Source organism: Dermacentor variabilis, chromosome 3 (assembly GCF_050947875.1).
Source record: "Dermacentor variabilis isolate Ectoservices chromosome 3, ASM5094787v1, whole genome shotgun sequence".
NCBI lineage: Eukaryota > Metazoa > Arthropoda > Arachnida > Ixodida > Ixodidae > Dermacentor > Dermacentor variabilis.
Window position 1 is genome coordinate 169605949 of NC_134570.1, and position 72089 is coordinate 169678037.

At 45.6% G+C, this 72089-nt stretch overlaps 1 protein-coding gene and 1 long non-coding RNA gene across 2 annotated transcripts; both read right to left on the bottom strand.

Moving 5' to 3' along the window:
• Positions 1-15807: 15807 nt before the first annotated feature.
• LOC142574313 (uncharacterized) lies at positions 15808-32908 on the bottom strand. The gene is made up of 3 exons (XM_075683431.1): positions 32384-32908; positions 23446-23792; positions 15808-16347 (listed from the first exon to the last, which is right to left on the bottom strand). Exons 1-3 carry the CDS (start codon positions 32845-32847, stop codon positions 16040-16042), a joined length of 1119 nt encoding a protein of 372 aa, XP_075539546.1. The 5' UTR covers positions 32848-32908; the 3' UTR covers positions 15808-16039.
• An 18396-nt stretch (positions 32909-51304) lies between these two features.
• Positions 51305-65284, bottom strand: LOC142574314 (uncharacterized). Its single transcript, XR_012826493.1, has 4 exons — positions 65177-65284; positions 54270-54306; positions 53443-53538; positions 51305-51380 (listed from the first exon to the last, which is right to left on the bottom strand). It is a non-coding gene; the product is annotated as an uncharacterized LOC142574314 (long non-coding RNA).
• Between the last annotated feature and the right edge of the window lie 6805 nt (positions 65285-72089).

The following is a 72089-nucleotide window of genomic DNA, read 5'->3' on the forward strand; positions in this document are numbered from 1 at the left end:
ACACTATCCACAGACTAAGCGATACCGCCGGAGAAGACTCTCAATCACCGTGCTTTGAGTGTACTTGAAGATCAAATCCATATCTCGCCTCGCGACACCAACGTCATTTTTTAACGGTTTATTATCCTAAACATCAAATGGCCAGTTTAGTAGTAGCGAAACTCTCATGTGCACGCCTTTGCAGTTCATGACGAATGGCGCACAATGATAACTCGAACATGTAATTTCTAGCGCATAACGGAGCCCGCCACAAAGCAGGTGCTTGTGCTAGTTTAAAAAAATAAATGCCGCACACCTCAAGTAGCAGTTATCAAGTACAGTTACACGGAAGATTGAGCCGCGGCCCGTAATGCGCAGAAAGGCGTTGCGGTTGAATCATTGCATTTACACTGTAGAAGACGCAACGTGGCAAGCAACTATGGATTTCTTTCTTTGAAGTAATCACAGGCGACTCGCGTTGGTCAGAATGCGCTCCGAGGTTTTCATTATTCACCGCAGTTGCCGAAGCGTGGTAAATGATGCAAACCACTATATATTCAACGAAAACAAAACGCCATTCTAAACGATAACGACCCATGCTTAATTACTCGTCTGATTGGCATTGGAGTTCTTTAGGTAAAAAAAGACTCGTTTTGGTCACCGCGCTCTGCCAGGCTCAAGCTCGTTGATGTTTGAGCTTCTGACCTCGATAGCAATAAGTCCGATCACATGCGGCGCATAAGCACATCGACATTTTGTCATCATGGACACTATCGCCTTATGATAAGCGATTGACGTTGTCGCGACCAATTACCAACATTCTCTAGGTTGTGTGTTCTGCCGCTTCTGTCAGCTCTGGAAATGTCGGAGGAGCCCTGGAAAAGGGAAGCTGTGCGATAACGAGATAGGGAGTGTGAAATCCCCCAAGAGTCAGCAGTTATGGAAAACCCCTTTTGAAACATACCCCCAGCTATATCGTTGAGAAGAAGGCATATATACAGGGCGTTTCCCGGAAGGCGCTAGTAAGCACCATATAAACAAATGGCTCCCTCTGGATTGCATTTACCACAAAGGCCTGCATTTGAACATCACTCGACGTAATAATTATCACTCGGGCGTTATTGAAGTTAGATCGACTCCCTTGTTTTTTCCCCCAAAAATCTATGAGATTTAGTTCTTCAATTTAGCTCATAACCATTTCCAAATTTGCAGTAACATTGGAACATAGTTATTAACATAACTGATAAATTTTGCAGCTTCAGTGACGTCACTCATGGGCGTCTACTGTGGTTGTAGTTGCTGCGCACCTCGGCTTTTCAGTTTGATTGTTCTGTGTGAAATAAGCCGGAATTCGATAACGCTGTAAAACTAGCAGTGTCAAATTTTTTGAATCCTTGAAACGCCAATGAACGCCTTGAATGGCGCGCTTCAAGTCTACAATTGGATTAATGAATGTAGTCTGAGGTTTTACCTGCCGAAAACGCTGTTATCAGGCGCGCCGTTGTGGGAGATTCCAGAATAATTTTGTCCACTAGGGGATCTCTAACGTTTCCCCAATGCACGGGAGGCGGGCGTTTTCGCATTTCGTCTACATCGAAATTTGGCCGCCGTGACCTGGATTTGCCCCCAGCGCAACACCATAGCGTCTAAGTGGCGGGTAGTCTTCCGTTGGGACAAGTCAGATGACTATATTGGGTAAGAGGCTAATTACGGTATTTTGCACATTAACTTGTCAAATTCCCACACAAAATTATTCCCAAACGTATGCCTCCGTGATAAAATAAATCCAGAGTAAATCATTTAAAGAGCCTATCTTCCCTGTTATTTATTTTCGGACATATTTAGTGAAACACCCAATACATTACATCATATTTCCATTTATGGTCATGCTGTTTGGAGATCGAGGATCCCCGGAGTCGACTTTACAGAACGACTAGGTAAGGGCTGTTCGCAGCAGACCCTCACCGCTTCCAGCCACTCGTTACCAGGTCAATCGTTATCATGACAGGCGGGCGCTGGAACGGTGACCAATGAAGAAACGCTGCCAAGTAACGAACTTTTGTAAGTGCGGGCCCAAGCGCTTGTTGTGATCCCCGTCAACGCACACTTACCACAATATCCTAATGCTGATATAACAAGCACAGTTGCTTCTAAAATGACACAGAACTATCACCTAAGTGATTACGGTGCACCGATATGCATTTGTGCCTCTCATTTTCCGTCCTTCCCGACTTCACCGTCCTCATCAACCCCCTTATTTTCTGCGTGAGTAACAGCTTTGACGCGGCGCGGCGTGGCCCACTCGCCACAATGGGCCAGACGCCGCCCCTGCGGGCGCGCCTTTAGCAAACACTGGATGGATGAGCGGGAGACGCTTCGTCCCTTCGCTCCCTTTTGTAATGCCAATGTGGGCCCCCCGCTGCATCTGAAGGAGGCATGAAAGAAGGGAGCCTAGAAACGGGAATACGGGGCGTTACTAGCCTTGTGTTCGCATTGCTGTCGTCAGCTGCCTATCTGTAGGTATGATCAGTCCACATCTTGTTTATGTTGATTCATTTCATTTCTTTGTTTTACTGGCTCCTCTCCCGCCTCACTGCACTTATGTTTGTGCGCGCAGTTGGCTTCACCACTGGCTGGTCGAGATGTGGTCATGCTTATGCCGTCCTCATTGGTCCTCGCTATTGAGTCTCTGTGTCCCATATTACAAGGTGCGCACACATATGCTGCGTGCGCTAAGTAGTATGTTGAGTTGTAGTATTATAGTGGCTTTTTTGCATTATATTTGCTATGCCAGCCAACGTTTATTCTATCATACCTCCTCCCAGTGATCTTTATCGTTCCACTGCAGTCCAACCAAGCAAGAGTTTTAGATGCACAATCATGATCAATTAGTGTTTGTTGCTTTACGAAAAACTTGTGCTTTCCTCGGTAAGTCGATGCGTTACTCTGCAAGCTATGCCAGCATTTTAATGCCGGTGATATGACTTATGCAGTGTGGGGCGATCAACACTATTTCGCAAGTCGAACGCGCTTTGATCCTTGTAGCTCTGCTCGCGTAGCGCAACTGTGTACAAGCATGTATCCGACGCTTAGAGTTTGTAAGGGGCGCTGTATATTGTACATGAAAGCAAGAATTGGCGAAATACACAAATCAAGGGTTTCTATTGCATATGCAATGTGGCACGCGTATAAATTCGTGCATTCTGCAACAGCAAGTTAAAGAATTTCTTTGACCGCGCAGTCACCGGAAGGCTAGCAAACGGTTGTTTAGAAACGTCAAAAACAAATTAAATGTTGAACGGATGATTTCGTGTGCTAAAATGGGCGCCATAACGCTCACGTGAAGGTTGCACGGTACGTATATTAAACCGCACATACGTACGAGGCATATTCAAAAAGTAAGGAGCATTGCATATTAAAATATAATTGTTAGCACAACTTTTGTTCACGGTTGTTGTTTCGTACAAACCTATTTGTCTTTTACATAATGGCCGTTAACTTGTAAGCAATTTGCGTAACGCTGCACCAACTTCTTTGATTCCTCCGCATAGAAGTTCGCTTCCTTGCGGGTGACCCAGCCGACAACCGCGGTCTTCAGTTCCTCGTCTTCTTCAAACCATTGTCCAACAAGCCACTTTTTCAAGTGAAAAAAGAGGCAGTAGTCGCTAGGTGGAAGGTCCGGATTGTAGAGTGGCTTATCAAAAAATTCACAACGAAATTCTTGAATCTTCTCCTTGGTTCGGGCAACGGTGCCAAGATGCGCATTACAGTTTCCCACGCCGTCGATTTTTAACCGTATGTTTCGGTTTGATGAGCGTTTCGCAGTAGCAGCTGTAATTTTTTTCCAATGTTGAATGAAATAAAGCAAAAAAACTGTAACCATCATCTTCCGACTCGAAGAAAAAGGTTGCTTATTTTATTTTTGTTCAGCTTTTTTTTTTTTGCTTGGCTGAATATGAATAGTGCCACTCCACCGACTGTTGTTTTGTTTCCGCGTTGGTCTAGGATACCCACATCTCGTCACGCTTAACGATTTGGGGAGGAAGAAGTCATCACCGTCTTGTCAATAGGGGCTCGCAAAAGCGCTCGTCCGATTGACCTTCTTCGCTCTTTGTATTGGCCAGTAAGCATTTTTTGTAACGCCTTGCCCAGAATTTCTGATATCTGAGATTTCCGTTGCCCTCGTGTAAATGGTGATGCGTCCAATCAGAGGAAATTTATCATTCAGAGCACTAATGGACAATTGTATCTCAAATCGCAGTTCTTGGTCCGCTTGTTGAACAATTTCCTTGGTCCGGATACTGGGCCTACCACTCCGCTCTTCATGATACACATCTCTGCGGTCATTTTTGAAGTCTCGACAACCTTGTCTAAGCATTCTTTCTCACATTACCGTATGCCCATAAACTAAGCATAACTCCCAATGAATTTAGGTCGCTGATGATTCTTTTACAAAAGAAAACGAATCACCGAACGAGTTTCCTACAAAATACTAGAAGGAACTCTGGCACTGCAATCGTTGAGTCACCATGGGAAGGATAGGACGTACATAGATTTGTCTGATCTTCGTGCTTGTCCATTCAGACGTTCTAGTCAAACCGTTTATTACGCTTTGTATGCTTTGATTTCCTTAAATATCACAGCAATCTGAACCCTTCAAAGTGCAAAAGACGCTGCGAACACGCGCAATCGCTACTAACTGCAACGAATGATGTTGTTGAGGTGGCCCAGTCAAAACTCGCCAAGCGTCTCAACGCGCTGGCTTGCCCGCGATGAATTCATAAAGGCGCTTCATATCGCTTGTCGATGATTGCGTCCGTGGCGTAATGGTTTCAATACGGGGCTTCTACGCTAGAGACGCTCTGCTCAAATCTTGCGTCAGATAATTTTAATAATCTTTATGTACCTATTTATTGCACAGTAAATTGTTGGAAATGACGAGTTTATAAAGTCACGATGCCGTTTGACGCCAGAAGGACGAAGGCTAGGCAAATCCGTGCACTTCCCATAATTCCCATGCTGGCTCAACCAATTGCAGCTCGTGTAGAGACCAGCGCCAGAGTTCCCTCTAGTAATTATTGCGTGAAACTCTGCCTTTGCATTCGGCTACAGGCAGAGGACCACTGAATCAAAACAATACTTTCATGGCCTGAAAATCAATCAGCAGATGGCGTTGCATGCTTACAACTTCCTTCTGACCTACAAATATATAGATATAAGCAAACGACCCTTACTTTTCGAATACGTTTCATACATTTATATTATAGCGCCATAATTATGTTTAAGATAAATGCTTAAGGTTTTCAATATCTCTTTTTAACTTGATACGTCAGCTTTTATGCATAATAAATGCACATAATATTATAATATACACAAAGAAATTCATTTCTTGCACGCCCTCTAATAGGAAACGTTAGTAAGCTACATAAATCAAGTGTTCTATGAAGGCAGCGTGCCCTAGGACACTGCCCCAAGTGAGTGCTTCACTCAAGCAAGGACTAAGTAGCCGCGCGGAGCATTGAACTGCACATTGTACTGATTAACTGTGTCCGCTCTCGCCTCATCGTAATCTTACCTGTTCGGCGCAGATCTTTCACCCGGGGCTAATTACCTGCTGCTTATCATCGTGCATGGGCGGGTATTCATCGCTTGTACAGCTGAGCTTCCCCATAAATTGTTCGCTTAATAAATCAAAATCAATATCAGTGGCAAAGACGATCCTACGTCCGCACGCGAGCGTAAATGCGGCAGAGGCCGCATTATTGATAAATTACTCTCGAGGATTCTTTCACTTACATCTGACATAACGTACAGCGTCGAGACAAATGGCGTCCTCCCGGACACGCCGAGGAACTTTCCGACATTTTAGAAAGGCTGGTTAAAGGTTTACAGGTTACTTTACCGCAAGCAGTTTTGAAGGGAGTAAGCAATCTTTAGCATACGAAAAATGATATCGCAGAAAGAGATCAACAGAGAACAGCTCCTCCAGACAGATTTGAAACAAGGGATGGCTCCTAATTACTGGCCCCGCCTGGACATCATTAACCCGTACGCTCGTTGAGGAGGTCCACTTTTTTGTCGGTTCTCTCAATATATATCACGTACGAAGATTTTCGGTGCTGTTAAACATTGCAGACTCATAGGTGGAAGAACAGCGGAAGTGTAGAAGTGTAGGTGCCCTCCACACACGATTTCCCCGCTGCTGTCCTGATGCTTCGCCAACTGTCGCAGCTCCTGCTGATTGCAATTTGCTGTGATTAAAGCCCTTAAATAAATTTTGCACACTTCTAAACCAACTCGAAACGGCTAAATTGAGTCTGCAGAGGGATCTTAATTTATCGGAGGGTCACTTGCAAATGTTTGTTCTCCTCACTTATAAATGTAGTTTAAAGATTCATTTCACCGAAGTTTGACAATTTAGTGTTAATAATAGTATGCTGCACGTGCTCACACATGGTACTTTCGGCGTATATTGTGTGAAGTGACTCCCGTTTTATCTGAGCTTTGCTTTCCTGCGGCCATTGTCCTAATATCACAGCGATCGCAGAAGCGTGCCCTAATTAGCGTGAGTACGTAGTTTTTTTTTATTTGTGTATCTTTCGAAATGCCTCAATTTCTTTACCGTGCCTATTAAATGCTGCGAAACAGTGAGTTAAATTTTATTGCGATGACAATGATATGGACACTCCAAGCGCATTTTCGACGTCGCCTTCAACGTCTCCGTGATGTTGCGTATGAAGTACAAGGCCGATAACACCGTCGCCACGCGTCGTATGCTGCACGTGAAGGAAGCCCACGATTGCGGCTCAATCTGGCGCGGAACACCCTTAGCTTATCAGAATAGCCTTAGCTCATGGGGTAACACCATTGAAAACAGCACCCCCCTCCCCGCCCCTCCGCTCGGTTCTTTGCCCCAATAAACCTCTATGCAGGATGTGGAAACGAACCAACGGAAGCGTAAGCAATGCCGTAAGGATATCGCCGAAATTATATCGCGCTTTTTTACGACAGTCACAAACTCATCGCGAAGCGAGAACCATGTGCGTGAGAAGTTCACACAGACGGTGTAGAAATAAAAAACAAATACCCTTAGGAATCCTTCATAGACAATGTCGAAATAAGTGGGGAGAACGAGAGCGGACCCATGCCAAAGAGAAGCGGCTCTCTTTTTGTGGAACTTACTCGGAGTGCGCCTGTTTGCGCCTCGGTGGCCGGGGTCCCCCTGACGACAGGAACCTCCTTCCGCCTCAGGGATTCCATTGTTCGTCGAGGAGCTTTCCGGAAGCCGCGTTGCCAGGCCAACAAGTGGTGCTTTCCCGCTCCGAGGAACACGTCGTCGGCGAAACTACTTTCGCACTAAAGACGAAGGCATGCGTAGTTTCCTTACTTTTGTGTTTAGGACGTCTCCATGGGCGCCGCTGGGAGTTACCGAGTTTTCATCGATATTCAGTATGCTTAGTGTGTATTTTGGGAGTTCAAATAAGACACAGATTAGGAGGATGGTGACGACAAAGTGGTCAGTAATGGTCGAATGAGGGATGGCGCTTCAGTGAATGTTTTCGACAAGTGGCTTTCCCGGGACGACGACAAGACCCCTTGTGGAAACACTGTTAGCACTGTAATAGAAGTCACGGCTTACAGCTCCATATCATATTTAATTTGAGGTTGCATAGTGTTGTGCGCGAGTAGGTTTCAAGCATAATTGTAAATGGCGCAGAAAACATCTGACAAAGATAAGGATGGGACAAACCAATGCTCCCTCGGAAATTAGAACACCTGCCGTGGTTTCTCAGTAGCTATGGTGTTGGGCTACTGAGCACGAGGTCGTGGCGTCCAATTCCGGCCACGGCGGCCGCATTTCCATGGGGGCGAAATGCGAAAACGCCCGTGTACTTAGATTTAGGTGCACGTTAAAGAACCCCAGGTGGTCGAAATTTCCGGCGTCCTCCACTACGGCGTGCCTCGCAATTATGAAGTGGTTTTCGCAAGTAAAACACCATAATTTTCAAATTAGAACGACAGCGGGGTGATGGGCGTTCACAGCACACTCTGGTTTGCATCCGCAGGGGTTTTGGTTGGCCGAGACCCCATCTGGATCCGCCAGGGACAAGAGAGGAAGACGACGCAGTCCATCACTCATTACATCGGCAGCACACTTACTGTACTTAAGCGTATAAGCTGCTATATTAATAAGTATATTTTTATTGATGCAGCTTCTTCGGGCCGAGTGACATACTTTTGCTCCTGCACAATACCAACAAGTTGCGCGTGACCAGTTTACACAACAAACCTCTAACACAGACAAAATTAGTGGTACCTTTTAGTAGATAATTCTATTCAATCCAAAGTTGTTGCATATGTGACATAACTAATGCACGTAGTCGTGTCAACATTTGACCGACATCACAGAAGAGTGCTTTTGGTTTATTTGCTTGCGAAAGCTGTCAAATTCATTCATGCATAAATATTTGATGTTTGGCGGTTTTTTCAATGTTTGGGACAAGAATTAAGAATATGAGTACGCAAGAAAAACTAAACACACGTACATGCCGCTTTAAAATGCAGCAATGTATGCATAAATATATATTGAAAAGAAAGTCGCGGTAATAGCTTCCCAAAAAGGTCATTTTTATAGCCTGTTCAAAAGCCACGTTAGTTACTTCTATTTGTGTTACAAGTTTGCGCCGACAATTCAGAGTATCTTATTTTTGTTAAAGAAGTCGTATTAAGTAGATATTAAAACTAGCAAAACATAGAAAGCGTTGTTGATATTTTATGACTCTCAAATAGCCAGATCATCGCGCCACTGCTGCAATTTCACTTTCCGCCTTTCCTCATTACCATTTGGTCATGCAGAAACAAACGCGCGGGTTTACAAATTAAGCTCGGTTCTGGCATGTGGAGAAATTTCGCTTTGGCATATTATAATTTCGTTGGCATATTATGAACGCGAAATATTCCCTCAGAAACCCCTCTGGGAGTTGTCGAAGTATGCGTAAGCATTGCGCCACTTGCTCATCTTCACGGAGCCCGGTGTCATTATTAGTGTTATGAAACTTGATCCGGCCAGCACAAACGACAGCGCTGTGACGACATGAACTGGGGTGGATGGCAGCACAAGGTGCATTGATGCTGGAAGCAAAGGGCTGCAGGTGGCGGTGCCAGATGCACCGATGACGTTCCGATCATTATAAGCCGTTACCGCTCTTAAGCGCGTTACCATCCGAGTCGAACCATTATGAAACGCGACTAAACATACTCACGTGGCGGTTTCGTACGGCGCCGCCGCGCGGGCCACTTCTTGAATGGCGATGATGCGATACCGACAAGGAGTACCGACTGCTGATAGCTTCGCGCGATGTGTTACCGCCACTTACTTAGCGTTAAAGAGACACGCGTGGACCCGAACCTTGAAAGCGATTTGCGAAAGGGACAGAGTGCGGTTTGTGCTGAGAGCTCTGGGATTGCTGTGTTCTCGCCGCTTCTTTGGCGTTGAACCAATAGGCAGCACGAAAGCAAATTTGCTCGCTACTGCGGACGCTATCTTGAAAGCGATCGTCTTACTGGAAGGACGGACGGGCAGTTTTTCTTGTTGAGTAGGCATAGAAATGTTTACGTGTACAAAAAATAATCAAGAGCCCCCTCTTACTTTCCTTAACCAAACACATCCAGGACTGTTTTCTGTGAACTGTCGTAGCATCGCTCCAGCATGCACGTTGTCAAACATTTTCACCAACGGTTGTAAAATTTTGACACCAGTAGCAATGAAGCTTTTGCCTTTTATTGCAACCTAATTTCTGTTAATCTTGCTTTGGCACAATGGTGGTTTACAAGCCCGTTCTTATTAGCAATTGGCAGTAGTACGCTATAACATCTTCCTTAGAATGATTATGAATCGGGAAGTTTTCTAACAGTGAAAATTACTGCTTTTTGTTGTAACCTTGAAACCCACTCCTAAAATATGATGTTTGTTGCAAATATATTGATATAAATCATATGCAGTGTTCCTAAACAAGAAAACATTTATTGCAAACTGCAGGTCACTCACACATTCCCATTTATCGCTAGACCATTATCCAATCAAAGTAGAGCTTGCATTGAATAGCAACGGCGAAATTACCTGTTTGGCTGGCAACATTTCTTTTTCCTTTTCCTGTGAACAACTTCGGTAGCCATGAAACACTTGTATATAGTTGCAAAAAGGTTCACACTTACTTCTACTACGTCGTGAATAAGGCGCGGCAGAAGGGTAAGGTCACCGTCTTGATACCAGCCACCGTCGCCAAGAGACTATGGTGCTTTGCTGCTAACCACGAGGTCGTGGGTTCAATTCAATGCGCGCTAGCCACATTCAATTCTTCGTAAAATAAAAACAAAATGTCAGTTTCGCCGAAACTCGAGGCATCGAAAGCAATAAAATGTTTAATGCGGGTCTGAAGGCATCTCGCGATGCTTACGCGGTGAGGGGAGAGTTGCCGGCGTTGCAGATATCGCAATTCGACGGTGGACGAGACGAGATCGAGATCGAACGAAGACTGTCGGCGTTTGTCAGCGTCCAAAGAAAGGACTACATAAAAATACAGCTCTACTTTAGCAATCTGTACCGCTCAGACAAGTGGATTTGCCACACTGCGGTATGGACACATCTGCTCCGCATGAACGCTAATGTTTGTTGCACACCATGCTCATATACCTACACTGGAATCCAAAACGTTGCAATTGCTACGCGCAGCTGATTGAGCGAAGCGTCACAGTGGGTCCACATTGCGTCATCTTTCCAGCCGAGCGCACTGCGCTCCTCTGGAAGCCTTCTAATCCTCTACGCACGGCTCACGTACGCACCGCCAACAGCAGGACAACACAGCAACGTCGACGACGACGGCGAAAATTCACATTGAGAAATTGCTGTCGCAACGAAAACAAGCATTAACCCGGCATTGCTGTGATTAACCCGGCGTTGCTGTGCTAAAAATTATTCTGCCGAAAACTAAAGTAACGTTTAACAGTCTCGGAAGAGAACAGCAATTTAGAATAGGCAGCGAGGCACTGGAAGTGGTAAGGGAATACATCTACTTAGGGCAGGTAGTGACCGTGGATCCGGATCATGAGACGGAATAATCAGAAGAATAAAAATGGGCTGGGGTATGTGTGGCAGGCATTCTCAGATAATGAACAGCAGGTTGCCATTATCCCTTAAGAGAAAAGTGTATAATAGCTTTGTCTTACCAGTACTCACCTACGGGGAAGAAACCTGGAGGCTTGCGAAAAGGGTTCTACTTAAATTGAGGACGACGCAACGAGCTATGGAAAGAAGAATGATGGGTGTAACGTTAAGGGATAAGAAAAGAGCTGATTGGGTGAGGGAACAAACGTGAGTTAATGACATCTTAGTTGAAATCAAGAAAAAGAAATCGAGGGGGGGGGGGGCGCATGGGCAGGACATGTAATGAGGAGGGAAGATAACCGATGGTCATTAAGGTTTACGGACTGGATTCCAAGGGAAGGGAAGCGTAGCAGGGGGCGGCTGAAAGTTAGGTGGGCGGATGAGATTAAGAAGTTTGCAGGGACGACATGCCCACAATTAGTACATGACCGAGGTTCTTGGAGAAGTTGGAGGCCTTTGCCCTGCAGTGGGCGTAACCAGGATGATGATGATGATGATGATGATGATGATGATGTGATTAGAGGTGAACTGAGTAGATCGACTTGCCTGAAACGTACCTGATGACTTCCATTGCATCATGACGCATAAATGACGCTGCGCGCAATAGAGCGGTGCTGAGAGGCACGTGTCGTCTGGTAACTATGGCAATCGGTCCGCAACAAATAAAGCACGCGGAGTGAAAATTTGTCATCTGTAGCAGTAAGTTCGTGCAGTGATAACTACGGATTCTTGTTCTTTCGTGCTTAGACGTCGCTCGAAGACGTTAAAGGTTTTACGACTAAAGAGTGAGCGGTCAGCTTCGTGGAAGCTGATGTCCGTGGCTGTATCACTGGAGTACGCACCAAGTAGTCGCGCTGTTAGCGGCAGTGTTCTTTGCACCGAGAAAGTACCAGTGAACGTCACTTGTGTGCGAACAAAGAACAGTTCTCACGCGCAATTTTCCCTGCGTAATCGACTATAGCAGAGGTTTGACGAAGATGCAGTTATATAGGGTGTCCACTCCCCTCTATAATATTATCCCAAGAAAAATAGAGCGAAGCAACACTTGCAAATGTGATCACACAACACGATTAAGACGGCAGACACTCAGAGCGATTACAGCAACATGCTGCGAATTAAGGCTAAAATTGCGACGACTTCACGATTTCTGTGCCGGTGCTTATGGAACTCATTAGCGCGCACGCGTTGCGTCATACTCACTGCATTCGGCACAGGAAGGCATTATGGTTGCCGCCTTTTATGTTTGGGCGATATTAGACGTTAGCATTACCTTGAATAAAGTTCTGTTCGAGGCATGCGCTTTTCTATGCAAGGAATCGATGGCTGCACCGCAACTCTGCAGAAGAACTAAGTTCGCTTGTTGCTTAAATAAAAAAAAAATGTATCCAGCTAGGGCGTCAAAGGCAGGAGATATTTTTCCTTAAGCGTTATAGGAAATGCGAACGACATCAATACCTAATTATATAGAAGCAGGTGCAAGATTCTTGCTCGAAGCAGTTCGTACAAGCCGTGATGGCTGAGTGATGATCGTCGTGTTCCTGAGTACAGGTGGCGTGTTCGATTAGCGGCTGTGGCTGCCGAATTCCGATGAGGTCAGAACACAAAACGCCCGTGTACTTAAATTTGGTGGATCGCGCAGATCGTGGCTAGCGCGGAGCGCATTCTCTAGCAACGGCAGCGGCGCCGCAATGTGGCGAATGCGAAATGAGTTCGAAGCCCACGGCAGCGCTTTGTTTTCGTGGTGGCCGTATATGCCTGGTCGTGCCGGCATCCACTTTCCTCCTCACATTTTTCACCATACTCTCCCCCGCTTTCCGATTCCTGGGGCGCTGTACCGCAAAGCAATTCCCAAATTTTCTACTCGAATTCGGCAACCAGCCCTCGATGATTGGTAAAAAAATTTTCGGGTCCAACTCCCCTCCCCCGCCCCACCCACTTCGCCCGTCTCTCACATGACGTCGCAAAAACAGCGAGAGCGCCCCATCTGATAGAATGCGTGCACGCTGATCATGCATCAGTAGACCGAACGAAAGAAAATTATCTATTGCTGGTTCGACGCATTTTTTCACCATTAGCAGTCTGCAATGCTAAAACGTATTCGAGCTGCGCCCACTTCGCCTGTCTGTCACGCAACGTCACAAAACCGCGAAAAGTCATCGCGTAAAAGTCACGTTTGCGCGTTAAAAACGCATTAGTAGGCCAAAGAAAGCTGAATATTTTCTGAATAGCCTGAAACTGCCCCATTCCGAAAGGAACAGAAGATAGCTGACCGCCGATAGCCCTGACACTGGTTACTCGGAGCGGTAGAGAGCATGCATTTGTTTGCGTATAAGATTTTTTGCACGGCAGTATAACGCTTTAACGCTTTCCAGCCCTTTCAGCACGTATACGTGGCATCGCTTTGCCAACTCTTCTTTCCCGAGGATCCGTTCTCACGGCACTTTTAGCCTCCCCTTGCACGCCGTCGCAATTTCGACAAGCCACAACAAGCTAAGTAAGGGGAAGCAGATCAAGCACAGACGCCTGCACCACCCTCTTTAATCTGTTATCCACTTTCGCTGTGCTAGCTCGGGCCCATCGAAACCCTCTCCACTTTAGCGTACTTCTCGCTTCTAGCCAGCCAATTCGATAAGAAAAGCCGCTGAATATAGGCGATTCCATTTGCTTTGAAAGCAAGAAAAGTTCTCTTACAAGCGAGGAGCGCATTTGGTTGGGCTTTTCAAACAACGCTGCTGGTTACCAACCGATGCTTGCGTCGGCGTTTACGTAAAGTTGACGTGAGGAGATAGGAATAAAAGCAGATTGAAATAGTTTTACGTTGTAGGGCCCCTGGTTGCGCTGCCCCCTCCTCTCCGCTTTCCTCCTCGCGTCTCTCATCAAATCGCTGCGCTCCGCCTTCGGTTCCCTCTTTCGCTGTGCTCGTTCGCTCGGTTACGCCGACGTCGAGGCTCCCCGCAGGAACGTGCGCCGAAGAGCTGCGCTCTAAAATTTGTACTTTGTTGTTATCCAATAGTGCCTCTTGTTTCGTTTCACCGCACACCTGTTTCTTTCATAATTTCGTACTTTTTGGAGACATTCTGAACGTGAACTTCAAATTAATGCCCAAATCGACATTATTTGTGACATCGAGGTCGCCTTAAGGATTTCACAGCGACCCGTGCACTATGGAGCAAGCCGTAACGGGTTCCTCACAATCTGCTGGTGCAGCTGACGCTTCAGCCTCGTCGAGGTAGACAGAGAGGGCTTAAATGCAGGGCAGGAGAGAGGGAGGGAAGTTTAATGAGGTGAAAGGCAGAGAGGTTGGCCGGAGGTACATTCCTCTAACCAGCTACCCTGCACTACGGAAAGGGGAAGTGGCAAAAGAAAATGAGCATGATGGGTGACGATGGTGATGACCGAAAGACGATGCAGGACACATGCCGGACAAGTCTGCCCAGAGAGCAGAGTCCAGACACTTTAAAAAAAACAAGAGCCACATAAGGTCTTGATGGCCTGAAAACTAGATCGGCACTCACGTCTAGACATATTAGTTCCTCTAACAAAAGTTGGAGGTCAACGGTCAACGTCGTCGTTAGTTGGCACCACCGACGTTGATATCATTACGCAAAGCTCCAAGATAGTGGATGCGATGAGAAAACGTTCCCTTTAACACCAGCATCGATCAGTGAGAACCGTTCACGCAGTACCACTCTCCTTCAGCAATTCTCGTTCGGTATACACCCGTCATATCCCATAGCGAGAAGGATGTTGCGTCTTCGATTCCTAGCCACCGCAGTTGCATGTCGATAGTGCGTAATGCAAACTAGCTCGTGTACCGTGGTTCTTCGTTTCAGATTAAAGAACAGCATAGGGTAAAAGTAATTCTGGAGCTATTAACGGATGCAGCTCCGAGTTCAATTGGTGCTCTTCGACACGTTCAACACAAAGTAGTTGCGTAGTAATGTAATTACATTTGGCGGAGAAGCAAAAGATATCATGCTGCACTTAAGTGCAGCGTAAATTTTCAGAGAGGAAGGTTCAATGATTGATACAAGTCTGCTACCTAATTTTGAAGTGACGCGTATATGTGACATTAATGGAAATGTTCGGCCCTTCGACTCTAGTGTAATGTAATTCTCATGGATGCTCAGCAGATAGCTGTTTGTCTTAAAGAAGATGTAATCAATTACTAGTGATTCAAACCTGAAGTAGGGATAAATCGGATCTACCACAAAGAAAGGATATTCCGAGTTCTCTAGCAGTACTGTGTTGCTATCTTGTAAACAACTCTTCTAGCATTCTCCTTTCGCTAGAGGTCAGAACCCTGCTATATAGCCATGTGCAAAAAGTGCTTGCGTACGTTTCCTCTTTGGGCAACTGCGCTCTTATGCCAACATTTCCTAATGATTAAAATCATTTGTTTAGAGATCGCACTTTACTAAAAAGATGCTTAATATCTCTCCAGATTCCCTCGCCTAATACGTACGTTTACTGATAGTTGTATTATGCACTAAACTAATTCTTCGATATAAAGGCCGCTTTAATTTAATCCAATGATGATGAGAAAGCGTCTGTCATCCATTGTTTCGGTACACTTCCAGAAATTGCGCAGCTCGCGGCAGCGCGACTTCGACGAGCGCGAATGAAAGCGTGCGCTGAAAATTGATGAGAGATAGACGGAGGCAGGAAGTTAATGTTTTTTACGTGAAGCTGAAGCAAGCGATAGGTCCTAGGGTTGCGTATAAGCATAAATAGAAAACAAGAAGAATGATTACGGTGATAAAATAATAAATATGGATCCGAGAGTGTCAGAATACCTCCGCGTTGCCCTTAGCAGAGGACGCCCGTGTGTTTTCTCCAGGCACCAGCAACGTCAGACAGTCGAGCTGACAGCTCAAGCGCCGTTTTCTGCCACGGTCAGTAACTGCACGCGTCTTCCGTGTATTGGAGGACGGCGATGTCCGAGACGTTGCGCACTCTCGTTTCGCCCATGGCCGTTGTGCCGCCAAGCGCGAGGCGAGCCATCTGCCCAAAGTTGGTACGGGACGAGGCAATTGTCACGAGGTTGACGGGGGGCTCGCCGCGGGTCTCGCGCAGCTGCTCCTCGGAACCGCTCATGAGTGACACGGCCGCCAGATGTCGCCACGAGTACTCGCATTTCTCGCTGTATAGCATGCGCGCCGTTTCGGAGCTTGCGAGCGCGATCGCGCCCCCATGTGGCGATTCTGCAAGGAAGTCAGAAAAACAAGGCAATTGGAATTTTCCTGCGCGTCCTTTTTGACACATTTTATCCAGGCTGAAAACCCATGCAGGAGAGTTTTCTAAGATACTGACTTGCGTTTAAACTATTTATTTTCTGCAGACATACTTCGAGATCACGTCGTTTGTTGAGTAGCTTTCCGCCTAAGAATAAATATAGATTTGGTTAATAATAACAGCGTACCGTACAGTGTGAATCCCACTTGTCGAGTGGAATAGCGACCGGCTGCGGACTGCGCGAGCGTCCGCAGGAGTGTTAGAGTCTGGGCTATAGATGTGTTACATATAGCGCATGGTATAAGCATGCGGCACGACTTAGCTTGCGGAGTTTTTTCGCGGTGTTAGCCAACGCTTTTTTATATTTTGTTTTTCTCTCGAAAGAAGAGAATGATCTTGACTGCTTCGTCCTCTACCACGCATTCGCTGATTTTACAGAAATTGTGTCCTCACAAATATCCGTCGGATTCTTTTTTATGCAGTCGCGTGTGAGAACGCTGCCCGGTGACTACCGTGGTCTGCCCCGGCCTGTTGCGTCAATGCGACCCACCCATCTTTAGCGGTACCGAAGACCATGACGTAGAAGACTTGCTCGCTGACCACGACCGGGTGAGCATCCACAACCACTGAGACGACACCAAAAAACTGAATTACGTGTCGTTTTATTTGAGCGGTGTCGCCAGCGTGTGGCACCGCAACCACGAACTTGATCTGACGACTTCGACGGCCTTCAAGACTAACGTGACAGAGGTATTTGGGCGCCCCGCCGTTCGCAAGCTTCGCGCCGAGTAACGTTTGCGTGGCCGTGCGCAACAGTGGGGGGAGACATTTACAAGCTATGTTGTCGACCTCTGCAACCGCGTTGACGTCACAATGGCTGATGCCGAGAAGATCCACTATATCTTAAAAGGCATTGAAGACGACGCCTTCCAGATGATGCTGGCGAAAAATCCGTAGACAATCTCTGAACTCGTCAGTCTCTGTCAAAGCTTCGACGAACTGCGCAAACAACGCATAGCCACCTGCCAATCTACACCTCAGGCCACTTTAATGTCGAGCTTGGCTGCTGCCCTGGATAACACTTCGCTGTCAATTGCTACAGATCAAGGAGTTCGTCCGTGAAGACGTGGATCATCAGCTTTCCTTGATTCCCCTTGCACACGGCCAGCCGAGTACTCCGTTGGCGCCCGCTCTACAATCTGTCATCAAGGAGCAGGTAGCCGACCACATTTCGCCTTCTCTCCAGCAAGCTCCGACAGCCGCTCCCCTGCGCCACAGACCTACGGGCCCCATCGCCCACCTTTGCGCCCACCCGTATCCCCTCCAGTCCGTCCACTGGTGCACTAAGCACAACCTCAACACCATTGGCGCATGGAAGACAACCGTCCGATTTGTTTTTATTGTGGCCGTGCTGGACACGTGGCATGTCACTGTCGCCTGCTTCCACCGAACGTCCCCAACAATGTGCGTCCATATGCGCCACGTTTCCGAGAATGCCGCAACTATTCGGACACCTTTGAATCTCCTCCTGCCGTCGACATCGCATTCTCCGCCGCTCGCCGTTCACCTTCTCCTCACCGCCGCTCCCTTTCCCCCATGCACCGGCGACGGAGCCCTTTGCGCCAGGAAAACTAAAAATCGCAGTAGAGGAGGCGAGAACTGCGGTGTCAACGAAATGTATAAGGCCTAACACTTCCCCGAAGAATGTTATTGAAATCGCAATAGAAGGAACATTAACGCTAGCACTTGTGGACACCGACGCTGCACTTTCAGCGATAGATGCCCGTATTTGCCGCAAGATAAGAAAAGTGACGACGCCGCTTTCTGGACTGTCTCTTCGAACTGCCAACGCGCAGCACGTAGAGCCATTCGGCGCCTGCACTGCTCGTGTCGTAATTCAGGAGGCCTTCTATATAATAGAATTCATCGTGTTGCCATCATGTTCACACGACGTCATAATAGGTTGGAACTTTCTCTCCACACATCATGCGAGCATTGACTACGCCCGCGCCGAAATCGAGCTGTTTCAGTCCGACCGATATTATCACTGACCATAAGGACGATTGCCGCAAAATCGCTGTTTCAGAAGACACTGTTATACCTGCCTGGTCGTCAACTCTTGTCAATATCTCTTGTCAGTATCTCTTCGCTCCGTCTGAACTCTTAGTTCGCCGTCGTTCACTACTACTGCCGTTCACCATCCTCGAGTTCAAAGCTGGCGCCTCTATCATGTGCGTCTCAAACCCATCGGCTGAACCAATTACTTTACGCCGTCGTGAAAGCCTTGGCAGAGCAGAGCCACTTACCTCATCTTGAATACTTGTCACAATGGACGACTCCACTTATCTTGCTGCTCTCGAGGCATCGCCTCTTCAGTCACTGCCGCTTTCTTTTGCGCCAGCTATTGCCAGTGACCTTACCATGACGCAGCGCGACGAACTTCTTCGCTTGCTCCAAGGCTCCTCTTCCTCTTTTGACTGCCAAGCAAGATCACTCGGCCGCACAACGACTGTTTCGCACACTATCGACACTGGGAGTCATGCACCAATTCGACAGCATTCCTACCAGATATCGGCGACTAAAAGACGCGTTATCAATGACCAGGTGAGCGATATGCTCAATGGCGGTGTCATCCAGCCTTCTAGTAGTCCCTGGGCATCACCAGTCGCCCTAGTCAAAAAAGAAGACGGCAGCATACGATTTTGCGTCGATTATCGAAGGCTTAACAAGATTACCCGAAAGTATGTATACCCGTTGCCAAGTATTTACGACGCACTTGACTGTTTGCAAGGAGCGAAGTTTTTTCCTCCTTAGATCTCCGCTCTGGCTACTGGCAGCTGCCTATGGCTAACGCTGACTGTTCTAATACCGCGTTTGTAACGCCAGACGGCTTGTATGAATTCACTGTAATGCCGTTCGGTCTGTGCAATCCGCCCGCCACCTTTGAACGCATGATGGACGGCATCCTACGCGGGCTACAGTGGCATACTTGTCTCTGCTACCTTGACGACGTTGTCGTCTTTTCCCCTGATTTTCCGACTCATCTTCGGCGTTTACATCAAGTTTTGACCTGTCTCTGGAATGCTGGTCTCCAGCTTAACTTAGGAAAGTGCCAATTTTCAGCTCCAAAGCTGACTATATTAGGCCACGTTGTCCCCAAAGAAGGCATTCTTCCGGATCCTGCTAAACTTCGCGCCGTATCCGAATTTCCGAAGCCCACTAACTTGAAAGCACAACGCAGCTTCATTGGTGTATGCTCCTATTTTCGACGTTTCGTTTTCAATTTCGCCACTGTGATCGCACGACTAAACCAACTTCTCCAAAGCGACAATAAGATTTCTGCTTGGTCGGAAGCCTCTGATGATGCGTTTACGACTCTTCGTCCCCTACTCACGTCTCCGCCAATCTTGCGCCATTTTGATCCAAGCGCACCTACAGAACTTCACACTGACGCCAGTGGTGTCAGCCTTGGTGCCGTGCTCGCACAACGCAAGAACACTAATGCCGAATGCATAGTCGCTTATGCCAGTCGTGCCCTCACGAAACATGAGGCCAATTACTCAGTAACAGAAAGAGTGCCTCGCTATCGTGTGGGCGCTTCAAAAATTTCGTCCATATCTCTACGTTTGACGCTTTGACGTGGAGACAGATCATCACGCTCTTTGATGGGTGCCTAACCTAAAGGACCCGTCGGGCCGCCTCGCTAGGGGGGCCCTCCGAATCCAGGAATATGATATCCGTGTCGTCCATTGCTCTGGACGCACTCTGACGCCGATGCCCTCTCGCGCTCGCCAGTTACTTCAGACAGCAGCACTTCTACCTACAGATATGACATCTCACCGCTTGGCATCCTGGACATGGCATTGGAGAAACGAAAAGGCCCATGGATCGTCATGATATTCGACTTTTTGTCAAATCCTCCGGCAACTTCGGCACCTCGAGCGTTACGCCGACAGGTGCAGCATTTCACAATCCGCAACGGACTTTTATACCGCCGCAACTACCACAATGACGGCCGCAAATGGCTCTTAGCAGCGCCTCGCCACCTACTACAACATTTATGCTCCGCTTTTCATTCTGACCCGCACAATGGTCACGGAGGAGCGTCAAAAACCTACATACGGCTTCGCCTACGATATTATTGGCGAGGGATGTACACCTTCGTCCACTGTACACCGCTCCTGCATTGCCTGCCAGCGGCGCAAATGTGTCCTGCATCTCTCCACCGCACCTCTCCAACCACTTCCCTGCCCAGCTCAGCCATTTGACCGTATCGACATTGATATATGCGGGCCTCTTCCATCTACTGGCGCTGGCAACCGATGGATTAATGTCGCCGTAGATCATTTGACACGGTATGCTGAAACCATCACCTTGCCTGCCGCATCAGCAAAAGACGTCGCCTCGTTCATTCTAAACAACTTCGTTCTCCGCCATGGCGCACCTCGTGAACTGTTGAGCGATCGGGGCCGTGTATTCCTCTCGGACCTCATGCAGTCACTCCTATCTGAATGCCAAATTATTCACCGCACTACTGCTGCCTATCATCCACAGACCAATGGCGTAACAGAACGATTCAGCAGAACTCTTGTTGACATGCTATCAATGTACGTTGCATCTGACCACGCCAACTGGGATCTTGTACTCCCGTTCGTCACTTACGCATATAACACTGCCTCTCAAGCCACTACTGAATTCTCACCATTCTTTCTGCTTTACGGCCGCCATCCCCCCAGCACCATTGATACGGTTCTCCCGTACCGGCCGGACCCTGCTGAATGCTCACCTGTTTTGCGGTTGCTCAGCACGCTGAGAAATGCCGACAACTGGCCCGTTCTTTGACGTCTGCTTAACTTTGCTGCCAAAAAGAGCGTCATGACCTCAATCCTCCCTCTCACCCCATCCCCGCCGACTCACTCGTGTGGCTTTGGGTCCCGCCTGTTGCTGATCCTGGCCTTTCGTCCAAGCTTCTCCCGAAGTACCACACGCCCTACCGCGTGGTTGCGCAAACATCATCAGTGAACTACGTGGTCCAACCCGTATCGCCATCTCCCGATCTGCGTCGTTGGGGGCGAGAGACTGTGCACATTGACCGGCTGAAGCAGTATTACGATCCGCCCACCTCTTCCTACGTCGCCAGGATGGCTACTCTTCGATTCCGGGGGTGATTGTGACGAAGATTGGCAGGCTGAAAAGCCCCGTTGCCATGGCGTGGCTCGTACCCAGTTCGTTCGCTGGCTGCGCCCTACCTGCTGGTACTGAGTTTGTCGCTGCTGCTCTACGAGCCGAATAAACCACCCTTACAACATATATATATATATGTATATATATATATCATGCTGGTTTACCGATCGCAGTGATAGCTGCGTTGGCCAACAATACCGGTATCATAGAAGATGATAACGTAAAGATATGATAGTGACTTTAAGTCTATGAGAATTGAAAAGCATCAAAACGATGCCAGTGGGTGACGCCAATATTTCATAGCAATTGGCCTTTAGACGCTTTGTAATTTCACTGGGTTGGTCATAAACGAGCAATCTTATGCTTTAGTTCTCTCTTCATATGGTCAGATAGCGAGAATGTTTGTTAGAGACATTCTGTTCTCTAGAAAGTCTGAATTTGTACCGACCACACGGCGCAAAATCACAAAAGAGGGTTGTCTATTGCAATGGCATAAGAACGTCCTAAATACGATAGAATTGTACACCATTAGGAAGCACAAAAGCACATAGTTCTCTTTAGGGAATAATTTATAGGTAAGCTTCAACAGCACACTACAATGTGCCACTGATGTTAGGCAGTTTCTATCAAACCGTTCTACCTAAACAATATCAGATAATTTAGTGGGCATGAAATGCCAAGTTCAACAAAATGTCGCATTACGTAAAATATCTAGTTTTTAATAGATAATACAAGAGAGAGGTTAACAGGAAGATGGAGGCTTGAAGTTTCATTAGTAATAGTACAACGAATGTCGCTCGAGCCAACGTTTGGACAAGCGGCTAAACGTTCGCTCCAATGACATTATTTATTTGTTCTGTCACTGTTCGTACTTTTAGACAGTGCAAACGTAGAGCAGCCTCTATGCACAGTTTTACGCCCCACGAAATCTGGGAATAACAGACGATTTTGATACCAAAACTGAAAAGAACGCCGTGATTGCCGTTTGCCGAAAATAACGCAGGACCCAGAAGATAGTTAATCCTCGCGTTCCCTCAGTATGACCTCCGAGACTGGCAGCGTCCCTGGCACGCTGAAAACCTTAATGGCGGTGTGCTGGGCTTTAAGCCACACCTGCCGGGTGCATGCATTGTCTGCTTAAGTGGATATTAAATAGTGCTATTAGGAGTGTGAGACGGTTGCCAGCACTTGAACTTTTACAACGATTAGTTTCCCATACCTCAGTGGCAGCTACTCGCCCACCCATCTACAAATTGTCTGTTGGCGAATGTGCATTGTCAATTATTATGTGCTACTCATGACGACCGTCAGTAGTCGCGAATAATCGAGGCTGAGGCTTGCCTAACATTACACAGTAGTCAGTAGTTCATTGTCATTGCTGCAGAAACGTCTATCAGTGGCCTGCAACTTAGGTGGCTCACGTTAGGAAATAAGTTATCCCAATTCGAAGACCTCTGTTTATGGCACAAACAGCGGCTTTTTCCTGTGCTTTTTTTTATAAGCGCACTGGGAGCTGTACATTGCGCATCCTGGAACTGCTTTTGGAATCTTAGGCTGAAGCATAACACAGCGGTTAGGCAAATGGCAGGATACCTTCTACAGCTCAACATTTTCCATGGCCTAAATGTGCATGTGGCAAACATCGATGGAACAGTGCGTATTGTTGGAGGATAACGGAAGACATGTCAAGTCCCATAGGCAGATAACACACTTTTTACCCTGACCGCCGCACTAAGGAATTAGTAATTCCCGTTGAAATGTCTCATGACCGACGCACGGTGAAAGTGAGGAAACGTTCACGAAGAACACATAGAATAATATGGGCTGCGACACGGGAATGCTGCTCCAAACGCAACTAGAGTACATCGTGCCGCTCGGCTTACCGTCTTTCGTGGTAACCGGTATGCGGTGGAAGAGTGGCATCGAAAAAACGTTGACCGGTAGAAAGCGTTCCAGTCTGCTGAGCAGTTCAACGGGCTTGTACGCTTTCGATTCTCTTAGAAGCCGGTGGTAAGCGTCGAACAACATTCGCAGCAGGCGAGCGTTGCGGTGCGCCACGATCAGCTCGGTGCGGAGACGACCACCGCTAGGCCAAGCCAGAGCCATCTCGTAGCGCCGGTAGGCACCGGCACTGCGCAGCAGGTACGTGTCCTTGTCCACGTAGATACCGCCTTCGGCCAACAGGATGCTGAGCGCCACCAACGGCCTCACCTCTTCGGCGTCACTGTATCTGCGTCGTACAACGGGTGAGGTTAGCGAACGATGTGAAAGCCAGTGCCCATTTCTATATTTGTTGTAAAGATCGGTTTCAAGAAAGCTTTCCGATCCTTCAGCACTGTTGTAATATTATCGTGCACCCTTTGTTCACGCGACCATCGTTAAGCCGGCGAAGCCTACGACTTGTATGATTCAATCCGCGTCCGAGGCCGGCAGCGATAATAGATGTCGATAATTATCGACAGCTCTTGCCAAGTAGCGCGCTGTCACTAATACGAGTACCATACCTTGTTCCAATCACTTCTTAATTATTGCAAATTATTCTGAGTATTAACCGCGCAAAAGCGCCTGCTATAGTTACAATACAAAGTATATTTTCGAAGATTGCACATGCCAATGCGCGATGTGCCATACTAAATAAATTAGACAAAGCAGACTTCCAATACCCGAATGATATAATATTCCGATAGTAATTATAGGGACACTCCTTGCGAATTTCTGCCGTCGCTGCCTGCATCGCCGTGAGGTTCCGCATGAAGCCCTAAGGCGATAAAATCATCGCCACACGCCGTATGCTGTATCTGCAAGGGAAAGCGTGCGAGAGTGAGTCGGCAATCGCGGCTTAATCGCGCAAGCAACAGCGGAAAGCGGGGAGGAAGCAAGCCGCATTCCGTCGCGCGCAAGGCTTCGGGGGGAGTGGCGTCCTAAGCGGGCGGCTCCGACGCCTGCGCGCGCCCGGCCGGGCCGCTGTATCTTGAATATGACCTTGTTGCCATCCTGCAAGCCATCCTCAATGACACGACGCTTGTTCATTTAGTTAGTATGTCTATGTTTACATGTTTATACGGCTTATGAAACTACTATCCTTACTTGTTATAGCTGTCCGCTAATTGCGTATAGGTTGAGAAGCAGTGAGTTGTGGATGGTAAGAACACCCAGAACATCACAGGCGTTACAAACCATACAGTGCTTCGTTTAGTGATCGAACTACAAAGAAATACGTTTGTTCCAAATCAACTTTCGTTTAATGATTTACTCACACACATGTTTATTATGAAACTGAATAAAAGTTAATATGCTTTACTGAAATTGTGTAAATGTTAAAAAGGTTATATTGTGCTCCGTATGCCGTATCTACTTCGTTCTTTCTATTTCGTGTTTTTTTTATGTTGAATGCATATGCACCCTAATGTATTATTTTTGGGCTAGAACTATGTATTTCATATTCCTAGTCTGTTCATTGTAATTTCTGTTATTTTATTACTTCGTTTAGTGCGAATGATGCACGACTGCGCCGTTCAACGCCAAAGCGTGAGCTCCCGGTTTTGTCAAACTGCAAATTTGTTCTGCGGCTTTTACTACTTTCTTCAGCCATTGTAAATGAGTGATGAGAAATGTAATTATTATTATTATTATTACTATTATTATTACAATGACGTGCGGCCAATACCGTTTAACATTTACCCTCCGGTGTCCTATGCTTAAAATCGATTACTTTCGTTGTTAAATTGACGGCCGACTACGTGCGCGCGCGTTACGCAGCTTGTAAACCTAACCTAGCCGAATCACTCCCGACCACAGTGATGGAGCCAGCAATTTATTTTGCGGAAGGGCGCATTTGACCAAAAAGGAGCAGGCGGGGGTTGTGGCATGGAGTTTCGTTCCAGGTACCCTGGTAGAAATAAATTCCTGGGAGCTGGGGGCAGGGGGAGGGGTAAGGGGGGAGCGATGACGTGCCCAATGATCTCTCTGCGGCAATACCGCGGCCGCCAACTATCTATCACTCACTTCCCCGTTACGTTTCACAGCGAAATGCGAAGCCTCTAGCGAAAGAAAGCCTAGTGATAAGTTGAGGGACCGCAGTATGTACGTCCGGTTGGTCAGTGCTCATAAGGCTCAAATACCGAAGCAATGCCCAGAAAAGGGCACCATTATGTGAGAAGATGCAGCACGCACACTCAACTGAAGCACAGTCACAAGTGTGCACGTGTGTTCGTGGATCGTACATTGTCACTATGGTGCTAAACGAGGCAAGAATATCGGTATAAACATTTTGCCCCAAAGTGAAGCATCGCAAGCTATAGGAAAGTTTAGCCTATCGGTGAAGTGAGAGAAGGGGGAAAGCAACGCAGGGAGGTTAACCAGACTGCGTCCAGCACGCGTGGGGAGGAGGGGTGAAAGAAAGAGATAGAAGACGTGGGCCTATATCGCACTTAAAGATACACTAAGCTAGGTGCAGCATGTCTACAGTCTGGCACACAAGTCTTACCTTCAGGTACTGAAGAAGCGCTCGAAAGGCTTTCTAGGCTGATGAACTGTGAGCTTAAGCTCCCAAGACCTTTCCTTTTGTAAATGGCCTATCGTTCAGCCTTTTCAAGGCGCACAGATGAGTCTGACGTCGATTATCGAAGCGAGAACAGTTTCACAGAAGATGATTTATTTATTTATTTATTTCAGATACCCTCATGGCCCACAGGGCATTATTGAGGGGAGTGGTACACACATTGCAATAAATTTGTAGAAAAGGAGACAACGCATATATATAAAACATATATATACCGGAACAAATACATAATTCACAACCCGGAACATGAAGCGAGTTCAAAATTGTACAATTTCCAAGAAACGCTAAATCACGCACAAAAAATTTGAAAATTGCAAAACGCCACCATTAGCACAAACATGAACACAGCAAATCTGGGGGGAAAATACAGAAGGATGCGCATGATAACGAGAAAAATGGAAATGGAATCAAAGCTATGGCAAGCAATAATGTGTTGATAATTTCTTATTAAATTCATCAAAATCTTTCGAAAGTGCAATATCCCATGGTAGCTGGTTCCAGTCCAACGATGTTTTTGGAATGAAAGAATTCCTGCAGGATGTTGTACGGCACTGTGAAACACCAACTTTGCATGGATGATCTAAGCGGGATGAAACATATGTTGGCGGCGTGAGTAATGTATCTTTAAGGGAGCAATTCATGTGGTAAATTTTAAAAAACAGACACAGGCGTGATATCTTTCTGCGCGTTGCGAGAGGGGTTAGTGACAATGTGTTTTTCATTTCTGTGACGCTGGACAAACGATCATAGTTACGAAGGATGAAACGGGCTGCTCTGTTCTGTACAGCTTCGAGGGCGTCGATAAGAGAGTTGGTGAAAGGGTCCCATACTGAGTTAGCATATTCTAATTTGGAGCGGACAAGCGATTTGTATAGAAGAAGTTTAACAGGTGTCGGGGCTAAGGAAAAATTCCGTTTCAGATATCCAAGCATGCGGTTAGCGGACGCGATGATAGAAATGATATGTGCCTTCCAAGCTAGGTTTGACGTTATAATGACACCGAGGTATTTGTAAGATGTTACCGGTGTTAGCAGGGAAGAACAAATAGTGTAGGGAGCGGGGCACGGATTGACGCGACGCGAAAAACGCATTACTTTGCATTTAGTATCGTTAAGTGTCATCTTCCATTGTGAACACCAGTTAGATATATTAGCTAAGTCTTCCTGGAGTAGTACGGTGTCATTAGTATTTTTTATTTCCCGGTAAACTACACAGTCATCGGCAAAAAGTCGCACTGTGGATGTTACGTTGTTAGGCAAGTCATTAATATATACCAGAAAGAGCAAGGGACCGATAACAGAACCTTGTGGGACGCCTGAGGTCACAGATACCGGTGATGAGTTAATGCCGTTAGCGTGCACGTACTGGAACCTGTTAGACAAAAAGCATTCAATCCATCGTAGTACATTTTGGTCGATGTTAAATTTACTTAGTTTGTGAAGAAGCAAGCTGTGAGAGACTTTGTCGAATGCTTTGGAAAAGTCTAAATAGATGCAGTCAACCTCACTGCCACGATCAAGTAGGAAGCTAATATCATTTGTAAAATTTATTAGCTGTGTTTCACAAGAAAAGTGTTTTCTAAAACCATGCTGCGCATGAGTAAAAAAGGATGATGACTCAAGAAAGTTTGCTAGGGATGACAAGATGACATGTTCCATTACCTTGCAAGGAATGCTGGTTAGTGATACTGGCCGATAGTTGAGTGATAGGTGCTTGTCGCCTGATTTATGGAATGGAACCACCTTAGCCAATTTCCAGTCGTCTGGAAGGTCACAAGTTTGAAGGGATTGCTCAAATATAAAGTATGATTGATGGTGTCTTCACACTTGAACTTAGCGGACATCGGCGAGTCCACCATTCCAATACGATAATTGTAGGAGTTATTGAATGCTACTCGTACCTACAGCAGACGCAGCAGTATCGGGATGGTGGGATGCAAGAGCTGCCAGCGGTGTTGCTGTCGAGACACTTCAACGGTGCACGAGATGACAGTGGAGGAATATATGTGCAGACACCATCGACGATGACTGCCAATGTAAACGAATAGCCAAACGCTTCAAGAAAGCTCTTGCCACTATTAAATGAATGGAGCACTTGTAGGTGTATATTTGTTGCTGCGAGCATAGGTAGGTAGCATCTACATTTCGCTATCTCCCAAAAACCAGAGCCGTTGAAATGAAATCAAGAGTTTCACTAAATCTCGTCTGGTCGGGAAGTAACAGCATAATAGGAAGAAAAACAGAGCGCCGACCAAAATGGGGTTGTCTAAAAAGTCTTCAAAGTTTCGCCTTCCACAAGGAAGCCCTGTTAACAGATCTCACTGAACAAGGCTTCCGTGTGGAAGCCGAAACGTATGCGAATTTTTAGACAACGCCATTTTGGTCGGCGTTCTGTTTTCCTTCCTATTACACCAGAGCCAGCACATATAAAGCGGTTCTATATTCGAACGGGACATGCGTCTCAAAGTCTTTTAGTCATACTTGGCAACTTTCCCATGTTTACGAATTTCAGCTGGTTGTACGATTTTAAGACCATTGCGTCAAAATTTACGAAAAAATAATTTTGGTTGCCAGAATGTTCGCACGTGTGTCTCTGTACCTTCCGGCCGAAGGATGCCGAAAGGATGCTGGAGGGACACTTTCCTAGAGCAAGCTTACACAAAGAAGTTCTTGAAGCAGGTGAAATTGGCAAGAGCTAAGTCGCTCCAAAAATCACCATGACCTAGAAATAGTTTCTTCCTGGTCCTTATTTGCTGTTGCAAGTTTCCTGCTTGTCGATGTGCTGCGACTAAATTCAAATCCTCGTTGCTGAAGCGCCTATGCATCTCTGCGACGATGTGTACTCAGTGAAGCTATAAAAATGTGATTCATGTTCCCCTTTCCCACTTCTCTTCCCCTTTCTTGAGATTTTACGAGTTGCTTAGTTAGCAGTTGGGTAGCTGTGCTTTATTAGCTGGCGTTCAATGGCGAACGTGCCTCGAAACATCGACTGGCACGCGCTCTTTCCAAGGCCAACCACCGACCATGAAAACCGGCAAAAAAGCCAAACAACGCTATTCGCCTTAGAAGTGCAGCAATGGAGCAACATCGCCATGATGTTACATTTTATGAAAACGCGATGCTCGTGTTTGGCAACTTTCGGAGTTTCGCCATCTGCAGCGCGCTATTTCACAACGCAGTCTATGACCACACTTTTTGCTGCGAAATTACAGGGGCACCGAAGTTACGTTCGCGCCGTCGACGTCGGCATTGCCGTGCGCTCTCCGTCGTGGGCGTATGCGTGGCTCGCGCTCTCGAACTTAGAGGGTCTCCGGTGACGTGAAGTTCTTTTGGCCAACCGCCGTGGTTGCTCGGTGGCTATGGTGTTGGGCTGCTGAGCACAAGGTCGCGGGATCGAACCCCGGCTATGGCGGCCACATTTCGATGGGTGCGAAGTTCGAAAACACCCGTGTGCTTAGATTTAGGTGCACTTTAAGGAACCCCAGGTGGTCGAAATTTCGGGAGTCCCCCACTACGGCGTGCCTCATAATCAGAAAGTAGTTTTAGCACGTAAAACCCCATAATAAAGTTCTTTTGACAGCAGAAGCGGTACGGTCAATAGCTGCGGTGGCGGAGCCACTGCAGCTGCGTTGCGCTGCTCGCATGAGCATTGTACGCACGCATTCTATTGGCCGAGTAGCACTCCTACTTAGCTGCGGTGCTTATGCACTGTTCTTAGTGGGACGGGAGCAAGCGCCAAGATAAGTTTATTTAATAACTTACTGGGCGGTGATTAAAGCCGACGATTTTTCGCTGGTCTGAGCCTGTGCGCAGTCGAGGAGCGGTACCTATAGTATACATACAACGCCACTGCCGCCGCTCTTCACCTCGTCAGTATTGCGAGTGGTCTGGCAGCTGCGAGCTAGCTGTTTGTTGCCCAGTAGGAGTTGCCCGGCATGCTGTATTGCGCCAAATGCGCCTAAAAGCGAGTGACATTCAAAGCACACCGATAGCGGGGAACACAGTCGGAGATCGTTGAAAATCTGATCTGCTGTTCAAGTATGTCATCTTTGATACATGGCTCATGGATGCTTCCAGCGTAACCACTGGTGTCCGCGTGTCTTCCAGGAAGTGCAACACAATTCGTGTCCCGCATGGAATCTGATTACACAAGGTTCAGCACGAACATACACCAGAGTTAAAATCAACGATAACGTACACTGGAGTAAGTTCCAAATATTTCCGTCCCGCCCGGCGCTGAGCAATAACATTAGGTTGTTAGCGGGTCAAATGCAGTCAACGGAAAAAGGATAGATAAGTACACGTGCTATTATCTATCGAACAACAAAGGAATATATGGAATAAGGCATGACGACAATTAGTTCCCGATTGTTAGAGTCTGACGATGGTATAACAATAGCAACGTGGCGGCGACGACATGAGGATAATGATACGATGATCGTATGACGCCAACCAGATGAAGCAACGGAATCGACAACGATGGCACTACCAAGAAGACAGAATGAAGATGATAGTATGACAAGAGATACGTGCTAACGTTCGTGTGGCGACGACGCAATGACAATCATGCAGTAACAATGTCGTCGTCATCACCGTGAAGCTGCGCTCCTATTTAGGTATGTGTATTACCGCGATGGGAGTTAAGGAGCCCGGGTCGCAGAAAATTTGGCTTCGGCAAGAAGAATCTCGCACCGAGTTCCGAACCACGCATACCCAAGCACTTGTCTACCAACAAAGTTGCTTCTTTCATTCTTTACAAAGTTATTCCTTAGAATTTCGAGAACGGCAGCCCACAAACAAATGTAATGAAAAAAAAAACACTGACAGTGCATGTCCTTTATGTTAGCACTTCGTAGACTGAAATATTAAATGTGCGAAACAATAATAGGAGCTCGAGCCGCGAAAGAGGCCGCGTTTCTACCAGAAAGCTCGCCTTCGTGCATAGTGTTCGTAGAAAGCGTTTCCCGGTAAACGTTACAGTTACATAAGCAGCAGCTGCCGGGAAGCATGAAAAGCGGTAATGAGTCTTGGAACACTATCGCGTTCCACTCTTAAACGCGACGCTTAAGCCTCCTCCAAATTTTCTATATGCCACGCCATGCTTATCTAATGCTGTATATGCAGCTTATATGCTTACACTATTCTACCACCTAAGTTGCTCACACCAAGTTTTACGTTTAAGCCTTTAAATGACTCGTTAAGTATTTTGAGAATGACAGCCAGAAAACTAATCTCAATAAACATAACACTCATAGAACATGTCTTTATCCCAGATCTCAGTATATTAAACATTAACAGCGCAAAGCAATATCATACCTCAAACCTGAACATGATGGAATTTTACTGGAGCGGCTCTTTACGGGCAGCGTAATGGTGCCTGTGCGATGCCCTAAACGGCGTAGTAAAGCTTCGAGGTGTGCCAGAAAATTTGGGCATCTGTGTATAATGCGTTCGCGTGAGTCGGACCCGCATATAGTTGAAACACCAACGGAGAAGTTCAAGGGCAACGCGTTACCTTGCTATTTTTTTTGTGGCCTCCCCACCACACGGCATCAGTATACTTCGGTCACATAGATAATCTGATGTCGCCTCCAAGCCAGCGCTGGCAATATAAATCAATCAATCAACCAATCGATTGATTATAAATAATTCACAGCGATACAACGAAAACAAACACTCAATAGCACCAGAGGACCACGTGGGCACATCAGAAGTTTGCAGACACAGCATATATGCAGTCAGCTGAAGGAAGACTACCGTAAAAGGGTGTCGCTGAGAGAGGCAGTACATTTGAGTGTGAGGAAGATGACTCGTAATAATAATAATGATGAGAAAATAAGAAGAATGTGAGCTTTAGGAAGGGAGAACAAGGCTCAATCTAAAGCACTCCCTGCTTGAATGTGTTACCACCGACTAGGTATCGGCTGCCAATTGCAAAGCACGCACTGCAACATTTTTGTGCAGCTGCGACGGCTGTCACAGCGACAGCTCTCGCATCCCTCTCCCCTCTCCCCCACTTCCCGACCCTTATGTTTGTTTACACGTGCTGCGGTGCGCCTTCAATAACGTTAGGACAGCTCTGTTAATATCCCGTGCGAGTTCTGAAGCACGTGCAGAAAGCTGGTGTTTTCCTGAGTTTTTGCGATATCAGAGAAAGACGCCAACGACTGCATAATCTCAAGACGGCTGTAGGAATGGTCACACACATTACCACAAAAGAGCATGCTGCATATCAACCGATCTTTCAATGGGCGGACGTACCTGACGTCGGAGACACCTTCCGGCATTTCTACGTGCCGTACGTCAAGACCAGGAATTCTTTCGACGAGGGCCCAGTGGAAGCTCAGCCTGATCGCGCTGCAGTTCTGGCAGTGAAGGACGAGCCTGCGCGGCGTTTTCTGCAGCCAGGCAGCACGAATGCAGATCGCGTCCAGGAAGGTCACCGACCTATTGCCGAGGAACACGAAGTGGACGACATCGGGCACCACTGGGACTGAGTAGCCCGTCACGTTGTCGGCGAACGTGAAGTTTACCATTTCTCCTGCCCGCAGGTTTACGAGAGAGACGCGTATCCGATCGGCCGCGAAGTTCGAGAATTGATCGCGGAACGCGTAGCACATACAGCTTAGTGCAAGCAACACAAATATGCGGGCGGATTTGAGCTTTCCAACGAGTCGCTTTCGGGCGTGGTTCAACTGCGCACGGATCGCAGCAGTGAGCGTCATTGCCTGGTCGCAGAACCTTTGAGGAAACCTTTTGTTGATGTCGATTCTTTTTCCACCTTTTGCAAGCCTTCTTCTTCCTCGTCTTCTTTTTGCCAAAGGGAGATACAGAAAGCACGCGCGGCTAATAATTCGTTGATAGTTACTTTGGAGCGAGTTAAGCGGTAAAAAGCAAAAAAGAACCATGGACCGAGAAGGAAGCGGTCGATGTGAAAAATGTTTCAAGAATTTTCAAAAAACAAAGGAGGAATAAGTAACGTAGGAAATGAAGCCTGTTGCTGTTCTTACTTCTAAACATGGCTCACGCCCCCAAGGGTTAACCACATTACAGGGTATAAAAATAGATGCAAAAAAAAGCGAAATAAAAAAATTTGCACGAAGATTAAGCTTCGCCTCTAAGAGTGAAACGTGATACTATTCAAAGATGCATAACTGCTTCCTAGGCTTCCCGGCAACTGCAGGTTATGTAACCATAATGTTTACTGGGAACGAGCTGGCTGCGAACGCTATGCACGAAGCCGAGATTTGTGGTAAAAACGCGACCTTTTTCGTGAGCTGCGGATGTGCGGAGGCGAGCGCCACGTTTTATAAAGAACCGAGTGCGACGCTCTATCAAAGGTAGAGACGCTAGAAAAGGGTTTAGTGTTTGAGTTTCCTCGTACGAGAATTATGTTTTGACGTATATTAATATTACCACACCACGGTACCATGTCTACACTGTGTGCAAGTCGTACTTCACGATTTTCCTGACGCATCTTACTTCGAGAACTCCAATTAGTTGAGTAACGTCTGCACAATACGCGGAGAGCCTGCGTTGTTGGGTACGTGTGGTTCGGAATTATTTTTCGCTGACCACACGGTCGAATCTGGACGGCGGACGCGGACGCTGGATTTTATGCGACACGGAGCCCTTAATAATATCGCATTAGACTCCTGGCAGAACCAACGATGCATTAGCATCTCTGTAAGCGCTAGGTCGCGTATTAGGAGAAGAGACGCGCTGCAGTTATCAGTGACAAACGCGTCTCTCAGCCAGCACAACGGACGTTGCCGAGGAAGCGGTAATATTTGTAAATAGTAAAATGTGCGCATTGACAAGACATGACGTGCTTGACCAGTACGATGAGAGAGAGAAAGAGAGAGAAAGATGGTATTCTGAAAAGGAAAAGACGCCATTTTCTTCAAAGCAGCAATTTTTGGGGCGAACGTGCCGCATAATTTCTATCTTTCTCAACGGCCGTGCAGGAACACCAGCACTGCTTCAGTTGCAAGGTGGCCGTGCTTCTTCGTTAGGTAAAAGATGCGCGCTCGCTTTTACAGTGAATCTGCTAGCCTCTGTAGGCCCTTCACCAAGCATAAGTGCACTATTCAGTTATATGAAGGTTCACAAATTTAGATTGCTTCAGAATACAGCGTAAAGTACGATTAAACACAAGCTGCCGACCTAGTAGCGTCGTGTTTTTATTCGAATATGCGAGAAAACATAAATCTGTTACGCGGAAATTGGAAGACAGCGCTTTCCTAGCTGCCTTTTTCAGTCTGCTAGCGTAGCCACGGCCGCTACATAAAGAATGAGGATGCATGCTGCACTTCCGCACACGCGCGTGAGCGCGCGAAGTATACGTCGCTTGTTTGTGCGGGTGCTTGCCTGACGTCGGCAACAGCTTCGCTGTACTTTCACAGGGTGGAATGGAGTCGAAATTTATTTAGAGCGCAGCTTTTAGACGCCCATTCCTGGTTTGAGCGTCGGAGTGCCTCGGCGTAACCGCGTGAACGCGTTCCTGCTACTGTTCGCGCGTTCGTCATCATCTTCTTCCACGGCTGGCTCCGACGCCGCTGATCACGCCAGCGTCCTCATACCTCCCTCCTTCCGCGAAGGCGCTGACGGCACTGGCCAACTGTCAGTCGGTGCGGCGATTTATGTCGCTAATGATTTGCCTCATTATATCGCGAAACGAAAACACCTAGACAACAGCGTTCAAATTTCACATTCGGGAGTTTTTTTTTATAAGTAAATTATTCCTACGCGACCCACATAACTTACGAAGCGTTTCAAGCCCTGGCTTGGAAGAGATTATTCCGACTTTTCCGAGATACGTCCATGATTAGGATAAAGCATTGGACTTTTGTGCTGAGAGACCATGGTTTGAAAGCGACCATTGGACATATCTATGTGTGGCACATTCGGCTGGTCGTTTCCGAGCATTCCAGGGTGCTCTGGAGGCATGATTTAGATTCCGCTAGTCGCACTCGAGGGCTCTGAAGTTCTGAACGCATCTGGCTCATTATTTCAGCGCACCCAGCTCCATCTCAGAGAGCTTGCAGGCGGTCTAATCTTTGACCTGGGAGTGCAGCCGAGATCTGGCGTAGTTTCGAGGCCATGGCTCCTGCAGCTTCCGTTGTTGGCATTGACGTTAGTCGCGGTGGCATGCTTCGGCACCTGCCTTCTTTGCATGTTAAGACCCCCCCCCCACCCCCTTAGAACGAGTTGCTCGTTCTTACTAACTGAGGTAAATAAATGATAACTTAATGGCAATGAAAGTGGAAAGTGGAGAAAACAACTTGCCGTAGGTGGGGAACGAAACCACGTCTTCGCATTACGCGTGCTATGCTCTAACCAACTGAGCTACCATGGCGCCGTTTTACAATCCACTTTCTTGAGTATGTATGTTTCCTTACTAGAACTAACATTGGGTGCGTTAACCAGTGCCACCACTCACAAATCTTGGCGGTGGATGTGCATCATCCTTTCTTCCCCAGGCGTCACGAGTACGTGGTCTCACTGGGTGAAGGCAACTGTACAATAAACCGACACATGCTACCTGAAGGCACCTATGTTGCCGGATTCGAGACCTTCGCTATGCAATGAACGAGAAAAAAGGGGGCCCGATTTTTAGTATACATATCCTAAGCAGCCAACACACACACACACAAACACACATACATACACACATACATAGATACATATATATATATATATATATATATATATATATATATATATATATATATATATATATATAGCTAGAAATATCGTCACGACATTTAAACCTAAGGAGTCGGATAATCCGCATGACACCAAAAAACGCACTGGCTGTCTTGCGCTATAAAAAGTGCAGGAAATCAATAGTAAACGTTCAGTTCCTAGCCCCGCGTGTGTCGTCTCTTTCTGTCCGTGTCAGTATGTTCTGCTGTTCTGCTGAGAGACGCGTCTATAACCAACGACAACGTGCCCGCACGAAAGCACTGAATGCGGCCAGTGACTTTGCTTCCGACGAACATCAGCGAGAGCAGATGTGAGATTGTAATCACCGGCGGCGGAGCGAAAGCTACCGCTGAAGGTCGCGCACTGGAGGCCGCTCGTAAGCGTCAAGTTAGGTCGTTCGAGTCTGCGTCCAAGCGGCAGAAGCTTGAGTTGCCCCCTCCTTCGAGTTTCACTGGGGCGAGTTCCACATTCAAGAGAACGTCTCTGTATGTGGAGTTTGCCCATTGTTGCTCGGTGTGTGATCGACAGCTTCGATGGATAATCCGCCAGCTGATGAAAGGTTCGGCACGAATTTTTTTTAATACTTCTCCATTACACCGCTCAGAACCTATGCTAAAATTCAAGCACCAAATTGTCAGTGCCAGACGATGATGCCATGTCTCTGAGCTCGTGAGGACGACTGTATGTAGAAAACAAAATTACAATGGCAGCAGAACCATATAATTGCGACGACGGCATAAATAATGACGACAATGTTGTAATGGCGGCTTCATGGTGACATTATAAGGACGCCTAAATAAAGACAAGGCTATGTGACATGACAGGAATAACTTGACGATGCTGGAATGAAAACGACGGCATGATGCAAGTGAGATGACGGTGCTGGAATGAAGGCGACGTTCAGATGACGTTCCAATGACGATCACATCATGAAGATGCTATGACAAAAAATAAAGAAAGACGACAATGGAATGATGGATACGCTGGAATGATGATGGCTTTATAATGAGTACAGCATGATGAGAAGCAAAATTTAAGGTTCGCACCATATTCTGAAATATGGGGATGAATTGATGTGTGCAAATTTTCAACCAGTACAAAACTCTTGAAGTGCATTTTACGTCCCATCTTAGTTGGGACGTGCAGAGACATAGCCTGTGCAAACACATAGCTTGCGGTCATGGGTTGACGAAGATACAATGATGACGATGGAAGGACTGTGATATTATCACGATGACAGTTGAACCAGGAGTGTACGGATAACCAGGACGCAATGACAACGGTGGCATGACGATGACAGCGCGATGGCGACGGAATGGTGATGGCATCGATAAAGCGGCGTTATGACTTTGGTATGACTGCGACGGAATGATGAAGACTGCATGATTACAACGGCATGATGACGTTGGAAAGACGAATGCGGAATGATGACCACGGAATAATTATGATGGTGTGACGACGGGAGTGTGACGATGGCGAAATGACAATGTAATGATGACAACACAATCAAGATGGTGGGACCATGATGAAGGCCTGACAACGAAGATCCGATCACAAGTGATGAAACGACGGCGATGGCATGACGACGAATCATGTTTGTGTATGAGATAATGCCGTGGTTACGTACATCTGCTGCTATATACCCAGGGCTGCCTCCGTTTACAATATTCAGGCGCCGGTTTGCGCTATGTCCGGTATCGACCAACCGTAGAAGACTATTTTCTTGGGTATATACACAAATATACTTGCAGATGTACCGGCAGTTGCATTAAACCTGACCAGGAGTAGGCAAAAAAAAAAAAACTTCACTTTAAAAGAACACTTTTGTAGGCTTCGAGAAGCAGATATCATCGGTCAGCCAATTGAATGAAACAGAAGGTAAGAAGTAGTTGACGTGAGGCCATGAATAGAAGAGGAAGTTCATGTGGATATTGGTGTGATTTGAGACGGTCTTTATTCTGTTGCTCATTAGTACTTGTTCGATAATTTTGTGTTGGCTCTCTACCTGCCAATTCGCGTACTATTCTTGTTCTTTCGTTTTTTCCATTTCCTTTCGCCTTTTCGTAGAATATAAATTTTCATTTAGCCCCCTGCTATCGTCGAATCCTTTACCAATTCCTACAAGAGAGTGCAAGATATGAAAGAGAGTAATGATCGTCATCATCTGCTTTCTCTTAGTGTTATAGGCGGCTACGATGCTATCTCATTATATTCAGCAGGATGCTGCAAGACGCGCTGCCAGTATTGTTACTCGAACAGTTTTCTTTAGCTCTTTCGACCCTTTTTATGGCCGGTGTTTGGCCATCGTTGGTGGTAGCATTCTCACCGCCACTGCAAGGACGCTGGTGTAAAGGCCGAATGGCCTGACACAAAAAATCTGCGTGAAGCGTTCATCGCCGACCGCCAACTGTACGCGTGTCATAGCCCTTTGAGACATAGGCGTTGTCACTCGAGAGCTTTGGGGCGTCTGGAGGTTTATAGGTCACCTTTTAGGACGGTGCTCGCGCCGCTGTAGACAAAACATATGGCGAATTGCCTTGTATGAATCCATATCTACCAATACTTGCGCCACAGATGTTCAGGTTAACGCCTATCTTCTGCGAGGAAATTGGCAATAAAATAACAAGCGCTGCTTAAATAAGCTCACAACACCAAATAGCAAATATGTGCCTTCAGGGGCATCATTATTTTTTAAATAAAGCAGATAGCTTTCTCGAAGCGGTCGGCTATTCCCTTACATTAACAATCATTGCCGATTGTTTCTACGTATCTTTTTTCATATAAGATAGAAACGTCGGGTTAACTGCGCAATGGATAAGACGCTTTCATTTTTAATTTCAGAGTGAATAATATCTAAACACTTTCCTTTCTGGAATACGTCTGTGCCAACGCTATGTTCACGCTATGCAACAGTCTTCCTGCGAGACACGGGGCTCATCGACACCTGGTGACACACCCCTGATCTTAACTCGGAGGAGGATCAGGCGGAACAATTGCCGGCTATGTATGCCAGGCTAACCTCGCCTGCTTCAACGTCACCACCACCACCACCACCACCACCTATGCAACAGTCGATACGATGGATTCGGAAGCATTGTACCTGCTATGAAAAGAAAGCTAGGACCCCCGTCATTGAGTGCACATATTTAAAGAATAACACAGTTCCGACATGCTTCTACTTGCGTTGCTTGTTCACGCCAAAACAGCGGAGCCTATCCAAACGGAGGTGTGCATAGCACACTGAGGGGCGAACTTTTCGTGTTAACGCAACTATTAACAGACAGTAAAGTTCAACAGCCAGATGCAAACATTGCTACGCATTTCAAACGCTCGTGGACTTTGGGGATACTGTTTACTTAGTATCCTGTACATGCGCTAAGCATATGTGACTCAGTGTGACTGTGCGCCGAAAGCTGGCTGCGAGTTTGCGCCATGCGCCGACTTGGTGGCCAGCGATTTCGTTTTTACGTGCCAGAATCAGAAAATCTGATTATGATGGACGTAGTAGTCAGGGACTCCGGATAAATTTCTATCACCTGTTTTCTTTTTCTTAAGCACACCCTGTACACCGGCATTCTTGCATTTCAGTCAAATTGAAATGTGGCCGCCGCTGCCGTAATTTGACTGGCCGTACTCGTGCTTACCAGCGCAACGTTATAGCACGTAAGCCAACACGGCGGGTGGGAAGGCAATAGCTTCACGGCTGTCTCGCTCGTCTGTTAACACTTTTGGAGCTGCAGCGTATAACCGCGACGCAGCTGCCTTCAGCTGTCTATAACTCAACCTTTTTAACAAGTTCCTGAAGCATTTAATAATGGCGCAGTTCCAATTTTTCTTCAGCCTGCTCTCTAGCTCATCTTACGAACACCGTTCTGCGTCGTGGTGATCATGTGATTAGAACCAACCATAAACCTGGGTGTAAACTGTTCTTGAGTTCATCCGTCAGTTGCCATATTTGTGGCCCTCCTAGTGCCAACGCTACCGCTGCAGGCATTCGACATAACGAAGGTGCTCAGGTTTCCAGTAGAATTTCTATTGCCACATGTATTTTCTTACTATACTTTCTTTTTTTTCGGCTATCCTCCAAAAAAGCTTTAGGTTCTCCGAAACAGCGGCGATTGTCCACTATAGTGCCAGTGTATCTCCCCCCCCCCTACCCTTAGAAAAGGAAAGAAGAAAAACTACAGAGTCGTCGTCAGGACAATGCACAAAGCTAGCGCATGACAGCAGCGAGGCGCACTGACTGTGAACCGGTCCCCTTCAGTGAGGAAGCCGCGGACTCCGTCTCGGGAGCAAAGTGTCATTTGTTAAGCGCGAACTGACAGCCGCCATGACTGGCTCACGCCTGCCAGACGAAGCACATGATATGCGGTATACGGGAACGACAGCTTGTACTCTGTGGCAGGGGGAGTGTCCAGCGACGGGAGCAGGCCGCGAGTGCTAATGAGGATTAACGCTGGCCTGATCCCCGAAGTAATCCCTCTAGTGAACCCTTCGGAGCCCTCACTTTCACTCGTATGCGCTGGCACTTTTTTTGATGCATTCAGCAGCATACCCAGTGCATCGCCGGTTTACCTTTGATGCGCTTGAGGGAAATGGCCTCGGGGCAATCGCCCTAGCTCATGCATTGCGGTGAGGGGTCCCAGTCGACGCAGCTTTCCATGCGTCACGGGAACGCTTATATATATATATATATAAGTCTGCTGCCGCGCTGGACCGTTTCTTTCTGCGACGACAGTAATCAGGCACCTAGCGATAATGCTTGGATGGGATGACTTTATTGACGTTTAGAACGTGAACTCTGATGGGAAAAATTGGCCGGCACCGAAAAGAGCATCCAGCAATTAGGTTATTGTCGTGGATAGAACAAACCATGTAGGTATTGCTGCTCTATTATGATATCGAAGCAGCAGACTGGGCCCATAAATTAACTGAAGCTAAAGTTTAATTAATTTTTCTATTATGAAGCAGAGAGGATTTCTGTTTCTTCCGCAGAGAGTGCTTAGGTCCTGCACGAATGGACACGCCTTTAGCTGGTCGTACGCGCCACGTTTAGCCTTGCTCACCATCCTCAGCAAGCCACACTATTCATAGTCAATATCGACGGGTGCAACGCCGTCACACGTTTTATCTCTTGTTCGACGGCGTAGTAAACAGCCTGCCCACAATATGCTGGGGAGTCAGCCTGGGACACCGGTAACCATTGCACCTTTCGCTTGATCTTTAGAGTATATCGACACTGATCCTGCGGAACCTAAATATGTTGAGAGACCTCCAAAGGAGGTAGTAGGAACGAACTACCACGTGATGGAAAAGGAGACAAGACCTAGTTTGAATGGTTGCTGCGTCATTGCGGTATCTCCGCCAATGACCTAATCGACGAAGCTGGTCGAAAAACATACGAAGGAACAAACTTTTCTATACGTTCAATAAGAACTCAGGATATTTCATGCCATATTGTTTCGTTCGATATTGACCTGCTGACCCCCGATCTCAGCTGGGCACAGTGCTCTGGTTAAAAACGTACACATAGCATTTCAAAAATGCGTAAGTGGCTTTTAAATCCTCGAAGTTTGTAAACTTCTAGTATCTACAGACTAAACAACCGGCATATTGAGCTTATTGGCCCGTTTACAAGCACCTGAACGTTCATTTACAGTATGATTTCACATGGAATGATGCCATTAACCACACACTTGCAGTTACTTATACCAATCCCGTCAGCTAAGCACACAGGATACATTTTTCACGGCTACCTTCGCGCCACTCAGCTTGTTTACAAGCGCGGAGGTCACGGGCTAGAATCTTCGATGTTAGGACCGATCACTGAGACTCACTGCCAGCTGGCTTCAAGCCTGCGAAGCATCACACATCTGCGTTCTGCTGTCTTTGGCAACCTCACGAGAATGATGTAACATAGTTGTCAGCACAAAACATTTCACAGCTTCAGATAAACTTATTGCAATTTGCATTCAGTACAGGTAAATCAGAGAGAAAAATAATGATCCTGCAGTTTGCTTTCTCAACGAAGCCATGTAACTTTTCTTAGAAATACACGTAATGCCAATTATTTTCATTGTGTTGTAGAACGACCCCTTCCGTGAGTGTGCGCTCTAGTAATCTTGGGGGAAATCTGTATGAGTACCACTTTGTCTCTGTTGTGCGAAAATATAAGCTATTCCGACGCCTAAATTCGGTTCATGGTTGAGGGGTGCCTTCTTAGCCCATGCATATTGACACGTGTGTGGTGTTTCCTAGGGTAAGCTATGACTGGTGCATTTCAAAAGCCGTTTTGGTTGGCGCGATGTTTCCCGCCGCCGTCCTCGGTGTCTTTCGCAGCTATCGCCAGGAGTGATACAAAAATATCCAGTTCCCGCCTGGATCGTACCGGACCCTTTGCGCAGGAGTTGGCTACCCTACTACTAATTCAGGCCAATGCTTCCTATGTACTGCGGAAACATGATCTTTAAACGCTACCTAACGCACGATGAGTCACGCGATAAGAGTTGTACGCCGCGTAGCGTCGACACGCGAACACCTTACAATGCGATTTCCTATTATTACAACAGGTGGCACACCATGTAGCAGTTGCATCGCATCATAGAGCTTGTCACGCTATGTGAGATGCGCGCCGTGCAGCATCGGCACGCGCAAACTTTACATCGCATACCACCAGCTGTCACGAGCCTCAAGTGCGTGCTGCCGAAACTCGGGAACGACAGCTTCGCAGCAAAGACCCTCATGTTGGTGCCGCAGAAAATGAGATAAGGGAGGTTCACCGCTTCGTGAGCTGTTTACGACGGTCTCCTATGGAGCGGCACCTTCAGCTTACGCTGTGACTGTGCTGCGCGTGCTGCGCAGGTCTCTGACTTTTTTCTTTCCCGCATGGAAACACTTTAACCGAACTTTATATCTTAGATCGTTAGTACTTTAGATATTTAAAACTTTAGATCCTTTATCTTTATATTATATGTTTGCTTACTATGGCGTTTCTTGTATTCGAAAGTTCGTTGTCCTTCTCATCAATCCGAGAACGCGGCAAATGTGTCTAATAGATTGTGCGCCAAAACATTGTTTTATAATCTCGAATTTACGTGAACACCAACGATTGCTCCAGAATGTACGCGGCCGCAACCAAAGCGACCTCATCTGGCGCGACGAGATTCGAATACCACAGACTGGGCTGGCCGCTATTGCTGTGGCTTTGGTATTCTCTTGTTTTATGGACAAAGGTTCGCGCAGTAAAGATAAAGATTTCTTCTTTGCTGTTTCGGGAAGTGCCGTCGTTAAACCGTGAAAGCATCTTTAGCGCAAAATACAAGACCTAACTTTTACTTTTGCTGCGAAAAGTCTTATGAAGATGTATTTTGCAAATGCTCTGTGAAAGAAAATTTTGAAATGATTCACAATTAGTAAACATTAGCGTGATAAGACTAAAGCGCATGGATTAAATCTGAATTCAATCGCCTGTGAGCGCGCCCAACGAGTGTTTTTTTTTTCTTTCTATGTGATCGCGAATTAAAAAAAAATGGTATCCGACTCCTGCACTGCGATTGCAATTTATTTATTTCACTTAGCCTTTCGGCCTTGAGGGTATGTTGCGGGAGTGTAATTCCTGCACAAGGAATTTAGAGCCAGAGAAATATAACTTGTATGAAATGTGGAAAAGCTGTTCGCGTAAACGCGGCATAATTTATTGAAAGGCTGCTTTACAAAAAGGGAGACGAATAAATGCCTATAAAACATAAGAATTTCGTCACTTGCTACGACAATAAAGACAAAATGTCGCACGAGAAACAAAAAATCCGCGGTAACCATCTCACGATTATCGTCGAAAGTAATGCGCTTAACATAGATTCATACATAGTGGCACCAGGTAACGCCATCGTCGAAACGAGCTATGCTTGAGGCGTGTACTGCAGCGGGATTGCTCTGTTGCACTTCCTTAAGAACACTCGGCGCCACCTATCGTCGCCACCGCAAGGCCTGCGCGTTGACTCCGAAATGCATGGCACGCTGGTGCGAAGGCTATGGAACGCATCACGAGCCAAGTGGGCTGCTCTATCGCGCTTCTGTCTGGAGGCACTGCACAATCTGATGATACTGCCGTCACGTCGGCGCGTAGCCTTCGAAACTAGAAAGGCGGTGTGCCGGTGCGTGCGAGCGCTGAAAATTGTTATCTCGCTTACCGCACACCCCGTGGTACACACTCAGTGACGCAAGTTCGAGAGAGGTTCATTGAAGAGTAGCATTAACGGCGCAGCTCTCTGAAGTATCCGCGTGAAAGGCGTTCATTGGAAAGTGGCACACACCCAGTGCACCTTCCCAGTAAGACAGACCCTTCCTGCTTACGTGCACAGATATATCCACCTAGATACTAAGCACACCAGCAGTAGCCAGTAGCTACGCCAAATACGGGAGGGAGGGTAGGCAATGAAAGCTTCGCTATGAACAGTCCTCTCAAATTTCGCCGGTTCTGTGCGGAACTGAACCTGGGTCATGCATATTCACATTGCTGCCTAAATTTATATTCACATGCGCGCCACGTGCCGATATTATGATGGTGCATCGTGCCCGTGGGAAAGAGCAACCAAGTCCGGCATCATACCTTCCTCATACACGGCGCATTTCGCGCAGTGAGTTTACTGGTCTGACGCTACATTTATCACAATGCTGATCGCATTAACGTCAATATTCATCGTGCGATGATTTCTGCTCGATTTATTTTTATGTTTCATGCGAAAACACCAGAATACAATACAGAATATTCCCAGTCGTTCCCAAACTTTATTTCATAGCACCTTTTATTCAGTTTAAAACCATGTATTCCTCGGCGGTTTTTTTTTTCATTTCCACAATAGAATGTGCCCTGTCGTTGATTGTTATATGTCAGTGGCTGTTCAAAGAAATTGAAGTACTACTCTTTCTATTATTTTTTTTGGCATCCTTCCCTGCTTTGAGAAAAGATAAAGGAGCAAATTTAAGCCACATGCATGCAGTGCTTCCTTTTACATGCTTTCCACTATCGCGGTATAAACTTTTTCGATGCTTTTGAGTATTCTGACGTATTGAACACGCACACGCCGCTGCAGCCTGAACCTTTATAGCCGTAACATGTAGTGCATGGCCATGTGCACGTCGTGACTGGAGAACAGCCCTGCGAAAATAGAAAAACATAATTTTCCCTTTTCAAGGGAGTTACGAAAGCAAGCTAAATAAAGAAAAAATATTTGCAGAAAGTAAGGAAGCGTGTGCGAACGTTTAGTGACAACAGCTTGCATGATGAAATAGCTCTTAGTTACCGGAGCCTCTAGGGTCAATGTTTTGTAATAGTTCTAAAAAAAACTTAGTAATGCTGGCCAGATATGTAAAACAAATATAAAGGCGATTCAACGTATAGTTACAGTCGACGAAAGAGACTGTCTTCCTCCGTGAGTTGGGCGTCAGAATGAGTGTTGGTAATAGTGGGGACATCATCTCACGCACTTTAGGGTATTTTCAGCATTATGAGTGCTAGGCAAGGACGTAAGCCTGTCCAGAACCTTTTCCGCAAGCTATACGGTAACTGCGCAACGGAATTCCCATTCGCCGATTGACAACTTTACATTACAGAACTTTACAGGAAACATTTCCTTGACCCAACCATCGGAAGAAATAGAGCTAAATTGCACAAAGTGCACAGCGACAGTAAAAAGATGCCTCGGCGAAGACTGAGACAGGCCAGCTCGCAGCAGATGACAAATTAAAAGTTATCACTTATAATCGATAAAGGTAATAACTTTTGCAGCACTAAGCTCTACTATGTTGCCCAATGCTAATAAATTATAAAAATGTCGCAGTTTCGCACGAGAGGCGAGGTGCCTGTTGCGACAGTAAATTATGAGACAACTGTACAAAGTAAGGATAGTAGCTTTAACGGCCGTATAAACGCGTAAACATTCACTTACTAACTACGTCAACAAGCATGATGTCACGCGCGCTGAGACAAACAAACAAATCTCCGCAGGTAAACGCGGACACTCGCTGTCGAAAAGCTGGCATGAGGAAGAACGGCCGCAGCAGCGAGTGAATTGACCTTCGTGCTGCATCCCGCTTCAACGCGAACTAAATGGCGAGAACACAGCGCAACGACGCTTTCAGCCCTAGGCGTACCTAGACTATGTACTCATCGCAGATCGCTTTCAAGATAGGCCTCGCGCGGCCGCACTCAACTGCGCCATACGCAGCATCCACCAGAGGAGAACGACGCCCGCCCAATGCGTTGCGCGCGGTAGAAGACTGCGTGCTTACTCTCCGCCTTTCTCCTTTGCTCGCGAGACATCAAGCCGCCATCCTCGGCTCAACGTCACACGCTTTCACTCGCGCCTACAGCATACGACGGGCGGCCACAATGTAATCATACTTGAATTTTATACGGAACATCACGGCGACGGCGACAGTAAAACTGTGCCTGGAGTGTCCGTATATTTTCTATCGCAGCTGAAAACGTAAAAAAATTGACTCAGCTCTTTGAGGCGGTTCCATTGGTTGCGAGTAGTTCTTAGGTCGAGGCCCTTGCATCAGAAGTTGAAAACTGCTTCACGTAGATGGGCATATCTCTCGGATACATTGTTGCCCTTGCCTATGACAATGCCCTAATAATCGGAGGCCAACACAGTTCCTTTGGGTTGAAATTGTAGCAAAATACAGATATACATTCAATCTCCTTCAAGCCCATTCGAGTACCAGATCAGGACAATTCTTTCTTAAAATGCGAAGCTTTTCTTTTGAGGAACCCATATGGATTTCCTTTGTAACAGTTGCTATGATTGGGTGGATGTCTAATTTTCCCTCAATTAATAAATAGAGGTATCACGTTCTTGTAAATTGTATGCATTAGGGCATCTGCTGCGCGCTAAACTGAAGCAGCGCCTGGAAATATACTAGTTTGTATCGGGAGAACAAGGTCCTCGTCAACATCATAAAAGTGTGACGCAAGGTGCAAATTTATATATAAAATTTGTCTGTTTGGATGTTTCAACAGGTGTAGTTCATAGAACTCCGGTATTTGGTTTTGGTGCGCAGTGACGAATTTGTAAGGTTTACACTTCAATTTATGAAAACTAATTCTCGGAAATAAGGAAATCATACCAATAATGAAACGTTCCAACTATTGGTTGCCAGAACTTTAATTTCTGTCAAATTCAACAGATATTTTGACATTTATCCGTCGATTGTACCATAAAAGCATTTCTCAATGTTACACGTGTTTGCATACGGAAATAGATTTTGCTATAACGTAAAGCTTCTTCTCACGAAGGAACTTAGGTCAGAGATCCTACGTATATACCTGGGAATGGCGAATTTGTTTTCATCAGCCGTCACAGCGCCAATATTGATTAGGCATATTGCATTAGGAAAAAGAAGTTTCAACCTGGTGACTTTAGCAAAGATTTTTTTAATAAGGCGGTCAATCTTTTTTGTAGAAAAATTACTCAAGTTAGAAAAGAAAAAAAAATATTGGAACTATCATCTTTAGAACACTGTAACGCTGCTATAAAAAGCATCACAATTTTGTCAACTTCACCTGTAATACAACTAAAGTGAGCAAAATTTATGTAATACAGAGCCTTCAGCAGTATACCACCAATTTCTGATCAGGACTTTTGCGAAACCACAGTAAACACTCTAACAGTAAAATGTAAGCAGTAGATTCACATATGAAATTTGTGTACTTTAGATTCTGTAGCGGATACAATTTGAAGAACAACGATATCTATTTCGGGCGCATAGCTACAGAGTCGTAGATTTCATTATTCTGCTTTATAAAAGTTATTCATTTTGGCAAGTGAAAGAAATTAAAATCATGAATCTAAATTCTGATTCTCGCAGTTACTACAATTTAACTTCTTCTCTCGAATGCAACACACTTCCTTCAAACTGGTGCAGCGGTTGATTCCTAAAGTCATTTCTGCAATTTACATGTGTTTTAATAAGCATCACAGGAAATGGTTGTTATCTAAAGAGTTTTCTTAAGCTCCTAGAGAAATAAAAAAAAAGACGGAGAAATTGTTTTGCTCGGCATCCGGCATCCACTGCACGGAATTTGATTAAAATCATAGGACATAAACGATGGGAATGTAGTAACTCTGAAAAAGATATTTCTTTTATTGAGCCAGCCAATTTTTCAACAACAGTTATTGAAAATGGAAAAACTGCAAAACTTCACGCGTCAGTTACCTCCGTTCAAGAAAAATAATCGTGTCCCAATTCTATAACACGCACCTATTAAGATATCTAAGGCAGAGAAATTTATATTTTGCACACTGCTATGAAATGTACCACTAAGTTGTGACTTATACTCTTGGAATACATCCGTTAAGCATTGTAACTAATTCATGCAAGCTGCAAATTTATACATAGGATGCGTCCGCTTTAGACGCTCTTTCAGATAGTTACTTAGATACCTGTACAAAGATAGACACAAAGATAGATACCTGTACAAAGGCGGTAGCTTCCTGCTTTAATATGATTAAAAATACCGATTGGTATTTCGCTAAATTTGTGGCCTGAATCAAAATTTAATTCTTACCTTTTCACAAATCTTACTCTCGCGTTGAAATGCGACCAACAGTATTAAGATTGGTCCTGCGGTTCACAGATGAGAGCTTTTGTGTGTTTTATGGGTATTTGTGTATATATATGTGAGCTGGCCGCGACATGAGGTTTTCTGTTGAATTGGTCCTGAAACACCCCTTGGGTTTCTGAAGAAACGCAGTCCACGGATAACAAACGCTGCTGGAAACATCACAGTTGAATTCTTCAGTTATACGCGGAGTGTGGAGCTCACAAGAGGAGCGCAAAATCACCTTTTTATCGAACACAGCATTTTCAAACGAGTACTTCTCCTCCCCCATTTAGAAGCCGGCGGCTTTCATATGGCGTCATATGCAAGATTCCCTTAAAGCGCTGCTATTGGCATCAATCAAGAATAGTGTTTGGGTTTGTGTGCTTCTCACTACTGTTATTGTGTATATTTTTGACACAGTTTATTAAACAGCCTGAAGTAAGCGAAAATATGCGCTTCGAGTTGCGATAGAAATTACATGCCTCCCGACATAACCGACTTTTATCTACTCGCACTCGGCCGCCGCCCCCCGCGTACAAATTAAACTTTGGGCACACTGCTTATTGGCGTCGTAGCTGTTGGGTCTCGCTCATTTCAGTTAGTTTTGAAAACTCAACTACCCTGGAACCAAGCAAAAGGTAAGATAAGGCCACCCGTACGATTGGCAGCGCGCGTTCAGTATTCTCGCCACTGCTAACTACACGTCATGTAAGGCACCGCTTCGTACTGTGCTATCGACAGCGCTTCAAAATCCGCCAGATGGATGTAGCTGCAATTGGTCGGTCAGGCTGGTGCAGGAAAAAGCCGATCCGCACCAAGTATCAAGGCCAGACTGAGGCACATGAGCGCGAACGCGCACTCCAGCTCTGTCGTCCACTTTCCAAACGCTGCGCAAACGCGCTACAGTCGCATGTAGCTGTTTCTGCTGCGTAGCGTAGACAACACGGCCACCTCGGGATGCCGTGGCAAGCGCGCGGTCGCTGAGCTCACTGTGCCTCACTGTCGACAACTTCGTTAGGCGATGGACGCGTCGTGGGCTACAAAACCAGTTATACTCGCGGACAACGTTCGGTGCCAATGAAAGGAAAGCTACGGGCGTGTGGCTGCTGCATATATGTTGCGGCGCCAAGTAGTCCGCCAGTATTTTACAGTGCTTTGCTTTTGGTTGCTCAGAACAGACACTGAATCGATGCAGCTTTCACGCGTTTGCCCAGACACTGAAGGGAAAAGCCACAAAATAAGTAACTTTTTACACTCGGATGTGTGTTCTGTCTTATTTGACTCTAAGCAGCAGCAGCAAACGACTTTATTGGGGTCCTGAGGAGCTAAGCGGGGGCCTGCAGGTCCCTACCCAGCCGTTGGCTAGTCCCATGTCGGAACAGAGAGGCCATGCCTCTCTGTTTGACTCTAAGTAAAAAAAATAGTTTATGTTTGCTCCTTCCCCAGCATAAGCGTTCTCACTTGCGCGCGCTTGGCCTCCGTAGCTTTCCCGTCATTACCGCAGAAAGTTGTCCGCGAGTATAATGCCGGCTACGTGAACACACGACATAAAATTTGAACTGTACGCTATGGTAGCGTTAAGTAGGCAGAGCGTTTTGGGAACGCCCCTCTCCGCCGTAACCTTTGCAGTGCAAGGCAGCTTTACAGAGCGTTTCCGGTCCGCTCCGCTCAGACTGGCGTATCGTAACAATTTGCACATAGCGGCTAAGCAGAATGCTACCGAGAACACTTACGCGCCTGCGCACAATTCTCATAACGGCAGGTGAACGTAGAACATTGCCCACGTACCGCTAGGCACCCAATATAACGCGGCATCAGATTGCTTTCTTTATCGTTTTACAGCGAAGCTGAGAGCACGTCTATGGCGACTCTAGGAGACGCGCTTTTTAGATAGGCGAAATCAGAGCATTCCATGCAGGAACCGGTGCGTGTGACATGTGTGCGGAGCGGAGCGTAAGCAACGCTCTGCCAAAACTGTCTATTGAAGAATGATCGGGAGCACTGCGAATCGGATCAAATGACATTTATTGCCAATAACTCGGCTTCTGTTGAACGCATTCAAGTACTTTCTACGGAGAAGTATTTCTGACACAGTCTATTTTAGCTTCAAATGTATTTCTCGGCTTCGATGAAATGTTTCAGGGCCCCCTAAAGTGGGGGCTTTTTTGTTTCTTCCTCAATTTTATGGACACTGTGTATGGCAGTCTTAGCCTACTAAACAACTTGGAACAATGGATATGGGCTTGAATAGAGAATTTTATGCTCGCTACTATCTTGCACCATGCACTACTGTGTACGTGCCACTGTGCAATATTTGACGCCGTCACACAAGAGGCGGAAAAACATCAAATATGTCCCATGTATTGGGGGTCCCTGGTGATCAAAATTAATCCAGAGTCCCCGATTACGGCGTGCCTCATAATCAAGTCTTGGTTTTGGCACGTAAAACCCCATAATTCATTCCTCAAATGTACTTACACATGATTCGCACTTCAATGTGCAAAAAATTGACAAACTCTCACTCACATTCTTCTCTCAAAGAACATCGCACATAGCTGTCATTCTCGTGGCATGGACATCTAACAGATCGAGTTGACGAGGCTTTGATCGTGTTATCCACTGCTGCTGCTAGCTCGCTAACTCAAGCAAGGTTTGCGTCATACACATTTCAACGTTTCATTGGTTATGTGTGTGTCTATCTTGTACCCGTTATGACAACTATTTGATTGCACTTTGATGAAATTAAATGTCTATTTAAACATTCATCAAGTATAGCACTACAGTGACTGTTTCCAGCTAATCTACACAATAGTTTCTGGCTGCTCACGCCCTGATTTCTTGCCTTTAAAAGATCAAAATGCTGCAAAAGGACATACCTCGCGCTTGTTACCACAATATTTTAAAGGAGGAGTCGGATCCTTCCGTGTTCCACAGGCTGGCACACTATAGGAACATCAAAACGGGAAAAATTGAAGACAGTACGATATGAGTAGAGGGAGAGAGAGAACGCTCTATATTTAACGACACAAAATTCTGCTGGCGTTGTACGCGCCTCCATGTACGCGCCCATATGTACGCGCCTGCATGCTACTCTGTATTGCGAAGGGGATCGGGCAAAGGATACCCAAGTGGAGGAGGGCTGTTCATGGGCAGGAGGGCGTATACCAACGAAGCTAGCGCCAAACACTACTGTGCCTTAGTAAAAAATAGCCAGATGATTTTTGGTGGCCTGGTATGGAGATAGGGGGAACACAAAAAAGGACAAAAGTTCGGCAGCATGTTACACTCCTGTAACGCGTCAACGCGAATGCCTGCTGCACACTTCGTAATGCGCCATGTCGCATCGTAGCGTTACTAATTTCGCTTTTCGGCGTCTTCGGGTCGTATTCGACGCTTAGATGCGGCTTCGCGCGCTCGTATAGCGGCGTCATACTTGTACCAACGACGTTTCTCTTCCACTTTACGTTGCATCCTCTCAGCAGGGAATTGAAACGTATGTTGTTCTGCGTGTTGTATGGGTGATTTCATTGAACGGATGCACTGGTCGCTTCACTATGCCGAGTGCTTGTAGCCTGACCCTAACTGGAACATGAGCCATTGAGAAGGTCACGGGGTTTGTTGTTTCTTTTTTTTTGTACCAATCGACTAGCCTCCGCGTTTCTCTACGTTGTACGCGTAATTCCAATGTATGTATGCATTGCACGCTTCGCTTTACTTAGTACCTTTAGCCTCTGCATAACGACAGGGATAAGCCATTGCATTTTTTTTCTTGCTTAGGAGGGTATGTATGAGTCATTGCTCATGATGATACTTTTAGTACCACTGGACCGGACGATGGTTTTTTTTTTTAAGGCCATCGGGTGTATGGGCACTTAAGGCTTTCGCCTTAATAAGATTACAGTTGTAGGGCAACACATTTAATTATGGCTTGAAGGGTGGTTAAACTCAGCCATAGTTCCTAGGAGGAGGAGAAAATAAAGAGAGAAGGCAAGGATGTTAACCATGGATGCGTCTAGTTGGCTACCCTACTCTGGGAGACCGAAAAGAGGGAATAGAAATGTAAGATAGAGGGAAGGAGGGGAAGAAAAGCCGCGGTGAGCTCGGGCATGCATGCGGAGGGCCTGAGTGAGCCAAAGACGTTGCCATAGGCCACTCGCTCTCAAGAAAGACAAAAGTGCCTTTATAGCTTTGTGGGCCGACGAGCAATGGGGACGGTCTTCAAGGAGCACCTGCACCGACAACGGCCGATCGTCCAGTCGTCCCAATGCGATAGGTAATATTTGTTTTTCCGACGTAAATCGATGACAATGTCACAATAAATATTCGATGTTCTCTTCCACGCCGCTAACGTCTCATGCAGCACTGTCGGTCATTCCAATCAAAGTAGTGTACACCTTCGTGAAAGCCACTCGCAACCACAGCCGGTATAGAAGCGATGCCTCAAGGGTGGAGGTCGGAGTTGGAGCGAACGGTTCAGTTTCTAACTGCCTAAAGCAAAGGGACGAGACATAAAAAGCAATAATTACATTGATAGGAGAATTAACGACCTCCTTTCAATAGGCGTGATCATAAAATATGTCCCTTGATTCATCTAGACCGGCAAGTGCTGCAGGGAACAGAAAAGAGCCACCTGTAGCACATTTGGTAAAAAACAGATTGTATTCCCTAGACGTTATAACCACTTTTGTCAGAAGTGTGCGTATTCAAAACATTTAAACAAACGCAGGTTCATAAGCCTGGTGTTCTAAATACAGGTGCCAAAATCCAGAGGATGTCCACTGGAGGAACTGCCAGAGAATGTAGCGGCACATTTTAAGCATATCAGAGTTCTGGTTTGGTAATTGGGCAAGCGGAAGTCTGCTGATTCCAATGCACCGTCCACGTGTCATTCTTTCTCCTCGTCGCTAGTTACTTCACCGATTTAGCTAAGACAGTAATGCTAAAACGTCGCTCTGTTGCCCCAAAACTACCAGCAACGTATACAGGCGGAAGATAGCTCGCTTACCTTGGGAAAAGGGCGCATACCAAAACTACAAGCAGGACGGTGACATGGCGAAATCGCATCTCTCATGGAAAAGTATTTCGAGCCTCTTTTTTTTTTCTGAAAAGCGAAACGAAGAAAAATTGGGCGCCTGCTGCATAAACTGTTCGATAAAAGTCACCTGTAACATCTGGTGCCAAATATGTAAGTCACTCTGGTCTCAGGCACTTCTACGTTGTATTCAACCAAACGCAGTTTCTTAGTGCATATCTGGCGTTAGTGACGTTTATCCAGTACTCATCCGTAGAACTTATTAAAAAAAAGATTTGTTCAGGTGCTCCATCTTCCAGTATACAGAAGTGTTTTTGGAACGACGTGTAGATTTTCTGTTTTGCACAAATATTCTCTTGTAAGGCGTTTTATGCCGCGAAAGTGCGCCGCATAAAGCTGTCATTAGTTCAGGGCTCCTCTAGGAGGTGCTTCGTAAGGCTTAATGTCTCCTTGTAATGTTACCTGAGCTCCTGCGTGTCCGTATTTTGTCTACAGTTCCTCTATTCTTTAAAGGTTCTGCAAAGCATATGCATTGTTTCCTTTAGCGGTGTCATTGTTTTTCTCCAGATTCCTCGGACCGCGCAAATTGATTTGGATGGCTGGCTTGTCCGGCCGCCAACGCACGAACTGAGGCTACATCACGTCATTCAGCTATTACACCTCGCTTTCTTCCTATACTTCCATTTACCTGAGCAGAAATATCATAGCGTTTTTCACATAGCGAATTTCAAAAATTGCTGTTTCTTTACTCCTGAACAGACCGATAGGGCATGGCAGGTGGGAAAGGGAAATATATATACCATAAGCTCCTTGAAATCGGAACCAGGCTCTTTGAATCTAACAGGCCAATAGAAGCGCGCATGCTTACGAAAAGTTAGTCATATAAAACTTTCAATTAAACTGTATCTGCAACGTGTTTGCATTGTATGAAAAACAGCCTTCATTTCTAGAAAAACAAAACATTAAAGAGCAGCCTAATATTACAAAAAGAAGGTAACACAGATGCTGGCATGACAGACCGCGTCTCGTTTTTTTTGAATACCTGGCACTATTGGCCTTCACGAAACTGGTGATATAATAATTGAAGTAGTAACCTTCCACTTAGTCACAAACATTCATGTTCTTTCTTCTTGGAACATGTTGAGTGGATTATAATACATTCTACCTCATTCAGACATGTCCCCAGTTCGAATTGTAGAAAAATGCTCCTCTGGAGTTCTAGCCGCCTCGAACACTCAAGCTAATTTTATCATTTTTTAGGTCTACTTTCTCGTAGTGAGCCCAGTCGAACTAAGATCTATTTTCAGCAAATGTGCGAGATAATGTGTTTGAAAGAACATAACCTACTTTGGCAGGTGGTGAGATAGCGACAGAAGCTTCTTTCACCTGGCAACACCCTACGAAGGCGACGTCACCAGTCACATGGTCAAGCCAAGCCGTATTTAATCGGCGTGGCAAAGCTGATCAGCTGGGGCCCGACACTGTTGCACGCAGGATGCTCATCGCTTTCCTAACCTTCCAGGTTAGTTACTTACAAAATACTAAGGAATTTCGTAGCGACAATCGTTGTGTCTTCGCTGTGTCGTGCCCCTGCGACTTGAAATGGTGTAGAATTGTGCGCCTGTACTATGAAGCCGTTGCGTTTGCGTTTCTGTTCGATCTAATCCTCTTGCTCTCCGGAGATGTTGAACTTAACCCAGGCCCCAACAGAGACACAGTTTCTTCCCTTTCCCAGACGATCAAAGAACTAAAAGAAATAATTTCAGAAATACGTACAAATATAAATGAGCTCAGAGAAGCCAACGTTCTCAAAGATAACAGAATTGCTGCACTGACAAAGCGTATTTCTGTGCTAGAAAACGACCATCAGGACGAAGTAATTGCGACTCGACATAATGATGCCATCAAAGAGATAGCGCTGCTAAAAGCCGAGAGCACTGACACAAACAACAGAATGCGCCGTAATAACTTGCTTTTCCTCGAACTGGAAGACAGCGAAAAAGAAACATGGAAAGAGTCTGAGGAAAAAATAATCAATTTCTGCGCTAGCAAGCTGGAAATGCATCTAGAACCAAGCGCTATTAATAATAATATTTGAGGTTTTACGTGCCAAAACCACTTTCTGATTATGAGGCACGCCGTAGTGGAGGACTCCGGAAATTTTGACCACCTGGGGTTCTTTAACGTGCACCTAAATCTAAGCACACGGGTGTTTTCGCATTTCGCCCCCATCGAAATGCGGCCGCCGTGGCCGGGATTCGATCCCGCGACCTCGTGCTCAGCAGCCCAACACCATAGCCACTGTGCAACCACGGCGGGTAACCAAGCGCTATTGAACGTGCCCATCGCATAGGCAAATACCGTCCTGAAAGAAAGCGTCCGACAATTATCAAGTTGACTCATTTCAAGTCAAAGGAAAACATTCTCGCCTGTGGGCGGAAACTAAAGGCAACAAACTTCGCTATACGTGAAGATTTCGCTCCTGCTACTCGCATCTCACGTTCTAAATTGTTAGGTTTCATACGACCACAAAAATGTGCGTTCAAACTGCACGTAGACAACTTGCTCGTCAACAATAAGCGCTATCACTACGACCCTGCTTCTGACAGTGTGATTGAGACTACGAGACCATTCATAAAGGCGCATGGAAACAGCACATCCCAAATAACAAGACACGAAAACGTGCAATGACGGAGAACGAAGCCTATCACTTCAACCTCATCCCACAATCGTCCCTCATCTTTACATCTCCTTAACATAGCCTTCACTAACATGCGCAGTTTGCTACCCAAACGAAAACAACTTCGCAGCTTCACTCACGACATCGATGCCGACATCATAGTACTAACTGAAACGTGGCTTAAGGGAGACGTAAGAGATAGCGAAATTTTCCCTCCTAATTCCGGCTATGTTCTGTATCGCCATGATCGGAGCAACCGGAGAGGAGGGGGTGTTCTATTAGCTATCAGACACACCTTCTCATCTTCCCTGATCAGTCGGGATGATGATCTCGAACTATTGTGGACTTGCGCTTACAACGGTGCTGGAAAGACAATTTTCGGCGTGTGCTACAGGCCGCCGGATAGCCATCCGTCATTCTACGATTCACTCCGTAAAGCTCTAACCGACAGCACTGACAAATTCCCTAACGCACCTATTCACCTCTTTGGCGATTTCAATTACCCTAACATTAACTGGCCTCTGCTTTCTGTAACCAACAGGTCACCGTTATCCGAAGCTAAACAATTTATTGATCTTATGCTAGACTTCAAGCTACATCAGGTGATATCACGTCCTACAAGAGGAGATAACACCCCTGACCTTATGCTCACATCTTGCCCCGATAGCGTAAGGAGCGTTACCACACTACCCGGTCTTAGCGATCACAACCTCATCCATATCTGCGTGACAACAGCACTTAAGAAAAAGTCACCCACAACAAAAATAATAAAAGATTACAAAAGGGCGGACTTTGACGCCATAAATAACGAACTCCAAAATTTTTTAAATGATTTTCAGCAGTCTTACTTATCAAGAACTGTTGATAGCAACTGGGAACTTTATAAGAATGTATTGCTCAACCTGGAAGCTAGATACATACCAACAGTTCTCGTGAAATCTGACTCTAACAATGAATGGTTTAATAAACGACTGAAAGCTCTCCTTGCTAAAAAGAAAAGGCTTTACCGAAAAGTCAAACTTACAAATACCTCAGAAACAGGGGAAAAATACGAACTGTGCGCTAACCAATATATTCAGGAGCTGACGATAGCCAAAGATAACTTCTTTAATCATGACCTTCTGACGATTCTACGATCAAACCCCAATAAATTCTGGCGCTTACTTTCAGTAAAGACACATTCTAGACAGATTGAACTAACAGATCCGGATGGTAATGTCATTAATTCTGAGAAATGCGCGTCAGCTCTTAACGACTACTTTACCTCAGTTTTCTCCATCACTAAAGACACTCCCATTGAACCAATACCACCACTCCCAGTAACATTAATGCCAGACATCAAGATCAACCCTGATGGCATATGTAGCCTCATTAATTAACTCAAACTAACCACCTCAGCCGGGTGTGATCGAATCAACGGCAAAATACTAGTTACCACCAGTAACATTTCTAGCCAGGTAGTACATCTAATATTTACGCAATCCTTAAAGTCTGAAAGCTTGCCCGACGACTGGAAGAAGGCCCATGTCGTACCAATCTTCAAGAGTGGCGACCGCTCCCGTGCTATAAATTATCGCCCAATTTCTCTGACCAGCATTTGTTCTCAACTTCTAGAACATATAATCTCATCCAACCTATTGTCCCACCTGGAATCTATTAAGTTCTTTTACCCTCACCAGCACGGCTTCAGAAAACTATTTTCATGTGAAACCCAACTCGACGAGTTCACCCATGACATTCTACATTTCATGGACCTTCATTTGCAGATTGATGCCATTTTCTTGGATTACTCAAAAGCATTCGGCCGCGTTTCCCACAATCACCTACTTCAAAAACTCGCACCTATTGGAATCCCGAATAGCTTGCTTACCTGGCTTGAACACTTCTTAAAAGGGCGCACACAGTTTACCTCTGCAAATAAACATAATTCATCTCTTAGCAGCGTAACATCGGGTGTGCCACAGGGTGCTGGTTTATCGTCTCTACTTTTCCTCATCTACATCAATGACTTACCTGCTAACATTAAGAATAAATTACGTCTTTTCGCGGATGACTGTGTCCTATATTCCCCAATCAAAGGCTCGAATGAAATCGCCGCACTACAACAGGATCTCGATTCCATCGCAGTATGGTGCGAGAAATGGTACATGCCGCTTAACCTTACTAAATGCAAAGCTCTGTCATTCACCCGCAACCACAGCTTAACCAGTCACACCTACATAATAAATTCAGCTCTTATCAATCATGCCCCGTCTTACAAATATCTCGGCGTTCACATGACATCGACACTATCATGGGCAACTCATATTGACACCATCTGTTCTAATGCTTCACGCACCCTTGGATATTTAAAACGCAAACTGAAAGCCGCATCACCAGAAATAAAAAAGCTAGCTTATCTAACATTCGTACGTCCTCAGTTAGAATATGCGTCATCTATCTGGCACCCTTCCCAATCATATTTAACCTATGACATAGAAGCAATACAAATCGCGCTGCTCGGTTTATAACTTCCAATTACTCTCGTGATACCAGCATAACCGCACTAAAACGTACACTTGAACTACCATCACTTGCTTCCTACCGGATCATCTCTCGTCTCTGCTTGCTTCACACCTTTTATTAACATCCACCCTCCAGGCATTCCCTGTTAAATCCCCCCTTACGTACATCCTCTCGCTTAAGCCACAGTCATCCCATAGCAAACATTAACACATGATCGTCTGCCATGAACACTTCATTCTTTCCTGACGCTATAACCCATTGGAATCATCTCCCAGAAGATATCGTATCATGCACTGACCGTAAAACGTTCCGCGAAAAGTTAACCACACTGCTTAATTGCCGATCCCACCGACCCTTACTCTAACACGGTGTTCCTTTTTTTTCACAATTGTTCCTGGCTTGTATTTGTTTATTGTTGTTTCTTTACAGTTCTGTACATTTCTTCTAACATTGTTACAAGGATTAAAGCCCTCCCTTATATAATGCCTCCGGGCCTTTAAGGTGAAAATAAATGAAATGAAATGAAATGAAATACCAGTATGCATCAGTTGCCGGCTGTTTATATCTGGGTCATTTGCAGCCACTAAGCTCTCAACAGCGTTAAGGAAGAGCGGAACAAATTCAATGTTTCTTGCATCCTTGAAAATTGGAAACTAGGGCTAAGAGAAAAATCTGGCTAGTGAACTGGGATAAACTGCAGGGCGCCTTCAAATCTCGAAATTACCTCTGTAGACTCTCAACGAGGCAGTGAAAACGAGAGGTGAAAGGCAGAGAGGTTAACAAGATTAAGTATCATGTTGGCTACTCTGCACAGGGGAATAGGGTAGGGCCTGAAAGTATAAAAGAAACAGGGGAAGATTAAAACAAGAACGCATCAGTTCAAACATTATAGTTTTCCGAGGACTAGCGTTGCTTTTTCAAAGCACACTACCACGTTTAAAGCCATTCGGGCCGACGTTAGCTGAGACCTAGGTCCAAGAATCCTGGCTTCCGTAAGGGGACGGTTGCCAATCTTGTCGAGCCTGTTACTGAGGGCATATGTTTAGGCATTGGAACGACAACAATCACACAAAAGAAGCGCTATCGCCTCTCCGCACACGCAAACTCAACATTCTTGAATTGTGGCCTTTCCGATGAGGTAAGAGTTATCATTAGTAAAAGCTGTTACAAGCCATATGTGACAAATGAGAGGTATCTCCCATCCTGGTACGCCATGCGGAAGCGAAGCTTCCTATGGCGATCCAGGGAATAAAGACGCAACCTTTTTGTGGTATCTTCGACTGGTCGCCTCCATACCCCAAAGCAGAGTCGGGCAGATTCGGCCTTACACGAACTCGGAGGTAGAGGGCAAGCGATCAAGGCGAACGTGTGACTCGCTCTCGTAGGAGGAATTGGTGAATGCATAACCACGTGACTACTGCCAACGCCAGATGTTTCGACTATCCAAAGCTCCCGGCACTGCCCAGAAAACCGGCGGATGCGCCGGTGGGGCGTGTTCATCGAGACGCCAGTATGCAGTTGGCTAATTTGCGTAAGTTACGGTGTACCTTCGCCAACACTGGCGACGCTGTGCTGTGATGACATTGCAGAAAATGCTTGTCTGGATGACTGCTCCGCCGACAGGGCTCGGAGCGCCTCAAAGTGATGAAAGCTGGAGGAGAGTGATCGAAAAGAGCCAGCCGAATGCCAGGCGCAAAACCTCTTTCAACCAGCCGAACATAACGCCACTCGCAAGAGTGGTCTCGAGTGCTCCGAAACGGCCAACGGAAGAGGCCATTAGACTTTGCCGAACCCCACTGACCCCACGTAAGCTTGCGAGGAAGCGCACGGATTTTCCGCTGCGTCCGTTCTTGACATCGGCGTAGCGACGTGGCAGCCACTGTTACGTGAAGATCGAGCTGCTGTGTCTGCTTGCTCCTTTACAAGGATACCACAATGACTTGGCAGTCATTGAAATACAATGTCATGTCATTTCTCAAATTTTCGATAGTTAATTTATCGTTTCTTCACAATAAGTCATTCGTGGACTCCACAGCGTAATGGAGAGGGCCAACTCTAAAGGGGGACCTTAGAATCGCGGACGATGTAACATTCCTCCGGCGTTTCGTGATCGGTAAATTTATTTGCTGCACGCTGTGCTGCACGTTCGAAAGACTTCGTTAATTTGAAGTGTAATGTCCCGAATTTCATCACTGTATATCTTGCTGGGAATACTTCTGCCCGGACGACTTCTGCTGCAGAACTAAAGTACATGACCGACCCATCTGTGCAATCATGTAAGCGGTCATTGAGGGCTTCATGTAATAGCAATAACGCTGTCTGATTCAATGCTGCTTATGGCATTCGTGCCTTCTACTTGATGCCTGGAACGGTAAGGCATATTCGAGGTGAATGTAGACAACACAGTGACAACAATGGCCATGCCGCTGGGACGTAATTCCATTGCAGCGATGCTCATTGCGCAGTCAGGAGACGCCCAAAACGTTTATGCTGCCTACTTTCTCGCAAGCAAGCTAGATGGTGAAAGGGTGTCCTTTCTACATGTCGAATGTGCGCTCTTAGACCGTCGATTGGAATGTACAGTGTGCGTCGCCCTTGTGCAGAGCGCGTGAACGGCAGCCGCCTGGGTGCTCTGGAGCCAGCCACTGCAGCGACGTTCACCGACAGTTGCTGGACCCGAGATAAGATGCGTCTGGGCACGCTTGGCTGCACGTACGCAGAAGCCTTTCTCTTTCACCGCCCGCGCAAGCCCCGGGAGCGGACGCTTACGCAGCGCCTTCGTCTTGCCACTGCTACACGCTTCTGCGGCAGTGGCTTTGTTGAAGTTTTTAAAGAACTGCGAATTGTGCGACCGCCTTTGCACGTTGTAGCGCGTAGTTTCGCGTTACTGTGTGAATTTTCTCTTTTTTTTCCATTTTTTTCCCTCTTCTTCTTTCTCCTTTTATTCCCTTTACCCCTTTCCCCAGTACAGGGTAGCCAGCCGGTACTTACACTGTCTAACCTCCCTGTCTTTCCTCTCCTTTGTCTCCTCCTCCTCCTTCGATTTCACGCGGATCAAAGCAGCGCGAACCGAGACCACAGGGTTCGTTTCAAAAAAGTGCTTTGTCACTGACGCTCAGCTTATCTGCTTTCTCGGGCATTGAAAGAACGAGGTTTGTCTTTAAGTGTGGCCAAGCGACTCCAGAGGCATCTTATGTCGTGCCCAGCTACTACCATAGACGTCGCTGCCTGGCTCTGGAGCACCCAGGCGGCCGCCTTTCACGCTCAGCATTAGCCACGAGAACGACCTAGAGAGGCGCTGCGAACGCCACTCGCGTGGCGTCAGGGCACGGACTCGCGTCTGCCGTCTGCTGCAGTTCCGGCGGTGACCGGATGCCTTCTACAGTGTTTACGTTTGTTCGTTCTCGTTCCGAATGCTTGTATACTTATGACGGGCCTCTCAGATATATATTTTAATATGTCTTCGTTCGCCAAAATGTAATCAAGGAGCTCATTTCCTAGACGACAATACACTTCTCGAAGGCAACCCGAGTGAGCTCAGGCCAGCCCGTTACGGGTTTTTCATGCGCGGATCTACACTTTCCAGTGGTAGATCACGGGAATAATAAAGGCATAGACGCAAAAGCACAGCATATAAAATCTAGTTAAGATTACATATCCACCATGGTGCAATATGCGTGTCACAATTAAACGCTGACTATATATGACTTCTACAACATTCATCTTGATTTTAAACCGCTAAAACATGTTTGCTCATGACGACTAGTTCACGGTATCATACCGAATTTTTCTATTTCTTCACAGAAACCCTAGGCACTAACAGGAGGACTAGAACTTAACTAGCACTGCAGTTTAGATTCGGCCAGCACCACTTGCGTTTTTAACTGGTTTTCAAAATTAGGCCGTTCTTCACCGGTTAAATTTAAGTGGCGGTAAGTTGAAACAAAGCTGATTGAGGTTTACAGCTGTTTGCAGCACACAGAAAGCAATGTACCAATATTTATTTCCTTTCCGTGCTACAAGTTCAACTCACTTGTGCAATTTACTGGTGCTTCTTGCTTGAGAAACAGACATGATGAATATGTTTGGAGAACTGACACAGGCTGCTCCGGTCAAAAATTTGAATGAAATATGCCTTTTGTACCGGTTCGCTGCAGCCAGCAAGAAGCCGAAAGCCCATTCATTAGTACTGTTGCACATATTTAAGATATCATTGTTCCCCAGTGGAGGTCAAGTGTTCATGTGAGACTTGTGGTGTCTTCTTTAAGAGGCGCGTACGGGAGGTTTTCTTTTATGCACTGACGAAGCAAATAGTTTTCAGTCTGTGTAATTAAGCAACGCTGGATCGAGACATGTTGAGGCAGAATGTGTTCGCATTTTCCATTTCAACGCAGCCTAAGCTGCGCTGTAGTGCCTCGAGTATGCGACAGGCATTTTAATTGGAGCTGTAGAGAGCTACTAGAGAGCTACTTTATGGATTCAATTCGATGTTGTAGTGAACTGTTACGTTTCACGAACAATGCGCGCCTCCCCATAACGACAGTCGGTTGCTTCCGTTGCGGCAGGGGTGTGCCATATTGTCGGTAAAAGCTACTGAGGATCACCATGACACATATCATCGCTTGCATTTGATTGCTTCTCGAACTTAAACACGAAATTTTTTTCATGTGATTGCTCTTATGGTATTCGTTAGGTATATATACTATACACGATGCGCCGTCGTGTTAACAGCCAATGCGCTTCTGGGTGCTTATTTCAGAGAACGGTGAAATTAGTACCAAAGCTCCTCACACAAAATGAGCGCCTATCTCTTCCATTTAGGCCTTAATACAGTTGCCAAATTTCATTTAAAGAACTCACCAGAGTGATAGGAATTATGATGAAAGCTTCGCTGGGCAGTGTCCTTCTAACACGAATTTACAATGTTGACACCAAATATCAAGGTATTTCTTCCATATAAAAGGTCTCTCATGCTTAAGTAATAAGGGAATGCTAAATGTTTAGAGCAGCATCATAAATAAGTTCGCGTGTTCTACTTACACTGGTTACTTTTAAGCACAATTTATGAGCAGACGGGGTGCTTATATGCATTGCAAGACCAGTAGACCCCTTAAGCGCTACATAGCTTGCGATATCCAAGTCGCAAATTTCAATGACTCGCGCGGTTTCAAAGAACAAACCACGATCCACGCATGACAACTGAAATAATCCGAAATAACCTTCTGGAAGTACCGCTCAAGCCGACAATACCCCAAGCACGCAACAAGAAAACGAGCGCGCGCGGTAGCCGAGCGAGCCGGAGCGAGCAGCGTCCTGCCCGTGACGTCACTCGCGAAAGGGCACCACTCCTAATTCTCGCCGCTAATACACAAGGGTGGCCATGCGCTATGGCGACTGTGGTTGCTGTGGATGCACACTTATGAAAGCTGAGGCACGTCCGTAGAAGTTGGGCTTGTATACTCTGGAGTGTGTGAAGGTTCGTTTTACTCGTGCTACCCCGCACGGACAGGCTGTATCTTAGGGAGCCCATAATTAATGCATATTATCGCTCTAGTATTGATGGCACAGATTGACTGCCAATTGCGCCTATTAAGGCAGGACATGACACTACCCTAAATGCATCGCACTACCACGCTGAACTCAAACTCCAACTGAACTGTTTTGCCCTAGAGATAGTTTAAAGCTAACTTTCACTGTGATTTTTGCTACGGGGATAAAACGGTAACCTCATAGTGGCGTCCAGCCTGCCTCCTTTATGCCAAAAAAAAATGTACCCGTTTGCTTCGCACTCACTTTCTCGGTAGGAAGTTGGTTTTTCAGAGGCCTGCCTTTCACTAATATCAGCAGCAAAGTATTCGGCAGTCTTGATTATAATAATTCTCAATATCGAGGGATGAAGGCTTGACCGCCAACGGGGAACTAGCGAATTGAAAACATACAGGAGGCCGGTCATGTCGGTGGCGTGGATTCGCGTGGTACGCCAGCATACACTCACCTTCGCTGATAGCAGCTCGCACGTTGTAAGTGCTGAAACACGCACTGACACTTACAAATGCCAGAACTAGTCAAGATGATTAGCCCCGCCGGCGCCGAACGCCAGCGTATTTTATGGTGCCTGTCATCGATGGGCAACACAATTGTTTCTAGTAGCAGGGGCATGGTATAAACAGGCTTGCTACATTACAAATATATTTCCTGCAGGTCCCTAAGTACTAACTTGAGGAACTTCATATACGTATAGTCACGTTCAATTATTTCGCGGGAGCTTACAAGGTGGCGAATATTTAAAAAAAAAGCATGTAATTAGTTTTAGAAAGATAGTAAGGAAGAAACCACCTGTTCAAAGCAGAAAGCTCTAGGTTTTACATGTAATAATAAGTTCCAGATATCTTCAAGAAGTTCGATATTACTGGGTTCTATATTTTACTGATAGAGTAAGCTTAAATAAGATAACTTTATCCCAGCTGCTGGAACAGTTTATGTTAACAAGTAGAAGTAAACCGAGCTGCAGCTAGAACGTACCTTCAGTCTTGCTTCTCCACTTTCGCCTACAGTTACAACCTGTCTCAGCAATGGTCAACTAAAACGCCGAAGACTTCCTTTTTGTATTCTTCAAACAGCTCTACTGCCCCCGAGATTTAATAAATAGCGTATAAGTTTGGCACTATTAAGTTCATGCTTTGTACGCCAGCTGCGCAGCCTCATTCTGAAAAAAAGGAATTTTCAGTTTCTTTCTTGGAACTACGAGTCGTTCTTAGATATTTTACATTTAGAAGTGTAAAGGCTCGGTTCAACTGATGATCTATCACGTTGTGCCGTCTTCACTATTGCGGCAATAAATTCTTTTTTTCGTGCTCAAGTGCCACGTCCACGCTTGAGTGCTGTCGTTCCTAAAGCTACACTTCATCGTTGCTTTGTTTGCGGCGTATAGTGAAGGTACTGCTTTATAAGTAGGCCGCACACAAGTGTTTCTTATACTGCGCTACTGGTCGCATGCTCGCTCTTTTCCTATTCCTATGATGGATGGATGGAGTAACTTTATCGGCGATTTCTTCAAGTGTGTTGTGTACCCCTAGTTGCAGCAGGAGCTCTGTCTCGGTGTTCTTGGGGATTCCCAGCACTAGTTTGACTAGCTTCCTCAGTTGTACATTGAGTTTGTCATTCCTATGAAAGCCTTGGCGAATGCAACAGTGTGTCTCTTCTGAAGACAGCTGTCAGCCTTATTTTAACTGGTGACCTTTTTGTGCTAAGCAATCTTTGCCCACTTAAGACAACTTGAATCTATCTATCTATCTATCTATCTATCTATCTATCTATCTATCTATCTATCTATCTATCTATCTATCTATCTATCTATCTATCTATCTATCTATCTATCTGTCTGTCTGTCTGTCTGTCTGTCTGTCTGTCTGTCTGTCTGTCTGTCTGTCTGTCTATCTATCTATCTATCTATCTATCTATCTATCTATCTATCTATCTATCTATCTATCTATCTATCTATCTATCTATCTATCTATCTATCTATCTATCTATTTATCTATAGATTATATATACATCTATCTATAGTTAATAGATTCGTGTAATACACATTCATCTGCATGAAGTCTGATTTTAGTTGAGGTGCTACGAGGTACATCATTGATGTATATTAGAAATAATAAAGGACTCAATACGGATTCCTGAGGAACGCCTGACGTAACGTCGAGAGGGGCTGATCCTACCGAGGTAAAAGAAAGAAATTGTAAGCGATAAAGAAGAATAAACAGGCTATCCAAGAAATAAGACAGGGATTCTTGAATTTTACGTTTAATTTTGCGACTAGTTTAGAATGAATCACAGGATACAAAGCTTTAGAGAAGTCAATAAAAATGGCGTCCACTTGGTTACCTATGTCTAGGTTAGAAGCGATATCATGAACAAAATCGACTAATCGCATTTAAGTACTATAACCACGACGGAAACCATCTTAGGCAGATGTTAGAACATGATTAAAGTTAAGGAATTCGATTATGTGCTTCTGTATAATGTGTTTTGCCATCTTGCATAACTGGTGTGTCAGAGATATCGGCCTGTAGTTAGAGAGAAGTTGTTTATCGCCTGGCTTATACTGAGGCAGGACATTCGCTGCTTGCCGCTTGGTTGGTACTTCACCAGAGTCTAAGGATTTCTGGAAGATTACTGTGAGGCACAGAGCTGTCCAAGGAAAGAATTCAGGAAACCAACTGAACCCGTACAGTTTTTAGTGTCGAGATTCAAGATTAGGTGTAAGACACCATCAAATCTTGTTACTTTATCGTCTAATTTATTAATTTGTGGATAATAACTAAACTATCGAACTACATGGTTATCGAGGGTGAAAACAGATTGGAAGTACGAATTAAAAGCATTCAAAACTACAGTGGTGTCGTTAGTAATAGCGTCGTTAATCTTGAAAAACGTACTGGATTTTGTACTAGGTAAAATGCATGTCCAGAACCTGCGAGTATTTGATTTGAGTAGTATAGGGAGTTGTACTGAAAGATATAAATCTTTAGCATTCCTCCTTGGATTTTTCCAAAGGGACGCGAAGTGCAGGATAAGATAGCTTTGATTTCCACAGTCTACCTACACGGCGTAGCAGGTGCAAGATGTCCCGGTTAAATCAAGGAAGTTTATTGGCAATCTTTTTTGTCTTTATTCGAACTCAATTATTGATGCAAGATTTCACTAATGACTCAAAACAATCAACAAGACTGTCAATATGAGATTCGGTACTTAGTGACAAAAATAGTTCAAGTCATCTGCCAGGGTATCAGTGATGGACGTATCGTCAGCCTTGTCAAAATCATGAAATGTGTAATAGCTAAAGCGTTCTCGTGACATAGGACAGTTAATGCGTACGAGACCTGCGTTATGATCCGAGATTCCTTTCAGGATATCACACTTATAACTTAAATAAGCAAAGTTGTCACTGATAAACACTAAGTCAAGTACGGAGTTCTGCCGCGTATCCTTATCAAGTAATTGTATCTGGTTATGGGACAAAGAAAACGTAATTAAATATCTACAATTAGAGGTGCTATTGGCGGAATATGTAAGGGAAGGCCAGCAAATGCAGGGAACTATAACTTCACCAAGAACGATTAGTTAGAACTGTGCAGGCTATGGTCATGCATAAAATGCGAAATATTATCGGACAACTCACTAGGTCTATCAGGGGAACGATAAAGACCACAAATAGTTAAATTCTGCTTATGCATTAGTAAGTTGCACCAAACGAATACTACATTGGGAGGACTTCGTAGAACCTTAAAGTTAGAATTTTAACGTAAACACAAAGTAACACCACTGTCTTTCTTATTCTGACGGTCATACCGGACAGCAATCTAACCAGGAGGCGCGAATTCTGAGTCGTGAATATCTTTATGAAGCCATGTTTCTGTGATGCATATAACATGAGGAGAATATGAAGAAACTAAGAAAAGAAACTGTGCAAACTTGTTAGTTATGCTTCTGGCATTAATATTCAAAAGCTCAAGATCTGTGGCAGAGTGATGGGATTGTCTACCTAGTGATGACTATACGTTTTGAAATCTTGCGCTCGAATCAAAACCACGAGCTATTACTAAACAATTTCAGACACTGTCCCAGTTGCAACGAACGTTATAAGTGATCGAACTTCATTTTAATAACTGAGCCGTTATTCCGCTCCTCAACGAAAGCGTCCCATATCTTTTTACGTACTGCGTGCACTCTGGGCGAAAAATGTTAGGAAAGATTCATGCCGCTATTTTTCAGTGCATAAGAGTTTTTCAGCATCACTAGCTTATCCCTGAAACCAAGCAATGTTAAAATGATAGGGCGAGAATGCCCAGGGCGCATTCTGCCTGACCTATATGGAAGTGTTCAACACGCGGAAAGTCAAGGGAAAGCCTATTGTAAATGTTCGCAACACTGGTGTGCTGTGTGTCACAATTCTCGTTGGTGTCTTCTGGTGTGCCATGATAGATTATATTATTTCCTTCTTTTGAAGGGTATTGAAGATCATCATATTTGGCAGTTACTTCGGCAACAGTGCACTTTAGGAAAACTGCCTCAGAACGAATGTGATCAGTCTTGATCAGATAGTGCCTTCGAACATGAGGTTTCGAGAACAGCCACACGCAATTCCAAGGCATCGAAACATGTATTCACAGCATTTTTTATTTCAGATATGTCTTGCAACAATTCATCCGACAACCAACTAAATCAGAAAGAACCTTCACAAGAGAAGGGTTATCGCTACTAGACATTGCCAGCTCGGCCGACGTCTCAAGGGCGTTAAGAACGCTTGCTCGTGTTCGCGCTACCGTCGTGGTCGCTGGATTGTCGTCATGTCGATCTCGGTCATTCGGGTCCCTTCTGATTCTAGCGTAGTACCTGCGTTTGAGCAACGTGGAGCGTAAGAACATCCGGGCATCTCGGCTGCGGAACATCGGGTGGTGCTTGCATCGGTGCGGACAGCGATTCAGAAACAAGTTTGCCCCGAACGCTGATTCCCAATCACCGAAAAACAATGTGCCGCCTCCTTCTTCCTGCCGTCACACTCAAGAAAATTACACCCCCGAGAGTGGATTAGCTGTCTAAACACCCTGAGCACATTCAATAATTTCAGGGTGCTAGAAGGATGTTTCCTTCGCAATATACACTTTGCAGAATTTAACAATGATCGGGCACTTCAATATTACAAGCTACACTCTAAAAACAGCTGCACTCTTTGGGGTGTATATTTGCCGCACAACAATAAACGTCATCTGTCTTGCCCGCATTTCCTTTCTTTCACGCTTCGAGCCTGGTACTTCCAAGTCACAAACGGCGTGCGCGTTATCAGCATGCAGAACATTCTGGACAGGAAAGTAACGAGCGCAGCGTTTTTAAGAAAGGAAATGCGGGCAAGGCAGATGACGATTATTGTTGTGTGGCAAATATACACCCCAAAGGGTGCAAAAGTTTTTTAGAGTGTATTTAAAAGCCACAATATTCGCAACTGTTTCTGCCAAGACATTGTTCGAGCACATCATATGGTCACAGTATAACATGGATGTCAAATGGCTGCTTCAGGTACATGGCCTCCCTGGTGGTTAAGTAGAAAGGCTTAGCTTCACTTCATTTTCTACCCTAGGTCCTTCAACGCAAAACAATCCGCACCCAAAACTCGACCATCGCCGATTGCATTGAAAAAATTGGGCTAGTTGACGTTTTCATGAAAGAGGTTTCGTCAAAGGATTTCTCCCGAAAGAAAATTTGTTGAAGCAGGCGTTCTTTGAAATTTCTACGAAAAAATAAAAGCTTCTTCGAGGTAATGTTTTTAAAATCAACCGTGCAACTACGTGCAATCACAATTCTTATTTTATAATATTCCACTGGTGCTGTTCTTATATATCTGCCGTCATAAGCGAAAGCATGTAGTAATTTTTCGTAGTTAATTAGGCCAGCAAAAAAGAAAACAATGCTGTATATTCATTTCTCTCCACGTTTTAGCCACAATGTCTCTAATCTACACTAAAAATATGCTTTAAATATTGAATAGCGTCCTTTTCAGGATACTTGCATCGCAATTGGAAGCAAATTAGTATTTTTATAAGGTTCAGATTTGAGTAAACAAAAAGGCCCGCTAGCTAAAAGTACACGATGCGGCTCTTTATAGGCATCGACCGCTTAGCTTGTGATCGGGTAATATTTATTCTAGTAAACGTTCTTTTTTTTTTTGAGGCGACGTTACAATTTCCACAGCCAACCTCGTCTGTCATCATCATTAACCTATCTTTATGTCCACGGCAGGACGACGACTTCTCCCGGAGATCCATAATTACCCCTGTCTTGCGCTGGCTGATTCCTCCCTGCCCTTGCATATTTTCTAATTCCTCACCCCACCTAATTATCCACCGCTCTCGACTACGCTCGTCTTTTCTTGGCACCCATTCTGTAACTCTAATGATCCACCGATTATCTGCTCTACGTACTATATGGCCTGCCTAGCTCCACCTTCCCCCCTAATGCTTACCTCGCTGGTGAACATTACCAAACTGTGTTTTCACCGCAGAGCATAGACCGCCCGCCAGCTATCTTTCTGGCACTCATGTGCACTGTTGCTGTTTTCATCGGGGTCATTCCACGCCAAATTTACCAGCGTTTCTTCGGCCGGCACACATACAGGTGGCAAAATTTACTGTTATTTCCCAGCTGAGCCAGAAGACATCAAACAGCATCTTTTTTTTTTTTTCAAAGTCACATTGCATGATCCAGTCCTTGAGATGGTGTGTATGGCAAGACTGTGAAATGGTTTGACTGCCAAAATAAGCAATATTTCAACTATTTGAATAGATTGGGTGTATCGACAAAATGACATTTTTTCCTGGAAAGCGAGAAAATCCAGAAGCCACAAATTAAACACAGAATGGTAGCCCAATTCACATAGTATAGCCGAAAAAATATTTCAAGCTTTGAAGGTTCAGCCGATCTCCTGAAAAATAACTGCAAAGTTATAATTTTTTGCAAAGATACTCGTGTTCATGTTTAAAAACGTAGATTTGGTACTCGGCTTTAAAAAATTACGTAATATATCATTTGATAGATCTACAGGTCTACCATGTGAGGATCTACCATATCTATCATGTGAGGGTCTATTCATGTGAGGAGTTAGAAAAAAGTATTTCTTCAATACGAAAAATATTTTTTGCAATGTTGGTACGTAGCTCGCGCAGACAGCATAAATACATGGTATTGCCGCCTAGCAAGGAGTACTTGTTAATAAAATGAGCTGAGAAACTGTTCAACGAACTGTTACTGGCTTTTTTTTAATAATATGAAGACAAGCGCCGCGGCCTCAATTCCCATTTTGTTTTGATGCATGAATGCAAAATGTGCACGTCAACGAGGTCTCAACTCATCATCCTCAACAGACCTTTCACGAATTTTGTAGCAGAGCATGTTCAGGCTGTCGAACAGCGGTAAGGTTCTGCACCAGAAGACTTTGTTTGCGCTTGTGTACGCTTTCAGTTGTAATTATGAAGGTGCTTTCTACTTGCATCATCTTATGACAGTCTTTGGGCTGTAGGGAGCAGGAGACAAAGTTTCCTGCTCTTGGTATGTCGCGCTGCATTACATGTCGAAGTGCATGTTGATACGCAGCACTGTATTGCAGTGCGTCATATCTTTTCAAGTACTCTGCAGGTCAACGATATCAGCGCTGTTTTTGGATTTACTGGCTACATAAGTGCATAATTTCATTTCACAAACAGCCTGAAACCTAAATTTTAACTCTGCAGGACTTTCTGAGGAATTGAACAGATCGTTATATTTTATGTGCATTGGTTGTGTGGTTCACCTGGCACACGCGAAGCACAAGACGCATTGCGTTAAAGCGCGCGTCTCTTAGCAACAAAACTCAGACCGGGACATTGTTTCTCTGTCATTT

What these genes read in the sequence shown, in the direction of transcription:
- LOC142574313 (XM_075683431.1), bottom strand. Translation starts at nt 32,847, where the DNA reads ATGACGCTCACTGCTGCGATCCGTGCGCAGTTGAACCACGCCCGAAAG. An exon ending in GAAGGTGTCTCCGACGTCAG is followed by an intron (nt 23,793 to 32,383) that starts GTACGTCCGCCC and finishes TGTACGACGCAG; the next exon opens with ATACAGTGACGCCGAAGAGG. An exon ending in ACCGGTTACCACGAAAGACG is followed by an intron (nt 16,348 to 23,445) that starts GTAAGCCGAGCG and finishes ACTTCCTTGCAG; the next exon opens with AATCGCCACATGGGGGCGCG.